General features: G+C 43.0%; 1 protein-coding gene across 2 annotated transcripts; it reads right to left on the reverse strand.

Moving 5' to 3' along the window:
• Positions 1-24,351: 24,351 nt before the first annotated feature.
• On the reverse strand, positions 24,352-34,641 carry LOC115173751 (terminal nucleotidyltransferase 5A). Of its 2 annotated transcripts, none has more exons than XM_029732115.1 (2): positions 34,122-34,641; positions 24,352-26,215 (listed from the first exon to the last, which is right to left on the reverse strand). In XM_029732115.1, exons 1-2 carry the CDS (start codon positions 34,275-34,277, stop codon positions 25,190-25,192), a joined length of 1,182 nt encoding a protein of 393 aa, XP_029587975.1. In that variant the 5' UTR covers positions 34,278-34,641; the 3' UTR covers positions 24,352-25,189. The 2 variants fall into 2 exon arrangements, with proteins under 2 accessions (XP_029587975.1, XP_029587976.1); XM_029732116.1 differs by lacking the exon at positions 34,122-34,641 and adding an exon at positions 33,175-34,103.
• Between the last annotated feature and the right edge of the window lie 37,448 nt (positions 34,642-72,089).

Here is a 72,089-nt window from a genome sequence, read left to right on the forward strand (position 1 = left end):
GACCACCATTTTATTACGTTTGCAATCGCAACAAATAATCTGCTCCGACCCCAACCAAGGAGCATCAAAAGTCGTGCTATAAATTCTCAGACAAACCAAAGATTCCTTGATGCCCTTCCAGACTCCCTCTGCCTACCCAAGGACATCAGAGGACAAAAATCAGTTAAACACCTAACTGAGGAACTCAATTTAACTTTGCCCAATACCCTAGATGCAGTTGAACCCCTAAAAACTAAAAACATTTGTCATAAGAAACTAGCTCCCTGGTATACAGAAAATACACGAGTTCTGAAGCAAGCTTCCAGAAAATTGGAACGGAAATGGTGCCACACCAAACTGTAAGTCTTCCGACTAGCTTGGAAAGACAGTACCGTGCAGTATCGAAGAGCCCTCACTGCTGCTCGTTCATCCTATTTTTCCAACTTAATTGAGGAAAATAAGAACAATCCGAAATGTATTTTTGATACTGTCGCAAAGCTAACTAAAAAGCAGCATTCCCCAAGAGAGGGTGGCTTTCACTTCAGCAGTAAGAAATTCATGAACTTCTTTGAGGAAAAGATCATGATCATTAGAAAGCAAATTACGGACTCCTCTTAGGACCTAGAATCAAGGGAGACACTAAAGTGTTTTAGTACTATATCTCTTGACACAATGATGAAAATAATCATGGCCTCTAAACTTTCAAGCTGCATACTGGACCCTATTCCAACTAAACTACTGAAAGAGCTGCTTCCTGTGCTTGGCCCTCCTATGTTGAACATAATAAACGGCTCTCTATCCACCGGATGTGTACCAAACTCACTAAAAGTGGCAGTAATAAAGCCTCTCTTGAAAAAGCCAAACCTTGACCCAGAAAATCTAAAAAACTATCGGCCTATATCGAATCTTCCATTCCTCTCAACATTTTTTGAAAAAGCTGTTGCGCAGCAACTCACTGCCTTCCTGAAGACAAACAATGTATACGAAACGCTTCAGTCTGGTTTTAGACCCCATCATAGCACTGAGACTGCACTTGTGAAGGTGGTAAATGACCTTTTAATGATGTCAGACCGAGGCTCTGCATCTGTCCTCCTGCTCCTAGATCTTAGTGCTGCTTTTGATACCATCGACCACCACAGTCTTTTGGAGAGATTGGAAACCCAAATTGGTCTACACGGACAAGTTCTGGCTTGGTTTAGATCTTATCTGTCGGAAAGATATCAGTTTGTCTCTGTGAATGGTTTGTCCTCTGACAAATCAACTGTAAATTTAGGTTTTCCTCAAGGTTCCGTTTTAGGACCACTATTGTTTTCACTATATATTTGACCTCTTGGGGATGTCATTCAAAAACATAATGTTACATTTCACTGCTATGCAGATGACACATAGCTGTACATTTCAATGAAACATGGTGAAGCCCCAAAATTGCCCTCGCTAGAAGCCTGTGTTTCAGACATAAGGAAGTGGATGGCTGCAAACTTTTTACTTTTAAACTCGGACAAAACAGAGATGCTTGTTCTAGGTCCCAAGAAACAAAGAGATCTTCTGTTAAATCTGACAATTAATCTTGATGGTTGTACTGTCGTCTCAAATAAAACTGTGAAGGACCTCGGCGTTACTCTGGACCCCTGATCTCTCTTTTGAAGAACATATCAAGACTATTTGGTTTGATTTGAGATATCTTATAATGGCTATCTGCCAGAAGTCAAAGAGCTCTGGATGAGTCTGTACAGCTGCCATTTTCCCCCTGTGCTTCCTACTAGCATTCCCCCCCGTTCTTCTCCCCTCTCCTCTGTGTACACATGCTGCTCTCCCTTCAGAAAAGCATGCATCTCAGCTTTGTTCATTTGCACAATATCTCTCATTCCCTTTCGCTTGTAAATGTCCACACTCACCGAAAATGACATTCGGTAGCTATTAGTTATGCTTGTAAAACTTTATGAGATTTGCCAGTCTTTGCAATTAGTTTGTTTGTTTTAGTTAATGTTTGGTAGTATTTAACTAACAGCGTCTGTGTAATTTCGCTATTAATTTGTGCTAACTTGTTCACATTCTGGTAGTAGAAGCCCAATAGGCTTTTCTTGCATTTATCAGCGCCCCCTTATGTGCTATGCCGGTAATACCGTAATTCCCGGGATGAAAGAAGGATAGTACGTTGATAATTGGGACTCGTTCCAGGAAACTAGGCGTATGTGGCACGTCACAACTTCACAGGAGTGGCATTTGAACGTAAACATGTATTTTTTTATCAAAATGCCTTTTTTTGGCAGAAATGCCTTCTGGAACAAACTTGTATTCCATTCATAAATACGATTTATTTTATTTTATTACGAACATAGTTAGTTTAGCCACGGAAAAAGACAGGAACCTTCCCGCTAGCCATGATTGGCTGAGATAATGGATGGGCTGGACATGCCGGGAGATGAGTTTGGATTGGTCTGCCATGTAGCATGCTTCTGTCTATAACGTGACCTGTTCAGTATGCATTGACAGTCCTTTCTACCGCGCCATTTTTGAAAGATATGTTAGCCGTCAAGAACTGCAAAAGTTTTGCTTATTTTCCCAACAACATTGATGCCCTGAATTAAGCAGGTGTTATTGACAGATCAGTTGAAAAAAGTGATTGGCTATTTTCTGCACACGCCACTGTCAGTGTGAACCAGAGTGACTTGCCACAACGCTGGCCAAACAAGATGTAGCTACAAAGAAAACAGAGTTAAATGGTTCTAGTCTGCAGTGAAGCGTTCACCCATATATATGGGTAAGAGTCTAGCTACATTTTCAGATATAAGTTTCTAATTTTGTCAGAAAGTGTAACGCTCGTCGTAAGGAGTAGACCAAGGTGCAGTGTGTTGAGTGCTCATGATAAATATTTATTATTAACTCAGAACACTATACAAAAACAATAAACAAAGAAACACGAACGTCACGTTCTGCAGGCTTTACAGAGCTGTGCAAAAACAAGATCCAACAAACCCAGGTGGGAAAAAAACATACTTAAGTATGATCTCCAATTAGAGACAACGAGGACCAGCTGCTCATCATCCCAAACAAACCAACATAGAAATACCAAAACTAGAACCTAACAACATAGACATAGAAAACATAGAATAAACCCCCATGTCACGCCCTGACCTACTCTACCATAGAAAATAACAGCTTACCATGGTCAGGACGTGACAGAAAGTATTTTATTATACAGTTAGTTAGCTAGCAAACGTTAGCTTTCTGGTTAGCTAGCTAACATTACGTGTATGATCTGTGTAGTAATATTATTTGAATCAGAAATCCATTTGCATTGCTAGTTATAGCCTAATGTTAGCTAGCAAACATTGAACCTAGTTCGTTAGCTTTAGCTACCTGCAGAGTTATACTACAGCTATGACAATGTTTGTATTGGTAGTGACATGAGTTGGGATTATTATTACACCTCTTAATGTCTAAACAAAAGACTCCACTTCGGCGAGATTATTACATGACTCATCAAATTAGCCAGGTATGTCTGGGGGTGATTAAGGCCATCTATTGTATATCATGAACATGTGTACATGTCTAGACAATAGTGACCCATCCACTTAGCTAGATGTGGCTGGGGGTGGTTATAACATTTATTTTACATGACCCATCAATTTAGACAAGTGTGTCAGGTAAGAGTCATCTAATAATGATCAAATATTTATAAAATATTTGTATCTGGACACTTTCTGGTTTTGATATTGCTACTAGGCAAGTAAGCACTTCACTGTACTGTTTATACCTTTTGTATCCTGTGCATGTGACAAATAAACTTTATTTGATATAGCGTGTGTTTACCATGTGGCCTTACATGTGAATCCTTAAAGAGATGGGTGGGGCTAAGGCTTAAGAGAGTGTGAACAATGCTCAAAGGGTGTAGACAAAGTAGAGCTCTCCAGTAGGTGTACCAAAACATTCCACATTTACATAATATGTTGAAAACTAATCACTTTCACTTTTGCCAAGATGTTTGTCAAACTCAAAAGTATGATTTTACTGTGGATTATTACATATTAGATGTTATTTCGACTTGATGACCACTATAAAGTCTCACCGGCATGCTTTAAAGGAAGCTCAGAGGGTAATTTTGGGGCAGGGTCAAAACTCACAGCATCTTGCCGATGTCAAAGATCACCTCTAACCCCTTCAGACATACTATAGAACCTGTCTCCACACAACAGCATGTTCCTATCCAAAGATATTCAAGCAAGTGCTTCTGATATACAGAACAAATATAACCCCGAGATCCAAACACCTAAACCCATGACCTGATGGTTTAGAGACCAAATAATGGGGCTCATGACAACTGTTTGTGGTTAAGAGCATTAGATGAACATAGCAAGCGTTGGTTGCAACGTGGAATTCTCAGTACTCCCTGTAAATTCCTATACGTTCATATAGGTATTGAAATGTTATCTTTGGGATGGAAAAAACAGAATGAGAAGACCCTAGGGTCTATTTATAGGTTTAGTTTAGGTCTTTCCAAGATGTCCACCAGCTGGCTTCTTTCCAGAGAAAGGAGGGGTTTAAGCCCATGTAGATGCGCTGTGCAGACATACTGGAACGAGGTTTCACTAACACTTAGTTTGGATAGTCCATATGTAGATGCTCTACAAACTATCAGTAACACTTAGTTTGGATAGTCCATCTGTAGATGCTCTACAAACTATCAGTAACACTTAGTTTGGATAGTCCATCTGTAGATGCTCTACAAACTATCAGTAACACTTAGTTTAGATAGTCCATCTGTAGATGCTCTACAAACTATCAGTAACACTTAGTTTGGATAGTCCATCTGTAGATGCTCTACAAACTATCAGTAACACTTAGTTTGGATAGTCCATCTGTAGATGCTCTACAAACTATCAGTAACACTTAGTTTGGATAGTCCATCTGTAGATGCTCTACAAACTATCAGTAACACATAGTTTGGATAGTCCATCTGTAGATGTTCTACAAACTATCAGTAACACTTAGTTTGGATAGTCCATCTGTAGATGTTCTACAAACTATCGGTAACACTTAGTTTAGATAGTCCATCTGTAGATGCTCTACAAACTATCAGTAACACTTAGTTTGGATAGTCCATCTGTAGATGCTCTACAAACTATCAGTAACATATCAACTGCATGTCTGTAGTCCATCTACAGATGTTCTACAAAATATCTGTAGACTATCCGCAGCATTTCGACAGTGTATCTTATCATTTTCAACATGGAAAGAAGGTTTATAGGCCTTGCCGTTGAAATGTTACTGCTAGTTTATAGAGGATCTACAGATGGACTACCCAAATAAAGCATTAGCTACATTTTAATGTAGGATGCAATGCCAAAATCCATAGTTGTTTTTTAGATTCCATTTTGCTCCAAGAGCAGCTGAATATCTTTCGAAAACCAATTCTCCGCTGCCCCCACTTAACCAAGAAGGAATAGAATATCCGTGTGTGCAATCAAAATGGGATGAGTAGGGATTAATTTAATTTAATAGACAGGACTCTTTCTTCATACTGGGTCGATGGCACAATTTAATTTGAAGAGGTCTTATATTATCTAGTATCATGAAACTGATGAGATGAGTAGTATTCACCAGCTCCTTGGCCTTGGCCTTGATTATCTGGCAGACATCTGATGAAGCCTGTTGGAATCTTTCTCCCACATCCTCCCTAACTGCTCTCCTCTGGGACAAGCTCACGCCACTGTCGGATGTGTGTGTGAGAGTGTGTGTGTGTGTGTCTGGCTGACTGAGTTGATTAGTGTTCATACAGTCACGGACGGCTCCTGCCAAAGATTGGACAAATTAGAACTGCATGGATTTTGTCTCTGTGAAGCTGCTGGGTCATGGTTCTGCATGTGGTAAAACTGTTTAATGAGACGAGAGATGATTCTATCTCGTGTTCGCCGAAGCCAATGGAAATTATAATGGTCTATTATATACAGGATAAAGCACAAGCCCATCTTTTTGGGTTCTTAACCCTTAACTATATTGTTTTCATGAAGAGCCAAGACCAAAAGCATTGCTCCAATAGATACAAGGATTAAACTACTTTACTACAGTAAATACAATCTATGTATCAAAGAAGGAGCCTTTTCAGTGCACTGCCAAGGAGGGATATTCCCTGGCCGGTTAAAGTAGTTAAATTTGATAGAATCAGCATATACTGTATATTTCTGTATCCTTCCATACAGAACAGAGTTTTTTTCACCCCCATAATTGTTCTTAGGCTGCAGCAGACTTTCATAACCAAGAGAGAAGGGGAGGGGGAATGGGGGGGGGGGTAGATCGAATACGGGGTAGATCGAATACCTTTTTTCCCAGAGAGGGACTGGAGCTCAGCATTCCTGGCATTGCCACTGGCCAGCAAACAATCCTGACTTTATCCTGTGTGTGTGTTTGTGTGTGAGAGATAGTGTATGTGTGTCCTAACTCAATCCTCTGTGTGCTAGGCGGGAACCTGCTGGCTGAATGGGCTTAGTGTCTGGGCCTCCAGGTCCCAGTTTGCCCAGCGAGGGCCAGCAGCCAACGGACCAGTGCACTCAGAGCCCTGGCCGGACCAGACTCAGACCCCTGCTGCTAACCCAAACACTGGGGGCCCTCCCAAATGGAACCCTATTCTCTATATAGTGCACTACTTTTGATGGACCCTGGTCAAAAGTAGTGCACTACATAGCGAATAGAGTGCCAGTTGGACTGACCAATGCTGCAAACACACTCCAGAAAATAAACAGGGCCCAGAGAAGAGCAAATATTTGAAGAAAGATGGAGAAAGATGGAGAAGATGAACGTGTTTAGAGGAGAGAGGAAGGAGAAGGAGGAGATGAGAAGGAGATGCCATGGAGGATGGGAGATGAAAGCTAACTCCAGATATTTTTCCTCCTCTAAATATAATCATTCTGAAGGCACCTGTAGGGTGATATCATTTAATGATTACCAGGAGGAGGAGAATGGTTCAGGAACTTGACTTTTAGAGAGAGAGAGAGAGAGAGAGAAAGAGAGGGGTGTACGTTACAGCAGCAGACTCCGTCACCTCCTCTTCCTACCTCCTCTCTTCCTCAACCTCCCTCACCTCCTCTTCCTCCCTTCCCTCCTCCTCACCCTCCCCCACCTCCTATTCCTCCCTCCCCTCCTCCTCACCCTCCCTCACCTCCTCTTCCTACCTCCTCTCCCCTCCTCCTCACACTCCCTCACCTCCTCTTCCTACCTCCCCTCCTCCTCAACCTCCCTCACCTCCTCTTCCTCCCTCCCCTCCTTGTCACCCTCCCTCACCTCCTCTTCCTACCTCTTCTCACCTCCTCCTCACCCTCCCTCAACTCCTCTTCCTACCTCACCTCCTCTTCCTACCTCCTCTCCTCCTCACCCTCCCTCACCCTTCCACTGGAATGTCTGCTCTGATATGGCAGTACAGCCTGTCTGTCTGCAGATCCTTTGTACAATAACTCCTCACTCCTCTCAAACAGATTATTCCAGACAGCTACTGCTGCTGTGTATTGCTTCACACCCAGGGAAGAAGCACTGCTCTGGAATTCAAACAGGGGTAACAAAAGAATGCTTGACAAATGCTCATGCAATCACTCAGCTGTAAAGACAGTGTGTGTGTGTGTGTGTGTGTGTGTGTGTGTGTGTGTGTGTGTGTGTGTGTGTGGTGTGTGTGTGTGTGTGTGTGTGTGTGTGTGTGTGTGTGTCAGAGATAAATGTAGGGAATTTAGAAGGGAAGCACCTTTTTTTCTTCAGCCTACTGTTTCTTTTCCCCCAGCCACTAGCACCTGAGCCCACAGACTGCACACTCAGAGCATACTCCTCTCCTCTCCATCTTGGAGCAGACTGAATGTAATTTCCCCCTGAAACCAAGCCAGGCTGAAGCCTCTGCCATGTGGCCACAAGGTCTCTACTTCTCCACCCCAGCCATCACACAGTCCAGGGAGATCCTATCATCCTAGAAGAGAAATGAGCCACATTGTGCTGGTGTAGGGGAGAGTAGGGTAAGTTGAGCCAAAGAGGTTAGGTTTGAGCCAAAGGGGTAAGTTGAGCCAAAATGGTAAATTGAGCAACCCTTGTTTCTAGGAAAACATACACTCAATTAATAATTTGACCAAATATTTAGGAAGAGGTAATCATTTCATGGAGTCTGTGAAGCAAGAAACCCCAAGGAAAATGTGGTAAGCAAGTTATGTAAAAATGATGCTTGTATCTAAACCAAAGCATGACATTATAAGATTGTTCTATACATCAGCTGGGGTCTCCATAAGCTTCAATATGAGGTCCTAAACCTAGCATGAAAGCGCATCCTTGTAGCTGTGTGTGTGGCCGTAACTTCATATGAAGACAAAATAATTTACAGGTCAACATCTAAATATTGCTCCCAGCGTTGATTAAAGCTCAGAACACTTATATTCTTGATGTGACTGAGTTATATTAGTGCCTGCTTCTAGGCAAACGAGTGGAATCACGAACAGTAGTTTGTTTGCCATGTTTAGCTGCGTCCCCCGGATTTGCCTTTTCAGCAGCACATTCACCACTCGCTGATGCTACGTGTCAGTGTGAATCATTTCTCATATTTCCCCCCTTTCAGGGGTATGACATTACAATTGTATAGCTAACTCCGCCCTCTCGCGGCACAGGCTGAGGGCCTGAGACTTGAAACAAACTACATGAGCTCGGAGTTCGCTCAAGTAGGCAACTAGAGTCACTGCAGACAGTGTGTTGGTGAGATACCGGACATTTTTAAACTGTCCCGCGACTCCTGCTGTGTCTACAGATGTCCCCCAAACAAACAAAAACCAGACTCTTGGAGAATGAGTGCACAACTGGTAACTGTCGCTTGCAGATATGTTAGTCAGTCAGGTGGCTAGCTGCCGGCAGAGACTTCTATTGCAGTAATGTTGAAGGGCTTAGCCAGCTAGAATGATGAAGTAAGAAGCTAACTTTAAACGGAGCCTACCTCAGCAGGAGCAAAAAAAAGCTACTATCTTGTCATAATGACTTTGCTTTACAGAGGGTAGGCTACTGAGACAGTGATGTGGCGCTCATCAGTGAGGCTGAGGAAGGCTGCAATGCATGCAAGAGGAAGCAGAGGAGACAGAGTGAGAGGAAGCAAGAATAGAGAGAGAGGTTAGTACAGTGGTTCCCAAACTTGGGGTCAGGACCCATGTGCGGTCCCCTGAAAAATCTGTACTAATCTCATAAAACAAGTTAGGAATTAAAAAAGAAGATAGGTTTCATTATGAACATCTCCACATGTCCTATCTTCTCTATAGGCCTAGATTAAAATGCAACAAATTGCAAACAATACAGTTAAAAAAATATCCAACGTTTTTTGTTTCGGCGCTGATGCTACGTGTCAATGTGAATCATTTCTCATATTTCCCCCCTTTCAGGGGTGTAACGTTACAATTGTATAGCTAATGTGCTATGAGTTTGTAGATCGACTGAGGTGAATGAACCTACAGCAGCCAAGGTGATAATGGTTGGTGTAATTTTTGCTTGTTTTTGCTGTTCTCCAAATAGCATTTTAACTTAGGGCTAGGGTCCTTTTTTCTCAATTTCCTTCTGACTGACGTGCCCAAAGTAAACTGCCTGTTACTCAGGCCCTGAAGCCAGGATATGAATATAATTGCTACCATTGGGAAGGAAACACTTTGAAGTTTGTAGAAATGTTAAAATAATGTAGGAGACTATAACACCATAGATATGGTAGGAGAAAATCCAAAGAAAAACCAACCAGAATCTTTTTTGTTTTGCTCTTCCAATGGCAAGTATAAAGGCATACTCAATTCTAGCTCTCAGAATGCAATTCCTATGGCTTCCACTGCGTGTCAGCAGTCTATGCTCAAGGTTTCAGGCTTGTAACTTCCAAAACGAATAAGAAATATGAGTTTTAGTAGAAGGACACAGTCTTGGAAATTGGTGTTTGGGCGCGTAATGAAGACAAGACGCACCTGCTAAAATCATTTTTCTACATACTTCTTTCCATAAGAAATATTATAGTTTGACTACATCTTAGGGTATCTGAGGAGTAAATAGAAATGTATTTTGACTTGTTGAAACAAAGTTTAGCGGTAGATTTTCGGATCCCTTTCTCTGCATGTTGAACAAGTGGATTACTCAAATTGATGGCACCAACTAAACAGACTTGTTGTGATATAAAGAAGGATTTTATCTAACAAAACTACACTACATGTTATAGCTGGGACCCTTTGGATGACAAATCAGGGGAAGATTTTCAAAAAGTAAGTGAATATTTATTCACTATTTGTGAATTTATGAAACCTGTGCCGGTGGGAAAATATTTTGATGTGGAGCGCCATCCTCAAACAATCGCATGGCATTCTTTCGCTGTAATGGCTACAGTGAATCGGACAGTGCAGTTAGATTAACAAGAATTTAAGCTTTCAACTGATATAGGACACTTGTATGTACCTAAATATTTAATATCCATAATTTTTATGATTATTTATTTGAATTGCGCGCCCTCCAGTTTCACCGGAAGTTGTCCTGCTAGCGGGACGCCTAGCCCAAATGAAAACATTTTTATTGTATAGAAATGCAGTAAATGAGCTTCAACCACCCCATTTGCTATTTAAAGCCACAGTTATTTTGACAAAGCTTTGAGTAGAGATAAAAAATGTGATGGAAACACATTGAACTTTAGATTTTTATTCGGTACATGAAATTTAATCATCATCACACTCTGATTTCTATCCACAACAAGGACAACGCGCATATTTTCTTTATGTGGATTTCAGAATATTTGCATGAAAGTCTGTCACCAATTGCATGGAAACCTAGCTATGGTTTTAAAAAGTATTGGTAATATTTCATTCAGTACAGACATTTGGGGTAAGTTGTGCCAAGAGACCACTTTTTTGAACAAGCTATGTTTTCAAAACTGTAATGTTTACATGAATTCTGAGTATTTCAAGGGAACACAAAATCCTGAAGTATATGTAGATATCTTTGTTAGAAAGAATACTATATTTCCCTTGACATAGTGATGCTGAATGTAAAACATTACTCAACATACCCCACTCTCCCTTATTGATAGGCTGCTGTATGGGGTATGAATGCAACAATAATACACTTGTGTGATGACATTGGAAACCGATTTGTTTTTCCCAAAATGATTTAGTCAAGTAATCCAGGATTAAATCCAGGTCATTTAGATCAAGTTTGGTAATGTTTCCAAACTGGTAAGTAGGATATGAGATGTTCGATCAGCTCTAGCTTGGCCAATCAAGGACATTCAGAGTCCCGAAGCCACTCCTGCGTTGTCTTGGTTGTGTGCTTAGGGTCATTGTGAAATATCACCCCAGTCTGAGGTCCTGAGTGCTCTGGAGCAGGTTTTTATTAAGGATCTCTCTGTAATTTGCTCTGTTCATCTTTGCCTCGATCCTGATGAGACTCCCAGTCCCTCCCACTGAAAAACATCCCCGCAGCATGATGCTGCCACCACCATGCTTCACCGTAGGGATGGTGCCAGGTTTCCAGACATGACACTTGCCATTCTGTCATGGTTCCACCTGTCACCAGATGGCGGCAGAGACCGTCCTAGAGACATTAATGACACTCAGGTGTGTCCTATTTACTCATTATGATTTCCCTGTTGAAAGAGGTGTGTTTTCTGTTGTCCTTTGCTGAAGCTTGAATTATGTGCTGTGTGCGTTTGTCTCCTGAGTGAGTTTGAGACTTAGTGTTTGTTGGTTTCCCAGTGTTACTGTGATCCTTCTGTTACCGTTTCTCAGTAAAGTATTATGTTTATCCTTAACCACTGATTCCTCGTCTGGTCTCTTCTCTGCACCAAGGTTCAACCTCACCATGTCACACAGGCCAAAGAGTTCAAACTTTGTTTCATCACACCAGAGAATCTTGTTTCTCGTGGTCTGAGAGTCTTTAGGCACTCCAAGAGGGCTGTCATGTGACTTTTACTGAGGAGTGGCTTCTGTCTGGCCGCTCTAACATAAAGGCCTGATCGGTGGAGTGATTGGCTGTCCTTCTGGAAGGTTCTCTCATCTCCACAGAGTGACCATTTGGTTCTTGGTCACCTCCCTGACCGAGGCCCTTCTCCCTCGATTGTTCAGTTTGGCTGGTGCGGCTAGCTCTAGGAAGAGTTTTGGTAGTTCCAAACTTCTTCCATTTAAGAATGATGGAGGCCACTCTGTTCTTGAGGATCTTCAATGCTGCAGAAATGTTTGCTACCCTTCCCCAGATCTGTGCCTCGACCCAATCCTGTCTCGGAGCTCTATGGACAATTCCTTCAACCTCATGACTTGGTTTTTGCTCTGACGTGCACTGTCAACTGTGTGCCTTCCCACATCATGTCCAATCAATTGCATTTACCACAGGTGGACTCCAATCAAGTTGTAGAAACATCTCATGGAAACAGGATGCACCTGAGCTCAATTTTGAGACTCATAGCAAAGGGTCTGAATACTTATTTAAATAAGGTATTTCTGAATTTATTTTGAATACATTTGCAAACATTTCTAAAAACCTGTTCTCACTTAGTAATTATTGGGTAGATTGCTATGTGTTTTTAATCAATTTTAGAAGAATGGCTGTAACATTACAAAATGTGGAAAAAGGGAAGCGGTCTGAATATTTTCCAAAGGCGCTCTATGACCCAAAAGACAAAATTTTTCATGCTCAACCACCTGTAGCTATATAAAGGAGAGGGTGAAAACCTTGAATACCAATATTTTGAAAGTTATGTTTAACATTAGTTCTCTTAAATATGTTCCATATATATTTTCTTGACTTACTGACCTATGGTCTTCTTAGAATGAAGAGGTATGCTCCTCACCGTCCAACCCTGCCCAGCCCCGGGCCAGCCTGTCCAGCTCTCACATTGTGGCTTCCAGATGTGGGATAGTTTGTTCACGCCTCAACGCAGCCCTCCAGCAGATGTGCAGATGACTGTGGAAGATTTATACAGAGGTATAGGATAGATATTTTTTCTACTGTATACGATAGGGCAGGGGAGGGGAGGGAGATGTATAAGATAGGCCTCCTGGAGTAAGGGCCTGCAAGGAGGGCAGGGGAGGGAGAAGTCATATCCTACATGTTATGCTATTAGATAATTATGTTACATAACACAGCCTGTTTAATTTGTCAAGCAGGGGATGACCAGGTGGAGGAGGAATGATGAAGTTCGCAATCAATCAATTTTGATATACTTTAGGTGAAAGTTTTACGGGTGTAGATTCTTCAAGAGCTACAGTTGAAGTCGGAAGTTTACATACACCTTAGCCATATACATTTAAACTCAGTTTTTGACAATTCCTGACATTTAATCCTACTAAAAATACAGTGTTAGGTCAGTTAGGATCACCACTTTATTTAAAAAATGTGACATTTCAGAATATTAGAAGAGAAAATTATTTATTTCAGCGTTTACTTCTTTCATCACATTCCCAGTGGATAAGAAGTTTACATACAGTCAATTAGTATTTGGTAGCATTGCCTTTAAATTGTTTAACTTCGGTCAAATGTTTCAGGTAGCCTTCAACAAGTTTCCCACAGTAAGTTGGGTGAATTTTGGCCCATTCCTCCTGACAGAGCTTGCGTAACTGAGTCAGGTTTCTAGACCTCCTTGCTCGCACACACTTTTTCAGTTCTGCCCACAAATGTTCTATAGGTTTGAGGTCAGGGCTTTGTGATGGCCACTCCAATACCTTGACTTTGTTGTCCTTAAGCCATTTTGCCACAACTTTGGAAGTATGCTTGGGGTCATTGTCCATTTGGAAGACCCATTTGTGACCAAGCTTTAACTTCCTGACTGATGTGTTGAGATGTTGCTTCAATGTATCCACATCATTTTCCATCTTCATGATGCCATCAATTTTGTGAAGTGGACCAGTCCCTCCTGCAGCAAAGCACCCCCACAACATGATGCTGCCACCCCCGTGCTTCACGGTTGGGATGGTGTTCTTTGGCTTGCAAGCCTCCCCCTTTTTCCTCTAAACATAACGATGGTCATTATGGCCAAACAGTTCTATTTTTGTTTCATCAGACCACCAGAGGATATTTCTCCAAAAAGTACAATCTTTGTCCCCATGTGCAGTTGCAAACCGTAGTCTGGCTTTTTTATGGTGGTTTTGGAGCAGTGGCTTCTTGCTGAGCGGCCTTTCAGGTTATGTCGATATAAGACTCGTTTTACTGTGGTTATAGATACTTTTGTACCTGTTTTCTCCAGCATCTTCACAAGGTCCTTTGCTGTTGTATTGGGATTGATTTGCACTTTTCACACCAAAGTACGTTAATCTCTAGGAGACAGATCGTGTCTCTTTCCTGAGCGGTAAGACGGCTGCGTGGTCCCATGGTGTTAATACTTGCATACTATTGTTTGTACAGATGAACGTGGTACCTTCAGGCGTTTGGAAATTGCTCCCAAGGATGAACCAGACTTGTGGAGGTCTACAATTTTTTTTCTGAGGTTTTGGCAGATTTTTGGGGGATTTTCCCATGATGTCAAGCAAAGAGGCACTGAGTTTGAAAGTAGGCCTTGAACACATCGACAGGTACACCTCCAATTGATTCAAATGATGTCAATTAGCCTACCAGAAGCTTCTAAAGCCATGACATAATTTTCTGGAATTTTCCAAGCTGTTTATAGGCACAGTCAACTTAATGTATGTAAACTTCTGACCCACTGGAATTGTGATACAGTGAATTATAAGTGAAATAATCTGTCTGTAAACAATTGTTGGAAAAATGACTTGTGTCATGCACAAAGTAGATGTCCTAACCGACTTGCCAAAACTATAGTTTGTTAAATCCTCTTAGCGGGATCAACAGCCAGTGAAAAATCAGAGCGCCATATTCAAAACCAAATCTAATCATTTCTATTTCTCAAACATAGGACTATTTTACAGCATTTTATAGATTCGCTTCTCCTGAATCGAACCACGTTGTCCGATTTCAAAAAGGCTTTACAGCGAAAGCAAAACATTAGATTATGTTAGGAGAGTACATCGCCAAAAATAACCACACAGCCATTTTCCAAGCAACTAGCATGCATCACAAATACCCAAAACACAGCTAAATGCAGCACTAACCTTTGACAATCTTCATCAGATGACACTCCTAGGACATCATGTTACACAATACATGCATTTTTTGTTTGATAAAGTTCATATTTATATATAAAAACAGCATTTTACATCGGCGCGTGACTTTCAGAAAATATTTTCCCTCAAATACTGCCGGTGAATCAGCGCCACAATTTACAAAAATACTTGTCATAAAAGTTGATACAAAATTAAACTGTCATTCAAAGAATTATAGATGAACATCTCCTTTATGCCAACGCTATGAAAGATTTCAAAAAAGCTTTACGAGGAAAGCACTCTTTGCAATAATCTGAGTACTGAGCTCAGAAAAATACACTAGGCTATACAGATAGCCGCCATCTTGGAGTCATCTAAAATCATAAATTGCATTAGAAATATTCCCTTACCTTTGATGATCTTCATCAGAAGGCACTTCCAGGCATCCCAGGTCCAACAAATGTTGTTTTGTTCGATAAATTCCATAATTTATGTCCAAATAACTCCTTGTTGTTCACGCGTTCAGTAAGCTACTCCAAATGTAGGAAGCACGCGGACAATGTCACGATGAAAAGTTAAGAAAAGTTCTATTTACGTTCGTTCAAACATGTCAAACGTTGTAAAACATCAATCTTTAGGGCCTTTAGAACGTGAAGATTCAGTAATATTTCAACCGGACGGTTCCTGTGTCTTGAAAAATGTTTTGGAATGGAGGATCCACCCTCATGAACGCGCGCCAAGAAGTGATGTCATTCGTTGCCTCACCAACTTCCCCACCTTCTCATTCGGTCTCTGTTCATCGTAGATGACTCAAACAACTTTGTAAAGACTGTTGACATCTAGTGGAAGCCGTAGGAAGTTATTGCTACGTCACTGTGTATTCAATAGGAAACGACTTGAAGAGAGCCCATGCATCCAGATTTCCACTTCCTGGTAGGATTTCTCTCAGGTTTTTGCTTGCCATATGAGTTCAGTTATACTCACAGACACCATTCAAACGGTTTTAGAAATGTCAGAGTGTTTTCTATCCAAATCTACTAATAATATGCATATCCTAGCTTCTGAGTTTGAGTAGGAGGCAGTTTAATATGGGCACATATTTTTTTCCGAAATTGTCAATACTGCCCCCTATCCTTAAGTAGCTGTAAGAGGTTTTAACAAGACATTTGTGGAAGGATTGAAAATTATTTTTAGTGACTCCAACCTAAGTCTATGTAAACTTCCGACTTCAACTGTATATTCACACCTCATGTAGTAGGTGATTAAACGTCTGCTCCTTTTATAATTTACCTGTAGTGATAAAGCATAAATGGAAGCCAAGCCAACCTAAGCGCTCCTTTGAGCCATAAGACATTCCGTATGCCAGCCAGCCAGCAGTCTGGCTCCATAAGACTAAACCGATCCATATGCACAGCAGGCCTAGAGTAAGGAACTCCACATGCCCAGGCAGATCCACAGTATCAGGGCAGAAGAGTTCCCAAAGATCAGTCTGATTTCCTTTCCCAGGTGTGTATTTGTGTGTGTGTGTGTGTGTGTGTGTGTGTGTGTGTGTGTGTGTGTGTGTGTGTGTGTGTGTGTGTGTGTGTGTGTGTGTGTGTGTGTGTGTGTGTGTGTGTGTGTGTGTGTGTGTGTGTGTGTGTGCTCTGCCAGGGGTGGTGGCGTATCTTGCCCTGTTGAGACGGAGGCAACCTAACCTGGTCCCAGATTGTGGTCCCGTGTGGCTCAGTTGGTAGAGCATGGTGTTTGCAATGCCAGGGTTGTGGGTTCGATTCCCACGGGGGACCAGTAAGGAGAAAATAAATAAAAAATCTATGAAATGTATGCATTCACTACTGTAAGTTGCTCTGGATAAGAGTGTCTGCTAAATGACTAAAATGTAAAATGTTGAGAGGGAGAAGCCTGTTAACAGTCGGTGGCGCCATTCACTACAGTGGACATTAATATTGATGAGGATGGGGTTTCAGGGGGGACAAACAGTGCCACCTTTCAGAAGGCCAGTGTTTACTGTGGCTGACAGGAAGCAGGCTGGATGGGGCAGAGACCCCTCTCCTTGTGGACTGCTCGTCTAATCCCCCTCACCTGCCCCCCTCGCCTATCCCGTCTCTAAACTAAATGAAAGCAAGCTGGTGTTTCAGCCTAAGCAGTTGTTCTTCAATGGTTGTTGTAATAACATTAGTTTTAGCCTTTTGATGCTGTGATGACATCACACGGTAACAGTGCTATTTGTGTGTCACGTGCCTGTGTATCTGTGTGTGCGTATGCGTGTTTCACCTCCCCCTCTCACCATCAAATATAAAAATACCTTTTGTCCATTTCAAGACATTTCCATTTACAGTGGACTTTTCTAAAATTGTCTGTGGATAAATCCAAATTGGCACCCTATTCCCTATATAATGCACTACTTTTGACCAGGGCCCATAGTACTCTGGTCAAAAGTAGTGCACTATGTTGGGAATAGGGTGCCATTTTGGACGTTGTCTGACACACTCCTAATGTGCTTCCTTCTTTGTTTACAGACTCCACCCTGTCGTATGGTCTGGTTGTCTCTCCTAAGAACTGTGTTCATTATTTTTCAGTCTGGGAATGTTTCAACAGGATAAGATTCAGGGAACGTTCCATTTCCACCCATATTGGTCATGAGAACACAGAGAAGTGCTCTGTGGAGTATCTATGATGCCAGTCATAATATGCAGGTTAGCTAACGTCTCCCTGAAGAGCAAAATATGGATAAACCGGTGGTACAGCATGTTCAGCCAAGGACATAGTGAAGAAGGTCAGAGGTTGAAAAAGCTCTCTCTGGGAAATTTCTCATGACTACACACACATTGAACCCAATAGGCTATTTGAATGAAAGAGAGTTTAACTAGAGTGGTGACAAACTTGACTCCTTCATATAGTGTGGTCACAGCGAACCTTATGTTGGCTAAGTAAGGATTTCATCCAATTTACGGAGGCAACCTAACCTGGTCCCAGATCTGTTTGTACTGTCTGCCAACTCCTATGCTTGCTTGTTAGCTATACAGCACAGTGACGTGTATTCATGGATGCCAAGGGAAGACATGCTTCCCCCAAAAATTGACCAAGAAAAAACATACATTATTTTGTATCTTTCATCTCTGTGTTTCATACATTTCCTTCAGTTTGCAAGAAGCTGAATGTATCTCACGGGAGAAAGCATCAGAGAGAATGAAACAGCGCCCCTCTGTCTCAATATGTGTAACCCATCTATCTGATGCTGTCTGGTCAAAAGAACAGTGACATTGTTGCCATCCATAGCATTGAATGCAATTGAAGCCAGCGAGCATTTGGATTACCATGATAAAATAATAATAATAATAATAATATCCAATCAGTGTTGAGCTTAGCTGAGTGAGCTCAGCTGTGAATAGTCCTGGTGCACCAAAAAAAAGTGTCAAGGGAAGTTTGTATTTGGTTTTACATGAATCACATCACATCAAAAGCCAAACATCATTGACAGAAAAAACTTGATTTGTTGCATCTCGTTGTGTCGTTGTCCTCCGGTGGCTAGTGTCATGACATTGGCCTGTTGGGGGAGGTTTATGACCCCCATAACTACCTTTCCCCTTTTCTCTCTATCTACTTTATAGAGTTTACTCTTGTAAAGCCTTTGTAACATAGAGAGTCTGGTAACATCAAAAGGTGGGGAATCGAACCATATTTCAGTAATCCAACCAGTTGAAAATATGCGTTGGTACTTAATGAATATGATCTCAGATCAGTTGTTGTCTGAGATATTAGTACTAATGACAGGATGACATAAACTGAATCTTGGAAAGTCGACACATTCTAGTTATCAGATTCACATTGGATTGTTGTGCAATTTAAATGTTTAAATATGAAACTATTTGTGAAAAGATTAAATGTAATTTTAGCTTCTTAAATGAGAGAACGGTTTATCATAGAGAAACTCTGCTCACTCAGAGGCCCCGCCCAAGTGAACAGACATTGGTTGTAAACTATGAAACACGCACTTCTCTTCACCCCGATATAATTCTGTTCCAAGGATGTGAGTACTTGTGGTCCCCACATTGAAAGGACAAAGATCACCTACAGAACTAAGCCAACCTCGGCGTGAGCTCTGGTTGAACGACAAGAACCTAACGAAATTAGCATCGAATTTCAACGTGAAGATGACGATCAACACGCCAAAAGGATACATTTCGACTATACCAGCCAGAATATAGCATGAGCTTGAAGTATGGCAACTTGGTATGAACTTTGAAATCTTATTCACTAAAGAAGTGATACCTCCTAGCCGTTGCGTTAGCAACAACAGCTGTAAACGTGGGCTAGGAGAGGACAGACAGAGTATCCATTCTACCACGCTCCAGTTCACCACTAGACATTCTTCAGAGGACAAGAGATCCATGCTGGACAACCCGGCCTTCTATCTACAACCAATCTACCGAAGCGCAGCTCAGAGTAAATATTTATTGCATTTTCCTTTTTCAAATGGGCGGTCATTTAGAATGCATAAGATACTGTATTTACGATAGCATAGCTGCCTACGGCCCGATAGACACAAAATATTTTTGTTCCTCAGTCTTCCCGCTCTTTTATTCAAAACCCGACCCTCTTTCTTTGTGTAACCAGCCGTCATATCTGTTCCGTCCGCTAGGGACGTTTTCCTTGATGACATAATTTGTAATCAATGTATGAACCATTCTGTGTAGATATAATTCTGTGTGATTATTTAGGTATTTAGTAAATAAATAATTAAACCAAATTTTGTATTGCTCATTCAACTTGTTAGCCAGGGTTTGTGACGATAACCAAGAATTTACAACTTTCAGATGAGACTGAATAAGGTGACGATTAAATATTGACTGCTATTGAGGTAAAAGATTCCCAGGTCTTTAGGAGTTTATTCGGAAGATAACAGCTCTATAAACATTCTTTCGTGGTGCCCCAACATTCTAGTTAATTACATTTACACGATTAGCTTAATCAGGTAATATTAATTACAGAGAAATTATTTTATAGAATAGCATGTCATATCACTTAATCCGGCATAGCCAAAGACATGACACTAGCTAGCGATTTCCTAAATTAGCAATGTATGGAGATAGGGATTTGGACTTGTGGTTTTACTTAATTCTCCGTACTGGCCAATGATTATGATGGTGTTGCCCATGAAAGGAAGTTAAGGCTAAGGCTAGCGAGAAAGCATTTTAGCCAGGTGGCCTAGGACAAACTGAAAGCGTGTATTGTATGACAGAGTCATAGATTGTTTAGGCAACATGAAAGAGCAGGATGGCAAGTAAGGTAAGTCAACATGTTTTTTCTACTTGCACACACGAATGCATGCACACAGAAATCAGCAACATGGACAGCCACATCATATTTAGCTGACGTTGATAGGACTAAATAGTTTTTGGTATCTTTTAGTAATCACTGTACTAGACTAAGCATTAGGTGACTTGATGATGTTGAAATGTTGAAGTTGAAATGGTGTTGGAAAAGTGGAGGCAGGTCCTGTTTTCTTTGTGACTTGGGGTAACTTTCTGTGGTTATAAATCAATATTTGTTTACTAGTCCGAAAATGTTGGAAACTTGCTTGACCTCACATACAATATGTTTTGTGAACTTCACCGGACAGAGGTTGCGCTCCGTGATTAAACAAAGGTGGTTTAATTTATTCTGCCACTGTGTCTTCTTATTGTCTCGGCCTTTGACCTATATATCACAGTGTCAAGGCATATGAACTAACAGGTTATATAGCAAACAACGCAATTATCACCACATGTAGGTTGCAATATGGCTTTTCCCCCCTGATTTAGCTTCCCCACACACCGCTACTGATACAGCACAAACAGATCTGGGACCAGTCTTAGCAGTGCCTCTCAAGGCAACAAATATACACCATCAACAGGCAGCAGCCACTATGAATGCCCCTGTGTCTACAAATAGAAGTTCTGCTCTGCAGCTCCTGTAATCTGCCTGCCAACAGCCTCCATGATGATGGAGCATCACCATGTGTGCATCCCAAATGGCAACCTATGCCCTATGGGCCATGGTCAAAAGTAGTGCACTTAATAGAGAATATGGTGCCATTTGGGATCCAGGCCATGCAGTGTAATTAACAGAGTTTATAGGAGAACCTCCAGCACCACTTCCTCCATTCTACACCATAAAGATTGAAATAACTATCAATCTGCTTGCACCCATTAATTCACTGCATCTTGAATTAGGGTATTTATTTGGTTTGATAACTTCTTGATTGGGGCATTTTTGTTATATTTAGTTCTTTTACGACACTGTTTGTATTTCATGTACATGATGGTGGCTACCAAGCTTGAAATAAAAGCACAGCTGTCTTTGGCTTGCCTTCTAATTTGCCGATATCCCTCCTCACAATGTAATCACTTCTCCTTTAACCTATTTCCTTCTCTTTTCCTCCTTCACCCTATTTTACTTTTCTTCTTTCTAGCTCACCATGCTGCTTGTCAAGGTGTGTGGATGGAGGAATCTCCACACCCTTCACTACTCCAGGCTTTGGTTTCTTCAAGGACTCATCAGGAAAGATATATCTCAGGAAATAAACAATATATCTCAAGTATGTCGTGAAAAAAAACCAAAAAACATATATACATTACTAGTCTGGAATCCAAACTGTACATTTCTCTGAAACAATACTGAAAGAGGACGATAGTTAGTTTGGATTCCAGGCTAATACACTACTAACTAATTTTGTCCTTGGCCCTCAGTTTATCACAAGATTATTTTTGGTCCTCTTCTGACCAAATTCAGCCACTTTATTTAGAAATGTGTTGTTTATTTATGTATATCCTGGTTTCCGCAGCGACCACCAGTGCAGGACAGTTGGGGGTTGGTGTGGTGATGTGAGGCTTGTTACTGTGGAGACAGTGTTTATCCTCTGGGGCCTCTCAGATGGACCTCTTCCCTACCCCAGCTCAAAAACATGCGCACACACACTCACACACACACTGAAGAGGCTCTAAACAGCCAGAAAATATTCCTAAGATCCTATCAGCCTGACCCAGACAGACAAACAGATAGACACACACACACACACAGAAGAGGTTCTAAACACTCAGTCAATATTCCTGCGATCCTATCAGCCTGACCCAGACAGAGAAACAGACACACACACACACATGCACACCACACACACACAGTGAGGACAGTTCGGCTTGGCATCCACAGCAGATGACTCAGCGAGGAAAATATGATAGTGGGTCAAATTGAGCTGTACAGTCTGTGGTGGGAGAGAGAGAAACTTGCCTATCCTCATGGCTGTGTGTAATAGAGGGCAGCCCACCCACGCAGCCCACAGAAGACAGGAGGAGATGAGCAGAAGCTGTTCCTGCTGAGGTAGAGATGTTCAAGACTACTGGGGACTCTGGCTATGTCCCAAATGACACCCCAAAAGTGCCAAAAGCACTATATAGTGCACCCTTTTTATCACAGCCCTATAATAGATGATAATAAAATACCAATACTAATGCACACACACACACACACACACACACACACACACACACACACACACACACACACACACACACACACACACACACACACACACACACACACACACACACAGTTCTGTGGGTGAGTCATGAGGTCTGGTGTACCAAGCACAGAAAGAAATCGTTAGTTAGTTAGTTAAAAAAGCAGTGAGATGAAGACAACCCATGCCTCAGTGCTGGAGTTTGTGTGTGTTTTTTCCAGGAGAAAGCTCCAAGGGTGTTCCTACTTGTCTCCTTATTCTCTTTCTCCTGGCTTCTCTGTAGCTGTATGGGATAAACGAACCAACAGCTCTGACAGCTCTATTCCAGAGAGGGATATTTTCCTCGTCACATTTTCATCTCGCTTCTTTAATCACGATGACAGACTCTTCTCCTCTCAAATGAACTTTTATAAAGAACTAATTTGTCACTTTCTGTGTTTTTCTCAGTTAACTGTTATAACTGTTAACTGACTTGCCTAGATAAATAAAGGTAAATAAAAAAAAACCGGCCAAATTCCCTGTGTTCTGTTTCTATCAGGTGTGTCTGTCTACACTCCACTGCCTGACGTTGCAAATCACCAGGGCTCAGACATGCAGAACAAACCAGGGTCAAAGTTCAGAGAAAGAATCGGGATGAAGCTTTACAGACTCCGCGATAGAAATGTAAGTTAATTTCCGAATGAGCAGACATTTGCAGTGGTTAACGTGAATGCAGTCTCCGATATATCAGAGCATTGTCTTTAAATTGAAATCATGCTGTAAAACTGAACTTCCGTGATGTGGATGGAAAAGAGCCCTAGCCTGGTCCCAGATCTGTTTATGCTGTATAGCCAACTCCTGTATGGCCAATGGCAAGACAGAACAAACAGATGTAGGACCAGGGAGACATGGTAAGAGTATTCAGTGACGAGCGTGGGGTAATGCATAACAATCCTGTAAGATAAACTAGCCTAGTCCCCAAAAGGCATGCAATGCAATACAATAATAGCTCAAACTTCTCAATCTGACAGCCTGGCCCTCAGCTGCCTGCTCAGCCAAAATACACAGAATACAACTCATCCAAGACAGGCAACAGCCATCTCTTTTCACCCCTTTCCAATGATACAGGAATTCCCTCATTAGATATTATGGACGACATGCAGGCGTAACTATATGGCTAATGTATGGATGGCTACGAGGACAGAGGGGATTCAGTTTCCCATGGTAACGTTGAGGGGGTGGGAACAGAACAAGGAAGTGTTTGTGTGTCTTAGGGCCTTGGTGTCAGACTGATGAGATCATAGAAATGGAAAGAATAGATATATTTCTTTTGAAGGGACGCCCACAGTGCATGATACAGTAGGAGAGAGAGGAGACTTAAGCACATTTAAAGCCACAGCTAATTTGTGTTTCAACAAACAGCAGCCCTAAAATTCTTTAAAGCTGAGGGATGGGGTATGTCAGTGGGTATACCATTAATTGAAATGACAATTAAACAGCTATACATTTTGCAGATTGCACCTTTAATGCCTCTGCTAAGTCATACAGATACAGACCCTTCCACCTGCCTGCCCTGCATGTCTGTGTCTGTGGGTATACCATTAATTGAAATGACAATTAAACAGCTATACATTTTGCAGATTGCACCTTTAATGCCTCTGCTAAGTCATACAGATACAGACCCTTCCACCTGCTTGCCCTGCATGTCTGTGTCTGTCTTCTCATTCGAAAGGGACAATCTGTAACCTATTAGATACTTATGTTTTATACATCCATCACATATACAACATATGTCTGAAACCATTATGAATGTGTCGATAGAGGAAGAAAGAGATAATACCAATGTTTCCATTTTGTACCTTTTTTTATTATTTGAAAAGAAAATACCCTGACCCTGGATCGAGACATTTACAGTAACCTGGGTGAAAAAGATCCAAAAACAGTTATTTCATTTACAGAGTAAACTACTTTAAGATGTTGGTTGGTATTTCAGGCACTTAGAATCACAAAAGTCTGTTTTGTTTTCTTCACACTACACAAAAATTTTATTATTTGGTCCTTACATCTTCAAATGAAAAGATCAGTTGAAACCACAGTCAGAACAGAATACATATTTCTGGTTTCTTATATTTCCTTTTATGGATCCAAATACACTTAAAGTCCCTCATCACGACTGGGAAGCTGAACAGTTATTCCATCACATTTCAACCGTTTTCCATACATCAAAATAGACCACCAGTCTTCACCGTACCTATAACAAAAGAAGCCAACGCTTCAGGAAAAAAAACTAACAAAACATCAACCTCTCAAATCAGATTTACAGCAGTATTCATTGATATAACTTAGTGGGAATGGTTGCAGTTGAAGATTTGGCAAAAAGATACAATTCAATACAAATGTTTCCTTTTTTTTGGTCCTCATTGGACTTTGTCCTCAAGTCTCCCGCAAGAACCCATTTTGCTACAGGTGGACTGAGCAAAGCACTCTATCAAACTGCTCAGCTCACGTTACCATAAGACAGAGGGTGTGTCTCAAATGGCACCCTATTCCCTATATAGCTTCCTGGTCATGTAAAGTACTGCACTATATAGGGAATAGGGTACCATTTGAGACTAAAACAGAGAAACTAGAAGCTTAAAAAACACAACATACAACATAGTCCTCTTACACTGATCCACATCACTCAGCTGCAAGGAAGCCATGTTCTGTGGTAAGAATTACTATAAGAGTTACTCATGGGCGACTGGACCCGCGCTATGTAGTAGTTACTGAAGTTGACGTCCCTGACGTAAGGTGCCGGCTGGTAGTAACAGGTGATGTTAGCCAGGGCCGGGATGGCGTTCTGCTCTGCCATGGCCCGTAGCGCCAGCGCTGAGATCAGTGCCAGCGTCTGGCGGCGCTCATGTCCCATCAGGCACACGGTGCTCTCGTCCACCACATGCTGCAGCGTCACCAGGCAGTCATAGCGCTTGTCCTCCATGCCGTTGAAGTGGTTCTGGAGATACGCTTCCAGCTTACGCTGCTGCTCGCCAATATCCGGGAAGTCGATGAAGAAACGAGAGCACATGTAGCGTTGCAGCAGCTTCATATGAGCCTCTGAGTCCGGTTTAAACCCCCGCACTAGCAGGTGGCAGTACTTCAGCAGTCCTCCTCCCCGGATCTCCTCAGGGCTGTGCGTGGCTATGGTCCTGGTGCGGAGGTGTCCCAGGGCCTCCTGGAAGTCCCCGTACATGCTCTCTCCGACCACGGTGGGGTGGAAACTCTCAGACATGGACGTCTCTGAGCAGCGGTCGAACAGCAGCAGTGAGTCCAGGCCGATCTGGAACGAGTCCACGCTGAACTCAAACTGCCTCCGCAGAGAGTCCACAAACTTCAGCTCCACGTTCTTCCCTGTGTTGTTGGAGAGGGAGATCAGGCTCCAGCGGTCTGTGTCGTTGCACACCTTCACCAGCTTCTGGACGTAAGCCTCTTTGAGGGTCATGGGCGAGACACGGCTGAGCCCCGGAGGTAGGAAGTCCACCAGACTGTCCAGGACCACATCTTTGACCACACGAAAGGTCTTGTCATCAGTCAGGTTTAGGCCAAAGATGAGGTCCAGGTCCTTGTAGCCCAGGCCGGTGTCCTGGTGGAGCACATAGCTGGCTGCTGAACCGTTCAGCTTCACATCCCGGACCACCACACCACGCTCCTGCAGACGCGCCCGAACCACCTGCAAAGAAGAGAGAGAGAAACATGGGTGAGTGATCTGAGAGGTATTATTAGGACACTTTATTGTCAATTTTCTTTTCCGATCAAATACGTATTTTTTTGTTGTTGCTTTCAAGTGATCTGATAGAGCAGGGGTGTCAAACTCATTCCATGGTTTTTGTTTTTGTTCCTTTTAATTTTAAGACCTAGACAACCAAGTGAGGGGAGTTCCTACCTAATCAGTGACCTTAACTGATCAATCAAGTACAAGGGTGGAGTGAAAACCTGCAGAAACATGGCCCTCCATGGAATGAGTTTGACACCTGAGCGATATCTATGAGTGATCTGCGGCCGAGATATGTTAGGGATCTAAGAGAGAGATATCCATCCAAGCTAGGGTGATTCATTCAAAGAACTATGCACTGAAAATGCATGCCACTGCAAGTTGAAACGTAGCTTTCATGGTCACTGCCACTTTATTTTAAATGGTAATATTTACATTTCAATCAAGGAATGGTTCACCTTGCTTTTAGCATATGCTCATAACAGTAAAGATAAAATACTAGCATCCAATAATTTGTTGTGTGGATGAGAATAGAGAGCAACTCAGGAGGGCGTATAGAGGAACCAAACAGTAAATGGGTCGTTCCACAAAAATAGTTCCTTTTGCATCCCTTTGATATTTTAAGTAGATATTGTGCACCAATATTGCATTTTAAAAGCCTGTTATATTAAATGAAGTTCCCTTAATAGAGACCACATTGAGAAGTCAATAAATCAGATTTTTTATATGAATAAAGGCTTCCTAAAGTGCCAAAATTCAGCATTTTGACATGTCCTTCCGTCAACCCTGTGTCACTTCTAGGAAGATTTCAACCCACTAAACCCCCACCCCCCCAAAAAAACTATAGTTATTTTGTTGCTTGAAAAAGTCATTTCTGAAGATGATTATTTATTTCATGTGATTAGTGATTCATTTAGGTCTGTCCCTCATGTTAAGGTCAACTCTGTTACGTGAACTGAAATCTCTTTTTAATAATCTCTTTTTAATAACTGTTTATTTTAAAATACTTTTTTCGAAACAAACATTGAACATCTAATAGTCAAATCATAGTGTAAAAGCAGGTGAGCTGATTCTACTCTTTTGTCCCATTTCCCAGTGTTTTGTGGTGGAAAACTGAGCACGTTGAGCGTAACACGTCAACCCTGTTACCTATAGATAGACGGGCTAGAAATGTTTTAGCATTTGAGGCATTTAAGGCTGATTTAAGATGAAATTGTCAACCCTGTCACTTTGCTATAGTATTTTTTTTATTTTACCGCTTGAGATGGGAAAACGTGTTTTTTATTAAGTTGAACATGTGCTCTTTATGACAGAATGCTACAATTAGGTGAAATCAAGTTACACTTCTAAAAAGGCACTGAATTAGTGGAACGACCCAAATAATGACAAGCAACAACGTGGAATCATTACTATCAAAAGATTGTGAGAACAGTTTCTGTTTTTGCAATGCACAGCCTTTTAATTTGTTCATATACTCCTATTGCCATTATTAAAAGACAAATGTCTGTCTTTTTCTCACGCAGAGAGATGTGACACTGAAGAAATGAACAGCCTCTGATTGTAATGCATGGAGAATCCGAGATTTTTCTGTGGAACACAGCAAGCCAGTACATGTCTTTTGTCTCTAACTTCTGGAGGAACCCCAGCTGACCTGCAGGTTATCTAAAAGAAACATTACACATCTGTGAGACGTAGACAAATGGGGTTGGGTTGTGAACTTATAAACTCTGGTATGATTGCGCCATACTGAAAACATATTTTCCCTATGTCGTAATATAAACAGCATACTGTACTTGGTAAAGAAAAGGTTCATGAGCTTATTGGGTCACAGAACAGAACCATCTGGGGTGGATCCTAGAGTTAAGGGAAGCTAAAGGCAAGGCAGCTGAGACTGACTGTTACATCACGCCAAAGAGGAAAACAAGAAACTGGGACAATATTTAACAGGCATGACCAGGGTTACCAAGTACACACACTTGGTATCTTTATCCAGACACTGATCCAAGTATTCAACCAGGTATCTGGTCTCTAGTCTGTATACGTACACAACCACATACAATCTATTTCCCTTTCCAGGTCGGATCAAGTTCACCAGTTAAGCATAAGATAGACATAACAACATAAGCTACCTCCTCTCTTTACTGTCAAAATACCTATTTTATGCAGTTGTTGTCCACAACTTTGCTACAGTGCCACCATTTCATTACAAAGTGGATATCTGTATCAGTCACCACCCACAATGAAATATGGTTTTAACCAGCTCAAGATAGGAATGCTGTCAGTACTATTCTGCCTGATTCACACTGATTGAATCAACGTTGTGTCACCTCCTGACCATAGAAAGCTTTTATTTTCTATGCTAGAGTAGTTCAGGGCATGACTGGGGGGGTTAATCTAGTTTATATTTTCTATGTGGGGTTCTAGTTTAGTTTTTCTATGTTTGGGTGATTTGTATGATTCCCAAATAGAGGCAGCTGGTAATCGTTGTCTCTAATTGGGGATCATACTTAAGTAGCATGTTTTCCACCTGTGGGTTATGGGACATTGTGTTTATGTGTAGTTGCATTGTCGTCACGGTTCGTTTATTCTGTATTTTTTCTAAGTTTCACTTTCTAATAAATGATGTGGAACGCTACTCACGCTGCGCCTTGGTCCGATCATTCCAACGAACGTGACACGTTGTTTCAACGTAATTTCAATGAAATTCCGCTGAACTAACATGGAATAGACGTTGAATTGACGTCTGTGCCAAGTGGGGAGCCTATACGTTTGTTTCGGGAATACACAAGCACACACACACGCAAACAAAGTCGTGCCTGAGGAATTAGGTTATGTTGGCTTCACCACTATGCCAGGTGAAGGAGTGTCCTGCCGAGTCACTGACTTAACATAGCTAGATCCCCATTCATGAATTTAGGTTACGGCCTCCTCCCTACCAACCTAAAAACAAAGACAGACCAAAAAACAGACAAATTGAGACATGCATAATATGTGTTTCCCTCTCTGCCAAAACTCTTGCAAAATCCTTCCTGGCCTTTAATTGTAGCCTCCTTTACCCAGACCCAGAAACACACTGTCACTGTGTGATTGAAGAATATGAACATGGTCCATAGCTACTGACAGGATTCCAAGGGAAGGGGTAGTGGTACTCACAATGAAAAATGACACCACCATGAAAAGGTATATTGATGAAAAGGTTCAAAATGTAAACTAAAGGTTAAGAAATAATGAATGTTGAGTTTCAAAGCCAATCCTTTTTAGGGGCGGAAATAACAGAGAATTGAGTAAGCAATAAAAGCAGTTTATGGAACCCTGCTGTGCTCATCTGTGCTGTGTTCCAGTGAGCAAAGCAATCTGTTTCTATTGGTAACCCGACCTCTGGACAGATGGTCACTAATAAAAACATCCAGAATATTAAAGTCTTCTTCCTTCTTTCTGTGGAAACAAACACCAGAATATATATGAATCATTTCCCAGAGTCCTCGTGGAATAATCAATGATTCATAGAAACTGGAATAAATGCTTCAATGAACACATATGCATATGTATGTATATTGGAATTAGGTTTGACTAAGCTAAAAGCAGTATTGATGATACCAAACATAGGGTTGTTTATCAGGCATCAACCCATGATGATACCTTTAAGATAGGTATACATACTGCTAGCCTGAAACAAACAATGAGGAAATAATTGTCCTTAATATGGGCTGTGTGATATGTTACTGAGTCCAATGACAAGTAGGTCTAGCTGAATGGAATAGGTCAACCCGAATGCCTCCAGGTGTAATGCATTACATGGTTATAATGTCTTGTAAGACTTACATTAAGCACGTATGAGCCCCTGATAATGTCTTATAACACAAGAGGGTCTCCCAAAATAAGAAGTAACGCCCTTTCTTCTACCTCTCCAAAAGCAAGCCTTTCCATTCCATTCCATTCCCGCGTTACGCAACAAGCACCGGGTGAAGTTCAGCTAAGGGGGGACACTTCCTCTCGAAGTCGACCAGGAGAAGCAGGAGACTTATAAAAAAGCCACAAGCTGACCAGACGGTGTTGTGTTGACAATGTCTTGGCGACACGTTATGTACAGTCTCTTTGCATTCCTACCCCAGTCTGGCGGGTTTCCTCTAGTAGTCCATTTACCTCAGTCTGGGTGTCTCCTAAATAGCATCCTATTCCCTGCGTAGTGCACTACATAGGGAATAGGTTGCCATTTGGAACTCAACTTCAGTCTGATGGCAGCCTGAATGTGTTTTATTATTTTAGTGGGAAAACAGAGTCAAAAACAGCCGTCAGCCAGCTAAACCCCATGGTCCCCTAGACACCAGTTAGAGCACTGCCTGGCCTGGACAGAGAGTCACAGAAAGAACCAGCCAAGCCAAGTAAATGGCATCAGTAAATGAATGAGATGTTCAGTAGTCTATGACCCTGGCATCCTGTCCAGTCAGCCCAGAAGGCAAGCAGAGACAGCCCAGTTATACTATACTCAGTGTACTGTCAGTAGGCTAGCAGGAACAGATTATGGGGTTTTCCTCAGAGGTGAATTAGTAGCCTTGCTGTGGGTGGTCACGGCACCTGAACCAGCATTCATTTATAAAACTAGACTGGTATACAGTATTTATTCATAAAACTAGACTGGTGATGCAGTATTTATTCATAAAAGTAGACTGGTGATGCAGGATTTATTATCATTAAACTAGACTGTTGATGCAGTATTTATTATCATTAAACTAGACTGGTGATGCAGTATTTATTATCATTAAACTAGACTGGTATACAGTATTTATTCATAAAACTAGACTGGTGATGCAGTATTTATTATCATTAAACTAGACTGGTATACAGTATTTATTCATAAAACTAGACTGGTGATGCAGTATTTATTCATAAAAGTAGACTGGTGATGCAGGATTTATTATCATTAAACTAGACTGGTGATGCAGGATTTATTATCATTAAACTAGACTGGTGATGCAGTATTTATTATCATTAAACTAGACTGGTATACAGTATTTATTCATAAAACTAGACTGGTGATGCAGTATTTATTATCATTAAACTAGACTGGTATACAGTATTTATTCATAAAACTAGACTGGTGATGCAGTATTTATTATCATTAAACTAGACTGGAATACAGTATTTATTCATAAAACTAGACTGGTGATGCAGTATTTTTTACCATGAAACTAGACTGATACAGTATTTATTTCCATGAAACTAGACTGATGATACAGTATTTATTTCCATGAAACTAGACTGGTGATAAAGCATTTATTGGGGATGCAGGTAGCCTAGTGGTTAGAGCGTTGCAAACTGAATGTTTGCTGGATCGAATCCCCGAGCTGACAAGGTAAAAATCTGTTGTTCTGCCCCTGAACAAGGCAGTTGACCCACTGTTCCTAGGCTGTCATTGTAAATAAGAATGTGTTATTAACTGTCTTGCCTAGTTAAATAAAAAATATATTCTACCTCATAGAGAGAATGTTGAGTTCAGCTGGCATTTCCCAGCAATGGCCTCCTTGAAAGCCAGCAACAGGAATGCACACGCCTATATGTAGAAGACTAACAGAGCTATACACTGTAGTGTAAGCCCAACATATGTTCCTTTCCTGTTACTCTGTCTGTGGGGACGTGTGGTGTCATCATGTCGTTGAGTCTCACCAACAATAGACCGACAGAGGAGTTGGCTTTCAATCTGGCAGGGCCCACAACAGAACCAGGTGACTGGGCTAGTATTGTGGTGTGTGAGTGTGTGAGTGTGTGAGTATGTGAGTATGTGAGTGTTTAGGGTCTACTCATATCATGTCAACCTTGTCAAGAGTCCTGACCCTCTAAGGCCCCTGTTTTACTGGAGTGACTGACTAACTAATCCAGTTTCCCCATCCTGCCCCAGAAATGGAAGCCATCGCCGCCACCCAGGAAAGTAGAGCTCACTTCCAGTAAGCTCACAATGGTGAAATAAGAGCGGGGATGAAGAAACAACAAACAAAAACGAAACCAGATCTTCCTCAGGCTTTGCCCTACTGTGCACTCAGTCAGTCTCTATTGTATTCTACTCTATTCTAGAATCTCCACCCTGAATTAGATTCAAGCAAACCTGGAAAAAGTGTGTTCCCTTTGCTTGGGTGGCCAAGCCAAGTAAAACAGGTTAGCCCCCTAGCTCTACCTCTACCACCTTACTGTTAACATGAAGTAATATCTGATCTGACACACTAAAACACATTGAATGTCTGGATATGTAATCTCAGCTGTATAACACCACTGGGTAGGCCTACTGGCTAGTGTGTGGGTGTCACAGGAGGCTGCGGAGGGTAGGACAGCTCATAATAATGTCCGGAAACGGAGCAAATGGAAACCATGTGTTTGATGTATTTGATACCATTCCACCTACTTAATTCTGCACCAACCATTACCACAAATCCGTCCTCCCCAATTAAGGTGCCACCAACCTCCTGTGGGGTGTGTGTGTGTGTGTGTGTGTGTGTGTGTGTGTGTGTGTGTGTGTGTGTGTGTGTGTGTGTGTGTGTGTGTGTGTGTGTGTGTGTGTATAGGCCTATTGTATAGTTCCTCAGATCTGTCAACCCAATGTTGGCTTATCTACCCACAGTCCACTGCACTAAATCACCAACAGTGACACTTTTCTTTTACACCTCCCACGGCTCAGACACACACGGATACACACTGACACACACAATAATACGGAGCCGCACAATAAACAGACGTTATCTAGATGACAGCTTTTCAATAAACACCCCCTATTGACAGCCCTGTGGAACACCTCGAAGAACACATATTTCTGGCTGTATGAAGACATTTTTATTTAGGTCCTGGGTTGGATCAGTTGGTTTTCCAGGTAGGGGGGAGAGAGAGAGAGAGAGAGAGGAAGGGAAAACGTTACATGCACATATGCTTACTGCCAATGGTATGGAGCTGCATGGCCAGCCAGAGCCCACTGTAGACTTTTCCAGCCAGGGGATTTTCTCTGATGAACAACATGGATAGAGCATACATCCTTCACATAGGTCTGCTCTATTAATACAGATCACAAGCATTCGTTTCATTAATGAAAGAGACTGGAGAGGAAACTTTTACATTCTCAAAGTCTCTATACTCCGCCAATTGTAATTCAATGTACCTCACTGTCTCTCCATGTGTAAAAGTTGTATGGTTTCCTTGACCAATGACATTCCTGGTCGCAGAAGCATTGGAATGAGAAAGTGGAACATGGCAGTTAAAGTATTAGATCATCTGCTCCTTGAGATCTCCTCCTGTCTGTTAAAGTGAATGTGAATAACATGACTTGTCACTCATGAGGATTCATAAGTCATGATTCACTGCAATGGGTGGATATTCAAATGTAGGCTACCAAGGCACCCCAGTATATTTCCAATACCTAGAGTAGGCTATTGCAAAAATTCAGTGTATGAGCATGCCAACATGACTGGCAAATAATCATATTCACAGACGTTATCTGACCTGATATTGAAGAATATTGGAGCTTTTTTATCCTCAACCACAGTGCTGAGAAATGAGACTGGTCTAGATTATGATATTACACAAAGATGACATGGTTAGCCTTGGAATGCTGCCAAAATACACTGCTTTCCTTACACCTTTCTTAGCCTGCCTATCAAATTCGACTTTAATGTACTGTGTGTGCGTGTGTAGCCTACCTGAGTAAAAGTGCAAGCGTTCGTGCGTTTAAAAAAATATATTTCATGCACATTATGATGAGACTGAATTAGATAAATATTGAACTATTTAAAAGAATGTAAAATAACAGCTATATGAGATGAGTTTGGCTAGACAAAATATCGTTTCATGCGCTCCAGAACTCCCCAGACCAAAGCCGTTATCTCACCTGGACTATCTGCCGAGGCTGTACAGAGAGCGTCGGGAAGTTTCCGCGTCCGTGAATAGGGACGCTCTCTCCGAGAATAGAGTCCAACCTCTGCACCTGCTCCCAAGACAACACACAGAACCGCCGACTCTGCTCCGACTCATCCCCGGAGGACATGACGATGGGATTTGGAAAAGTAGTCAATTCTTTGGTAGTTTAGTTGATGTAGGCTATTATGGACAGTACCAAAGCAATTCCCAAAATAAGTGTTTCTTTTGAAGTTGGAATGAAACTTGAAATCGACAAGATATCAAACAAAATCGCTGCAGTTGCGCTTCTCAGATTCACTTAGAACAGAAGTTTCTGAACAATATAGGCTGAAGATCCGAGAGAGTTCTGCACATGCAAATCATAGACCCGTAAACTGAACGGTGTGGCATCTCCAAAATTCTCCTGCGCTGTGACACACTTCTAGCTGTAATCCAGCTAAAGGCATATTGACGGGTTTTAAGAAAATGGGATTAACATAAGCGTCCTGATTGGCTGTTCGGCAGGTTTATGAAGACCTACCTCAACATACAGAAGAGTACAAGCGGCCATGCGCACACACCCACTTCCCTTGCGTCAGCAGAGACCAGTCTGTTGCTGTCATTGGATACTTCAGTCACATTTAGTATACGCATTAGAGGGCTATTTACACTGTCTATTGGCTAAACACATCTTCTGTTCTGTAGAGTGAGTAGACAAGTAATAGACTAATAATAACAACAACAACCATTTATTTAACACTCTACTCTAGAATGATAGAGTTAGGGCTCTATTCAGTCACTAGCGCTGAATATCCGCTCTATAGCGCGATTGACAATTAAAGGCAATGCTCCAGCAGTTGTGGAGACTGCATTCCGGTTAACACTGCATTCCGGTTAACACTTGGTTCAAACGGAAGTTAGACTACCTTAAAATTTCTATCGCAATCATTAACTCTTTAGTGATGCAGATTGACTAGAGCCTTTACTCTGGTTATTGTGAATTATAAGCCTGCAATTTTTTCCTCACTTAAGTAGGGGAAAACATTTGCTTCTGTTACAGTATAATTTAAACCAGTCTGTATCTCCATCATGTCTTTATTGACAACCGGTCATTCACACTTTTCAAAATTGGCCTGACCAGCCAGCATCCTCACACTCTATAATGCAGTGGTTCTCAAACTCTTTGGGTCCGGGGACCCATTTTGATTGCAAACTAATCAGGGACACCCTCATCAGAACTCCAGTTTGATAAAATAAAGGCATTTTACTATGACTTCGGCAGTGCATGGCCAGATGAACCAAGTCCCGGGCCCTGGAAAGGAACATTCTAAAGGCCCGCCTCTTGGCATCGGAAAGAACATTTTGCAATTTTCAAGCAAATGTCTTGCAATTCTACACATTTTGTCATGGGGCAGAATGTTTTTTTGTTGTTACATCGTTGTTACATTTTTTGTTGAAACAAGGAGAGGAGCCGACTTCGGCGGAAGTCGTGACAGGTATTGAGTTGAAAAATGTATAATTGGTGGAGTTCTATGGATACCAATACTCCAGTAAGCCTCCAGGCCCAGGTTTCTCAGGGTTAAGAAGATAAATTAATAGATGAATAATATTACATTGTATTGCACCTTATTAAAAAAAAGAATTTAATCTGTTGTTGTTAGTAGTATTCCACAGCCCGTGGAACACCTGCTGTCCGTGGAACACCTGCTGTCCGTGGAACACCTGCTGTCCGTGGAACACCTGCTGTCCGTGAGGCACCTGCTGTCCGTGAGGCACCTGCTGTCCGTGGAACACCTGCTGTCCGTGGAACACCTGCTGTCCGTGGAACACCTGCTGTCCGTGGAACACCTGCTGTCCGTGGAACACCTGCTGTCCGTGGAACACCTGCTGTCCGTGGAACACCTGCTGTCCGTGGAACACCTGCTGTCCGTGGAACACCTGCTGTCCGTGGAACACCTGCTGTCCGTGGAACACCTGCTGTCTGTGGAACACCTGCTGTCCTTGAGGCACCTGCTGCCCGCAGACTCTCTACTGTCCACTGACTCCCTCCTGTCTACGGACTCCCTCCTGTCTACGGACTCCCTCCTGTCTACGGACTCCCTCCTGTCTACGGACTCCCTCCTGTCTACGGACTCCCTCCTGTCTACGGACTCCCTACTGTCTACGGACTCCCTCCTGTCTACGGACTCCCTACTGTCTACGGACTGCCTACTGTCTACGGACTCCCTACTCTCTACGGACTCCCTACTGTCTACGGACTCCCTACTGTCTACGGACTCCCTCCTGTCTACGGACTCCCTCCTGTCTACGGACTCCCTCCTGTCTACGGACTTCCTCCTGTCTACGGACTCCCTCCTGTCTACGGACTCCCTCCTGTCTACGGACTCCCTCCTGTCTACGGACTCCCTCCTGTCTACGGACTTCCTCCTGTCTACGGACTCCCTCCTGTCTACGGACTCCCTACTGTCTACGGACTCCCTACTGTCTACGGACTCCCTCCTGTCTACGGACTCCCTACTGTCTACGGACTCCCTACTGTCTACGGACTCCCTACTGTCTACGGACTCCCTCCTGTCTACGGACTTCCTCCTGTCTACGGACTCCCTACTGTCTATAGACTCCCTACTGTCTACGGAAACCTACTGTCTACGGACTCCCTCCTGTCTACGGACTCCCTACTGTCTACGGACCCCACTTTGATAACCACTGCTATAATGAAATGTCTCAGTGTGAGCATGCTTGCTTGTTTGTGGAAGGTGTCAGCCTGTTACTCAGTCTCCCTCTACCAGTCTCCCTCTATCAGTCTCTCTCTATCCGTCTCCCTGACTAGTCTCCCTCTATCAGTCTCCCTCTATCAGTCATCCTCTAACAGTCTCCCTAACTAGTCTCCCTCTACCAGTCTCCCTCTAACAGTCTCCCTGACTAGTCTCCCTGACTAGTCTCCCTCTATCAGTCTCCCTGACTAGTCTCCCTCTACCAGTCTCCATCTAACAGTCTCCCTGCCTAGTCTCCCTCTACCAGTCTCCCTCTACCAGTCTCCCTGACTAGTCTCCCTCTATCAGTCTCCCTCTACCAGGCTCCCTGACTAGTCTCCCTCTATCAGTCTCCCTGACTAGTCTCCCTCTACCAGTTTCCGTCTACCAGTCTCCCTCTACCAGTCTCCCTGACTAGTCTCTCTCTATCAGTCTCCCTCTACCAGGCTCCCTGACTAGTCTCCCTCTAACAGACTCCTTGACTAGTCTCCCTCTATCAGTCTCCCTCTATCAGTCTCCCTGACTAGTCTCCCCCTAACAGTCTCCCTGATTAGTCTCCCTGACTAGTCTCCCTCTAACAGTCTCCCTGACTAGTCTCCTTCTATCAGTCTCCCTCTAACATTCTCCCTGACTAGTCTCCCTCTACCAGTCTCCCTCTATCAGTCTCCCTCTAACAGTCTCCCTGACTAGTCTCCCTCTACCAGTCTCCCTCTGCCCGTCTCCCTCTAACAGTCTCCCTGACTAGTCTCCCTCTATCAGCCTCCTTCTACCAGTCTCCCTCTATCAGTCTCCCTCTACCAGTCTCCCTCTACCAGTCTCCCTCTACCAGTCTCCCTCTATCAGTCTCCCTCTAACAGTCTCCCTGACTAGTCTCCCTCTATCAGCCTCCCTCTACCAGTCTCCCTCTATCAGTCTCCCTCTACCAGTCTCCCTCTACCAGTCTCCCTCTATCAGTCTCCCTCTACCAGTCTCCCTCAACCAGTCTCCCTCTACCAGTCTCCCTCTACCAGTCTCCCTCTACCAGTCTCCCTCTAACAGTCTCCCTGACTAGTCTCCCTCTATCAGCCTCCCTCTACCAGTCTCCCTCTATCAGTCTCCCTCTACCAGTCTCCCTCTACCAGTCTCCCTCTATCAGTCTCCCTCTACCAGTCTCCCTCTACCAGTCTCCCTCTACCAGTCTCCCTCTATCAGTCTCCCTCTAATAGTCTCCCTGACTAGTCTCCCTCTATCAGTCTCCCTCTACCAGTCTCCCTCTATCAGTCTCCCTCTACCAGTCTCCCTCTACCAGTCTCCCTCTATTAGTCTCCCTCTACCAGTCTCCCTCTACCAGTCTCCCTCTACCAGTCTCCCTCTACCAGTCTCCCTCTATCAGTCTCCCTCTACCAGTCTCCCTCTATTAGTCTCCCTCTACCAGTCTCCCTCTACCAGTCTCCCTCTACCAGTCTCCCTCTATCAGTCTCCCTCTAACAGTCTCCCTGACTAGTCTCCCTCTATCAGCCTCCCTCTACCAGTCTCCCTCTACCAGTCTCCCTCTCACAGTTGATGAATATGAGGGGTCCTGATGAGACCAGTTAAGTTGAGCCAACAAGAGGAGAGAGAGGCATCATCCCGGGTATCATTGACCTGAGCAGCTTATTGTTAACATAGTCACGATTCCCCTGGTAACAGCCTCTCCTAGTCAGTCAGTGCTGGGCTTGGTGTGACTGACAGGACAGATGTGACGTGGGGAAGGCACCTGCGTCAGTAGGCTAATAATACCCCAGAACCAGGGGCAGGGGGGCCTCTCTGTATTGTCTCTCCTCCCTTCTCCTCCCTCTTTCCTCACCTCTCCTCTCTCTCTCCTCACCATCGTCCTCCCTCAATTTCTAAAGAATCCCCGGTAGCAGCGTGCGAACGGGAATCACTTGACATTCTGTCGTGACAGTGAGTGGCTGTGCGGGAATAGGAGTAAAAGTGCTGGTTAATATCCGTGTCCTATGTTGTTGTCGAGTTAAAGGCAAAAACGTGCTTGGCCCATGTGTCTAAAGTGAAAACAGGTGTGTGTGTGTTTTGAATGAGGAAGTGACAGTAGGTCATAGTTACAGATACCTCAGGCCGTGTAAGTTACACTTCCGTTACCGTCAATTGGTAAACAGGTTTTACACAGGCACCAGGATAAAGAGCAGTACTTTCACACAGACATGCATGGGAGTGGCACTTCTATTCATACAGTTAATTATCGGCTGCCTGGTGGCATGGTGCCAACACTAGAGGCTGGAGAATGGGTCTATGTACGCTGTCCAAGCCTGCTCCTCTCAAAGAACAAGAACAACATCATCAGAAAGGAAGGACACATCTTTAGACCTCAGAAACCTATCACGCATTTTCCGTCAATGAAGAAGAATAGAATTGTACTGAAACGTAACGTTTGGACGATACCACAGTGGAGAGTATCATAGTGGGGCATACAATCTTAATGGATTAGGTAACAGTTCCACCAGAACCATGTAAACGCCACACACTCATCCCCCCGTCGGAGATAGATCCAGAATCTCCTCATTGTCGGCCATCATAATCAGCCTACAATTAGAATATTGTTTATACGTGTATTTCTCACTGTGTTGGGGGGTATAAATCTCTTACCTAATGTATGGCAAAGCTATTATACTGTATATCCATTCTGATATGCTGTCCATTCTGAGAGTCTGTATGCTGTGGGCGTGTGTGTGTGTGTGTGTGCGTGCGTGCACATCTCTGTGGGTTGGTGGGTTGGTGGAGAGGTGGAGTTGGATTGATGAGATGAAATTGTTCCTTATAAACCAGAAACCAGTCATCATATTCCTGATCAAACACACCCATCTTTAGTCAACTTACTTAATTTGTCCCCAAACCACAGATACGTCACAGATACACAGTTCTGTTTACCTTGAATTAGTGATTGCCACATTAGCTTCATGTTGCACTACAGGTTACTATGGTAGTAAAACAAACACACAACCTGGAAGGACAGAGCAGGGATGATAATGTACAGTAGTGCTGGGTGTTGAAGGAATAAGGAGGCGCTGTCTGTGCTCAGTTTGGCTTGAGGCCTCATCTGAGAGAAGATGTTGCCCAGAGAGTTAAGGATTAAGCAAACCAAGACCAAGTCTTATTTAACCAAAGGGTAGATGAGAAGAACGGATGATGGATGGATTTCTTTTAGTAATATTCTTCTGTACTGATGTTCTGCTCCAGTCGTTCCCCTTAAGACAAGGAAGGAATGTGAACAGCATGCTAACGTCATTCACACGCACAAGGATGCACACACAAACGCGAAAACACACGCACACATGCACACACTTACGTACTCACTCACACACACCGACATGGAGCCGCGCCACAAACAGATGTTGGTAGGACTCCATTGTTGACAGGTGAGAAAAGGAGGTTGTCAACAGAGGAACAACATCCTCTCTCAGATTAGGCCTCAAGCTAAACAGAGCATGGACAACACTTCCTTATTCCTCCAAGAAACACAGTGGATACAATAACAGGTAATGAGAGCTTGCATCACAAAGAAGTACTGAGTGTAACCAGACAAGTTTTACATGTATTTTGTCCTGAGTCTTTTTATAGCATCATAAAATCAAACAGGTTGTTTGCTAGGGATTTACAGTATCTGTTGCAGGATACAAATAAAATCATGTCCTGTTATTTTCTGTCTGTTCATCAAGAGACATTTAGTTTGACCGTGGTTGTTTCTCACTGGAATTAACACCTGTCTATGGCCCTGGTCCCATTGGTCTGGTCTGACCAGTACAGGATGTTTAGTCTTTTGAGAGACGGTCAAGGACATATTCAGATTAAGCTAAATTATAGAATGTTCTGATCAAATCAATTTCAAATTTCATGGTAGTAATACATGGAAATATTCCTCTACCAGAGCTTTTACATTAAAAACACCAAGAAAGTTCAGAACAAATACAAATAAGCATACACACATAGTGTATTCCAGCCCTGTTCCTGTAGAGCTACCATCCTGTAGGCTTCCGCTCCAACCCTGTTTCTGGAGAGCTACCATCCTGAAGGCTTCCGCTCCAACCCTGTTTCTGGAGAGCTACCATCCTGAAGGCTTTCGCTCCAACCCTGTTCCTGGAGAGCTACCAGCCTGTAGGCTTCCGCTTCAACCCTGTTTCTGGAGAGCTACCATCCTGAAGGCTTTCACTCCAACCCTGTTCCTGGAGAGCTACCATCCTGGAGGCTTCCGCTCCAACCCTGTTCCTGGAGAGCTACCATCCTGTAGGCTTTCGCTCCAACCCTGTTCCTGGAGAGCTACCATCCTGTAGGCTTCCGCTCCAACCCTGTTTCTGGAGAGCTACCATCCTGAAGGCTCTCGCTCTAACCCTGTTCCTGGAGAGCTACTATCCTGTTGGCTTTCGCTCCAACCCTGTTCCTGGAGAGCTACCATCCTGAAGGTTTTCGCTCCAACCCTGTTCCTGGAGCGCTACTATCCTGTAGGCTTACAGTACAGGAGGGTACTGTAGCTCTCCAGGAACAGGGTTGGAGAGCCCTGCTGTACAGTCTATCTTCTGTCAGGAGTCAAGCTCTAAACTTTTAAAGTGTTATGTCAAAACTGTACTTTAGGCCCCCCTCCCACCGACTGCCAGCTGGTCCGGTCTAGTCAACCCAGTCCTGCTTTAATACTTACGTCTGCTTTTACATAACATAACACACTGTGTACTAACGTCGGCAGGGAAACCACTGGATTAGACAATAGGAGGACAATATGGCCAGCCATATGTGCGTAAATATATGGCCATACGTACGTTGCACGCTGCTTGGTCCTTTTGTGGTGGGATATTCTGTCACGCTCGTAGAAATGGTCGGACCAAGGCGCAGCGTGATTTGAGTTCCACATCTTTCATTTCTGAGAAACTTAAACAAAACAATAAACAACCAATATCCCACAACCCAGGTGGGAATAATGGAGAACTTAAGTATGATCCCCAATTAGAGACAATGAACATCAGCTGCCTCTAATTGGGAACCATACCAAGAGCACCAACATAGAAATGAAAAGACTAAAACACCCCCAAGTCACGCCCTGACCTACAACACCATAGAGAACCAAGGGCTCTCTATGGTCAGGGCGTGACAGTACCCCCCCCCCCCCCCCAAAGGTGCGGACTCCGGACGCAAAACCTGAAACCAAATGGGGAGGGTAGGGGGGATGACTAGTGTTGGTGGCGGCTCCGGTGCAGGTCGCCGCCCCCGCCCAGACTCTGGATCCGGCCATGGCGCCGGGCTGAACGCCGTGCCTGGGCTGGGCATTGGCGCAGAGGAAGGCTCCGGCCTTGGAGCGTTACTGGATGCCGTGCCTGGACTGGGCACCGTCGTAGAGGAGGGCTCCGGCCATGGAGCTGGGTTGGACACTGTGCCTGGACTGGTACCGGCGCTGATGGAGGCTCCTGCCAGGGAGCGGGACTGGACACCATGCCTGGACTGGGCATCGGCGCAGGTTGCACCGGACTGATGACACGCTTCTCAGGTCGAGTGCGTGGAGCCGGCACAGGACGCTCCGGGCTGGAGAGGCGCACCGGAGGCCTGGTGCGTGGAGCCGGCACAGGTGGCACCAGACTGGTGACACGCACTTCAGGGCGAGTGCGGGGAGCTGGCACAGGACGTACCAGACTGGGGAGGCGCACTGGAGGCCTGGTGCGTGGAGCCAGCACAGGTGGCACCGGACTGGTGACACGCATTTCAGTGCGAGTGCGGGGAGCAGGCACAGGACGTACCAGGCTGGGTGGGCGCACTGGAGGCCTGGTGCGTGGAGCCAGCACAGGTTTCACCGGACTGATGACACACACTTCAGGGCGAGTGCGGGGAGCTGGCACAGGACGTACCGGACTGGGGAGGCGCACTGGAGGCCAGAAACGTGGAGCTGGTACAGGTGGCACTGGACTGGTGACACACTCTTCAGAGAGGGTGCGGAGAGCTGGCACAGGACGTACTGGACTGGGGAGGCGCACTGGAGGCCAGAAGCGTGAAACCGGCACAGACTTCACCAGACTGCTGACAGGCTCTTCAGGTCGAATGTTGAGTAGAGCACACTTGACCAACATCTCTCTCCTCTCTCTTCTCCATTGCCTCCCTGACGGTCTCTGGCTCTTCCCTCTGATCAGCCGCCAGCTCCATGTGTCCCCCCCCCCAAAGAATCTTGGGGTTTCTGTGGCAGCGGACTGAAGATACACTTGCGCTGTAGCCTACTCCTCGGTAACTTTTCTCTCTGGTATCCCTCATTGCACTCCTCCATCGACTCCCATTCGGGCTCTGGCACTCTCCGTTGCTCAGCCGACCACCCCTCGTGCCCCCCCCCCAAAAAAAATCTTGGGGTTTCTGTGGCCGCGGCCCCCGGCGTTGTCGCTGTCCTTCCTGATTTCCTGGCGACTCCCGCCAAGGAAGGGTCTCGCATCCTCCCATGAGCTCTTTCCAGGTCCAACTCACTTTTCCCTCCGTTGGACGCTGCTTGGTCCTTTTGTGGTGGGATATTCTGTCACGCTCGTAGAAATGGTCGGACCAAGGCGCAGCATGAGTTGAGTTCCACATCTTTTATTTCTGTGAAACAGCTATTACCTGAGAGAGAGAGAGAGAGAGAGAGAGAGAGAGAGAGAGAGAGAGAGAGAGAGAGAGAGAGAGAGAGAGAGAGAGAGAGAGAGAGAGAGAGAGAGAGAGAGAGAGAGAGAGAGAGAGAGAGAGAGAGAGAGAGAAAATGTGAGAGAGAGAGAAAATGTGAGAGAATGTGAGAGAATGAGTGGGTATCAACAATAACAGTCACCACCACAGCCCTGACTGGCTCGAAAGCAAGCCTGACCAGAAATACTACTTCAGCGTGACGTGGGTGTTGACAACAATCCATGTTGGTGTTCATTAGATAAATAGAGAAATTCTAAAACATTTCAAAATATTTCTAAAGATGGGTTGGCTGACAACGTCATGAAAATGATGCAGGACGCTGCGTGTTGTTATGATTTTGTACGGTCAGATAGCTAGCAACAATGACAAGAAGCTGCCATGGGAATCTAGTTTTCAGCTAGTTTTATCTTGTTCTTGATACCATGTCTTGCTTTGAGGTGTTTTGACTGATTTTATGTCAATGCTAATATGGCAAAAAAAATCACTAACGTAGTCAGCTGTACACGTTTATGCATTCAACTGAAATGTGTCTTCCGCATTTAACCCAACCCCTCTGAATCAGAGAGGTGCGGGGAGCTGCCTTAATCAACATCCAAGTCGTCGGCGCCCGGGGAACAGTGGGTTAACTGCCTTGTTCAGGAGCAGAACAACAGATTTTTACCTTGTCAGGTCGGGGATTCAATCCAGCACCCTTTTGGTTACTGGCGCAACGCTCTAACCAGTAGGCTACCGGCTACCTGCCGCCCCAACAAGCTAATTGTGCAAATGTGTTCATGTTTTCAATAAACATTTGGAGACAAGTGCGTGGAAAGAAGGTGGCAACAGTGGAGAAGGTTGAAAGTTTTAAGATCCTCGATGTACACATCACAGACAAACTGAAATGGTCCACCCACACATAGTGTGGTGAAGAAGGCGCAATAGCGCCTCTTCAACCTCAGGAGGCAGTAGAAATTTGGCTTGTCATCTAAAGCCCTCACAAACTTTTACAGTTGCACAATTGAGAACATCCTGTCGAGCTGTATCACCGCCTGGTACAGCAACTGCACCGCCCACAACCACAGGGCTCTCCAGAGGGTGGTGTGGTCTGCACAACGCATCACCGGGGGCAAACTACCTGCCCTCCAGGACACCTACAGCATACAATGTTACAGGAAGGCCAAAAAGATCATCAAGGACAACAACCACCCGAGCCACTGCCTGTTCACCCCGCTATCATCCAGAAGGCGAGGTCAGTACAGGTGTATCAAAGCTGGGACCGAGAGACTGAAAAACAGCTTCTTTCTCAAAGCCATCAGACTGTTAAATAGCCATTACTAGCACATTAGAGGCTGCTGCCTACATACAGACTTGAAATCATTGGCCACTTTAATAAATGGAATGGAAATGTCACTTTATTAATGTTTACCTATCTTGCATATCTTGCACTAATCTCATATGTATATACTGTATTCTATACCATTCAACTGTATCTTAGTCTATGCCGCTCTGACATTGCACATCCATATATTTATATATTCTTAATTTTTCCATTCCTTTACTTAGATTTGTGTGTATTGGGTATCAAATCAAATCAAATCAAATCAAATGTATTTATATAGCCCTTCGTATATCAGCTGAAATCTCAAAGTGCTGTACAGAAACCCAGCCTAAAACCCCAAACAGCAAGCAATGCATGTGAAAGAGGCACGGTGGCTAGGAAAAACTCCCTAGGAAAAACTCCCTAGAAAGGCCAAAAACCTAGGAAGAAACCTAGAGAGGAACCAGGCTATGAGGGGTGGCCAGTCCTCTTCTGGCTGTGCCGGGTGGATATTATAACAGAACATGGTCAAGATGTTAAAATGTTCATAAATGACCAGCATGGTCAAATAATAATAATCATTGTAGTTGTCGAGGGTGCAACAAGCACGTCCGGTGAACAGGTCAGGGTTCCGTAACCGCAGGCAGAACAGTTGAAACTGGAGCAGCAGCATGTTGTGAAATTGTTAGATTACATGTTAGATATTGCTCCACTGTCAGAACTAGAAGCACACGCATTTCGCTACACCTGCAATAACATCTGCTAAACACGTGTATGTGACCAGTAAAATGTGATTGAATTTGATTTGACATTATGGGGTGTTGTGTGTAGATGAGTGAGGAAAAAATCTATTCAAGCAATTTTGAATTCCGGCTGTAAACAACAAAATGTAAAATAAGTCAAGGGGTATGAATACTTTCTGAAGGCAGGCTACATGATGGCAGTGTACTGATAGCAGTGTACTGATGGCAGTGTACTAATGGCAGCGTACTGATGCCACAGAGAGGAAGAAGTCGTCCATTGACTGATAATAATCCAAGACTGGATAAGAAAAGAAAACAACAATGACCAAACCTAAATGAATCAATACCCTGTCTACTGCTATCAACCTCCATGTGTGTGTTGTACATCAACATGTAGCCAATGGTGAGTCAGCGCTTGAAGAACCTAGCTCAAACTAAGATCCTACATCTGTATGTGTGTCACGACTTCCACCGAAGTCAGTCGCTCTCCTTGTTCGGGCGGCATTCGGCGGTCGACGTCACCGGCCTTCTAGCCATCGCCGATCCACTTATCATTTTCCATTTGTTTTGTCTTTGTCTTACACACCTGGTTTCAATTCCCCAATTACTTGTTCATTATTTAACCCTCTGTTCCCCCATGTTTGTTTGTGAGTAATTGTTTGTATGTAAGACGGTCCATTATGTGGGCTCGCTTTATTGTATTATATTTGTCTATTTTGAGAAAATGACATTTATTTATGCATATCTGCTGTCCTGCGCCTGACTCTTCTACACAAGCTACGCACAGACCACATTACAATGTGAGAGATACATTGTGACTATCCTGGTTCAAAAGTGCATGAGTTCAAAAGTGCATGAACATTGCAAACTTTCACACCGGCACTGAGTCACTGACATTTCAAATGGATCATCACATTAACACAAGTGCTTTCCTCTAATCTGAACCACACACAGCAGGCTGCAATTGTCTAAAGTGCAATTCAAAATAATATTATTGCTTCTAATTGGAATTCACTCCACGAACACTGCAGCTCCAAACATGTTTTAGAAGATATAGTGGTGGTTGTAAAATCAGAGGGACGATTCTCCATCCAAGACGCTATATTCTACTACATAACATCTCTCTGATGTAGGTCCTATACACTCAGGCTCAGCCAGACCTGAAGCCCCTCCAGCTGTAAGCTCCACAACAGGGACCAGCCCAGGGGAAGTTGAAGATCCCAGAGTCTGACACACGTCCACACCTGCTGGGGTCTTTGATCCAACCTGGATCACACATCTGTTGGGGAAGGTACTGTATACGGCCTCAAGGGGAGGACTCTTCTCACTACCAGCTGTGAAGGTGTGCCATATAATCTTATGTGTATTGATGTGCTGTCCATCTGTTTAATTATCTGTAAGTTAGCTTCTCATACAGCTGTAATCAACTTGCCCAGTAATGAGACAATAAAGAGTATTATCTAGCTCTGTTTACTAACCATCACAGGATTTTGTGTCAAAACGGATCAAAAATGGAAACCCCTGACATTTAGGCCCCATGTGGCACATAAAGATAGCTCCTGTATCATCTATCTGCCATGTTGAGAAAACCAGTGACACGCAGTCACGACATATTTAAGACAACTTCACTCCTACATTGCTGGGTTGGAAGGGTACAGGCGAGGGAAAGTTCAGTGATCAGGTTCTCAGCTGCTTCATGACAAACCTTTCTATGAGAACATGGGTGACTTATCACACCAATGAGGTCAGAAAGGTTCAGGCTATATAACAAATGACATTGCACACACACAGAACCAGCTGAGGCCTGACTGAGGGTATTTCAAACTACAGAGGGCAGTGTAGTTCAGAGGCTGTTTGCTGACAAACCACCCATGTGACCAGTGCCCTTTGGTGGGAAGTGTTGCCAGGAGACCCCAAGTTTATGTGTGCAACTGCATCTGAATGAGCCAAGGTGGATCGTGAGCTCACATGTGAAACTTGGGATCAAATCTTGAGTTTGAATCCTGAATGTACCTATACGTTTCGGTACCAGGTTCTATGCTCTAGCCGTTGCTAAACTTAGGGCCAAAGGTTTACCAGCTAACCCTGAGCTTGTTGATATTGATGCTCTGTACCAACATCTAAGATCTACTCTCTGGCCCAAAGCTTATTTGTGTTCTGCATATAACTCAATACGTTTGTGGATGCCCTGTGTCTTCAAGGGTTAGCCTCTGTGTGCACAGTATCCCATTCCATACATTCTACCATGATCTAAGCTTTTTCCTCTGATCCTGGTTTTACAGTAACTGACCCCCAGTCTCACCTAGTCTTACCCTGATGTTTTCCAGGAGCCCCGCGGTCCATCGTGAGGCCCCCTACCTAGCTCCCCCTCTCCCCCTACCTTCCCTCTTCTCTTCCATAAGAGAGAACAAAGGTTCTGTGAGAATCCATTACACGCCATGGTAAAGATTGAGCACAGATGTCAAACAGTTTGGGCTTGGCTCAGAAATCAACTTTTATAGCCACAAATTTATTGCAGCCAGAGTGTATGATGTAGGGGAGAGAAGCATGCATCATGGGATGGTCTGGTTAGAGAAGCCTTTGAAGTTAGGAATCCTGATATCTATAAGGGGACATGTAGGATGATAAAGTCATCACGGTATCCTTTTGATGTATGTCTCGTCTGTTGAGTCTTCTGTCGATGTATTGATAGAGGACATGTTTCTGAAATATACATAATATTCTCATAAACATCGACTTTAGACTACTTAGGCTAAATACCTTGTCATTTCACTTGCCATTTCTTACAAATGTTCTCCAAAATGAATGACTAGACCAAACAACACTAAAGGAAAAGCACCTTTATCTAAAAGATCCCATACAATGACAGGTGTAAACATCAAAATGCATATAACCATGTGTGGAAAAATCCAAACACACCAATATTAGCATGAAATAGGGCAATCTGTATTATTAGCAAGCAGAGGTACATAAAGTGCTAGATCATAATCTCTTTTGTAACCAGGGCTTGGCAACACAATACACCTTTGTGTGTTTTAATGCCTATTGAAACTGTAGTCTACTGTCCTACGTTCTTCCAGGGGTGGTCTATGCTCAGCAGGTCTTCCTTCAATAGGACCATGCTGCCAACAGATCCTGTGGTGTGGTTGATGGGTTTGAAAAGGCTCAGTACACACATATACCACTCACATACTCTCAGACGCCCGCAAGTGCGCGTGCACACACACACACACACACACACACACACAGTCTTGTATAAATCCTCTTAAGGATCGGAACCTATTTTTACATTTTCGCCTAAAATGACATACCCACATCTAACTGCCTGTAGCTCAGGACCTGAAGCAAGGATATGCATAATCTTGATGCCATTTGAAAGGAAACACTTTGAAGTTTGTGGAAATGTGAAATGAATGTAGGAGAATATAACACATTAGATCTGGTAAAAGATAATACAAAGAAAATAACATGCATTTTCCATCTAAAATGCAAGAGAAAGGTCAATGTATTATTCCAGGTTAGGCGCAAATTCGATTTTGGCCACTAGATGGCAGCAGTGTATGAGTAAAGTTTTAGACTGATCCAATGAACCATTGCATTTCTGTTCAAAATGGTGTATCAAGTCTGCCCAAATGTGCCAAATTGGTTTATTGATACATTTTCAAGTTCATAACTGTGCACTCTCCTTAAACAGTAGCATGAACGTTCACTGTAATAGCTACTGTAAATTGAACAGTGCAGTTAGATAAAAAAGATTTTCATCAGATATGTCTATGTCCTGGGAAATGTTCTTGTTACTTACAACCTCATGCTAATCGCATTAGCACAACCGTCCCGCAGGGGGGCACCAATCCTATAGAGGATAACTAACCTTGTGGGGCACACAATTTAGTCCCATTCAAAATTATATTTTCCCTAAACCCAACCCTAACCCCAAAACCTAACCTTTACCCCAACCCTAACTCCTAACCCTAAACTAAATTCTAACCTTAACTCTAAACCCCCAAGAAATAGCGTTTGACCTCGTGGGGACTAACAAAATGACCCCAGTTGGTAAAAAAAAAAACACACACACACACACACACACACACACACACACACACACACACACACACACACACACACACACACACACACACACACACACACACAGTCAGACATACATAAACAACACCATACACTGGAAGAAAACATATGTGGGTGTTCTGTACATGTGTCCTCTGTAGAGTAATAGGCAGCACACTGCTTAACTCCTCAGGTTCAGGCAGGGAAGCACTTCTATCTGATACTGCAGGGTGACTCACTTGTTCTGCAGTCAATTCTAAGAAACCATCAGGCGATATAGCCCACGCACTTAGCTACCCTCTTAATGAGCACCGCACAACCACATGAAGGCTACCGTTACTGTTCCCGCTGCAGCAGCACAAAAAAATAGGGACAGAGAGGCAACAATGGCTCCAAAATGAGCTCGCGATCTCCCCTACAGGTGTTATTGTAAAAATAAATACATGGAATTGGTTGATTGCAGACAAGTATGTAATGTAAAACAAGGGATAAAAGAGAGATAAAGTGATTATTAATTAATTTAAGGCTAATTCATTTTGAACTGTATGTTTAACAGAAAGAATTAACACTTTACAAAATAAACAAAAACGACTAGCAACAGTTCTGTCAGGTTATCAAGAACTAAACAGGAAAATAACTACCCACAAACCCCAACGGAAAAACAGGCTGCCTAAGTATGGCTCCCAATCAGAGACAACGATAGACAGCTGTCCCTGATTGAGAACCACACCCGGCCAAAACAAAGAAATGCAAAGACATAGAAAAAGGGACATAGAATGCCCACCCAAATCACACCCTGACCAAACCTACATAGAGACATAAAAAGGCTCTCTCAGGTCAGGGCGTGACAAACAGAGTGTTTTCCCAGAACTGCCTGTCAGGGAGCAGAGGCCTGGCGGGCCCACAGAGCCAAGGGAGCGGGTAGGTGGGATTCCCCAGTGAGAGCACCACAGAGCTGGGGTCAAGGTCTGAGTGCCAGCTGGCACATGGAGCCATTTGGTTCTAGCTCTGAGGAGTTGTTGGGAAAAATGTGTCTTGGATAGTTTCCACTCCGGCACCACGGAGCTGAATTTTGTTCATGCTTGCGGTGCCTTGCGCAACAGAGAGAATGTGGCAAACATTTAGTTAGAGACTGCAGTGCTCTCAATGAGCTGTGATGTCTGAGTTAAAACAACCTCTTTGTGAATACATTTGAAACCCAGGGCCACAGCCTGACTTAGCTTGGAGTTGAAGTTCAAGTCAGAATATGGCCCCAAAATAGAAAAGATCTTTACGAAGGCCAAGTTCAGCATACAATGCATCGCCTCAAGAGAGATATTCACTACATTTACCTAGCCTCTGTAACCAACTGGATTAGACACCAGCCTGGACCACCTCTATTACACCTTCATTAACTACATGCAGTCCTGTGCTCCAGCTACCCCATGCTGGCAGACCCCACACAGCTTCGGGAGCCATGCGGTGTGTGTGAGGGGTGTCGAGAGATGTGCCAGCTGGGACCCCCTGAGCAGCACAACGTAAAAGTGCAGGTTCAGGTTATAAAGGCTAATTACACCACAGAAAACCTGACACAGATTGGGACAATGTATTGGGGAGGGCTGGGGGGGGGGGGGGGGGGGGCTGTGTGTGTGTGTGTGTGTATCTTGTGTCTCTTTTTATAAAACAATCTCTCTTTGTATGTATCACTTTAACAAATCTCTTTATCGAAGAGGAGAATCACTCACTTTGTGCTCACTACTGCACATTCACTTCACATAGGCCTACTTTTGCAGTGCTACCAGTAAATGACTCCAACTCAAAACCACACACACACACACACAGTCTCCAAGAATCATTATTTCCATCTGCAAACTGTCAGACTGAGGCTGCTGCTGAATATTTATCAGGAAAAGAAGTGACAGAAAAACCAACCACTTATCGGTTTTAAATTCACTGAAGCAGAGGGGAGGGACAATTACAGAGGGAATGAGAGGAGACGTGATTTGTTATAATTAATTGCAGAGTGTGTGTGAGGTGGTTGGGGATACACACTCTCCAATGACCACATCTGTGTGTGTCTGGACACCAGCGGACACATGCTAGTACAACTATCTCCCACAGACTGATATAGCTGACTAAAGGGTTTTGTTAGTGTGTGTGTGTTTATCTGCGTGTGGCTTATCCTCTAAATCACTCACTGCACTAAGTAACATGACACTGATTTGGAAGCACTTAGATGAGGAAGTCCTCTACCATTAGAGAGATGCAGAGGGACATAAAGACAGGGAAGAAGCCACACAAATGCACCCTACACATTTTAAAATGAAGTTCCCTCTGGACAAACACAGTTCTAAGTCTTCGATGAACATGAGCACACAAGCACAGACACTCTTACACAGTGAGAATTGTGTAGGAGACAATGAACAGCTGTGGCTTCTCTCACATTGGACCCTCAATTGACTGTTCACTTGCACTGTTAACAATCCAAACAAGTTAGAGCGAAATAGTGAAAAAACAGCAATTGTTTCTGCAACTACCTCCCCCTAACAAGCAACGTTTGAAATATGTTCTACCCTCGTGGCTTTGAGTCTGTGACTTATCACATTCTGCAACAAGAAAACCAGAAATGTCACTCAAACACAAGGGGGAACGCAGGGAGTCAGGAAGCTGGTGCATTTAGTGATTTTAATAACAAAAAACGTGGAACGATACAAAAGAAGAGAAGCATCTGACATTGAAACAAACAATACTACCTGCTGACTGAAAACAAAAGAGTGCTAAATAAAGGGTTGGTAATCAAGGGAGTAATGATGTCCAGGTGTGACTGATGAGACGCAGGTGGGTGTAATGATGGTTGCCAGGTGTGCATAAAGATGGGTTGCCAGGACCGGTGGTTAGTAGACCGGTGACGTCAAGTGCCGGAGCGGATGTGATAGGAACTAACAAAGAGTCACTGATAAACAACCAAAATGAAACAGGTGGGGTTTTAGGAAGGGTTCTGAAAGACACTCATGGGGTGTCCACTGAAAGTTGACTAGCAAAAAAAGATGGAACCTAAAAGACACCCACCATGAGCACCCACTAAATTTGCCCTAGAGGCAAACAACAGAAAAACCCACACTAAACTTAAAGACCGGAAGCAAACCAAAAAGGTTGAGCAAAAATCAGATAAAAGATTGTTCGTCTACAAATCAAAAACTAAAGGCGTTAACCCTTCGCATCTAGCAAAACAACTGGAGCACTGGGCCAACCACTCTTAAATATCACCTGGGCCAGGACAGGTGAAACACCTTCTCACTAATGAGACGGTAACCAGCACAGGTGTAAGACATACTGACTAACGAGGTGACACCAATCGGTGTGCCCTACATGCTAATGAGCTATATGTGCTGAAGTCCAACCTCAAAACGTAAATGGTAAAAGGTGTCAAATAAAGTACGTTTCTCATACTCTCAGCCCCCTGGAACTTTCACACAAATTAATTCATAGACATGGCTCAAAGCAAACAATTACACCATTTGCAAAGTGAAAAAGGCTGTTGGTGGGTCCACTTGGCTGCTGAGATTAAATTGTAAACGCATCACATTTGCATAATACAAGTTTATGTTAATAGAAAAATCATATTTTAATAGTTATTGATGGATTGTGAGTTTTTCTCATTTTGAAAGTAAAGAAAAAACAGTTATAACATATGTTTATGTTGCATGTTGGAATTTACAAGGCTTGAAGTCCTCTGCTTTTGGACTAAAGAGCAGAAACCCAGACTTCCTGAAAGAAATTGATGATGTTGATATTTTAGTACTACAGGAAACATGGTGGAAAGGTGATGTTTCCCCTGGCTGTCCGCTAGGTTATAGGGAGATAATCATACCATTCACCAAATTAAAAGGATTCACAAATGGCATTGACTCAGGGCGAATGCTAATATGTTCAAAATCTGAACTAACTCATTCAATCGAATTGATCAAAACAGGATAATTATTTATCTGGTTAAAGATCAACAAGCTTATATTAACAGATTTTTTTATTTATCTGTGCCACAAACATTCCCCCTTCAGAGTCACCCTACTTCAATGAAGAGAGTTTCTCCATTCTAGAGGGGGAGATTAGTCACTTCCAGGCCCAAGGCAACATACTGGTCTCTTCCATGCCGTTCCTAGGAGGGGTGCATCACTTGAGTGGGTTGAGTCACTGACGTGGTCTTCCTGTCTGGGTTGGTAACCCCCCTTGGGTTGTGCCGTGGTCGGAGATCTTTGTGGGCTATACTCGGCCGTGTCTCAGGATGGTAAGTTGGTGTTTGAAGATATCCCTCTAGTGGTGTGGGGGCTGTGCTTTGGCAAAGTGGGTGGGGTTATATCCTGCCTGTTTGGCCCTGTCCGGAGGTATCATCGCATGGGGCCACAGTGTCTCCTGACCACTCCTGGCTCAGCCTCCAATATTTATGCTGCAGTAGTTTATGTGTCGGGGGCTAGGGTCAGTCTGTTAAATCTGGAGTATTTCTCCTGTCTTATCCGGTGTCCTGTGTGAATTTAAGTATGCTCTCTCTAATTCTCTCTCTCTTTCTTTCTTTCTCTCTCTTGGAGGTCCTGAGCCCTAGGACCATGCCTCAGGACTACCTGGCATGATGACTCCTTGCTGTCCCCAGTCCACCTGGCCATGCTGCTGCTCCAGTTTCAACTGTTCTTCCTGCGGCTATGGAACCCTGACCTGTTCACCGGACGTGCTACCTGTCCCAGAACTGCTGTTTTCAACTCTCTAGAGACAGCAGGAGCGGTAGAGATACTCTCAATGATCGGCTATGAAAAGCCAAATGACATTTACTCTGAGGTGCTGACTTGTTGCACCCTCGACAACTACTGTGATTATTATTATTTGACCATGCTGGTCATTTATGAACATTTGAACATCTTGGCCATGTTCTGTTATAATCTCCACCCGGCACAGCCAGAAGAGGACTTGCCACCCCTCATAGCCTGGATCATTTCTAGGTTTCTTCATAGGTTTTGGCCTTTTTAGGGAGTTTTTCCTAGCCACCGTGCTTCTACACCTGCATTGCTTGCTGTTTGGGGTTTTAGGCTGGGTTTCTGTACAGCACTTTGAGATATCAGCTGATGTAAGAAGGGCGATATACATTTGATTTGATTTGATTTTGGAGACCTGAATGGTAGAACAGCAGAAGAACTAGACACTATTAACAGTCATGGGGACAAACACCTACCAGAAAGCAACAACCTTTCCCTCCCAACACCCCCCCCCCAGAAACAACTATGACAAAGTGAAAAACAAAAATGGAGCACAGCTCCTGCAGCTCTGTCAAACACTGGTTCTGTACATACTGTATTCAATGGTAGGCTAAGAGGGGAGTCTTTAAGTAGGCACACCTACAGCTCATCCCTTTGTAGCAGTACTGTAGACTCCTTTATCACCAACCTCAACCCAAAGTCTCTCAGAGCCTTCACAGTCAGTCCACTAACACCTCTTTCAGACCAGAGTAAAAATCACACTGTATCTGAGAAGAGTGGAACCCAACCATAAAGCATCATGGCCCAATAAATTACAAGGTTCTAAACAGCCCTATAGATGGAGTGGAAACAGTACAGAAATCTACCAAAAAGCAAATAGCAGCCAAAAATGCAATCTCTCCTGGACAACTTTTTAGCCTTAACCTTTGTGTAGTCGTAACATTTTGTATACACCCCTTGTCCTAACAGGCTGACTACACTGCTCATGTCGCGTGCGCATGCGCGTCGCGTTGCAAAATAAATGTAGAAATCTATATTATTCAATTATTGCACCCACACTGCTGGCGCGCGCCAACGAGCGTCTGTGTTGCCAAGGGCTAAAATAGAGGTTTATAAAAGCAGATACCCACGTGCCATCTCCTCATTGGTTATACCCACGTGGGTGACTGAAAGACGAACGAGGTCAGTGGCGGTAATGCACCTAATTTATGAAAGTTGCAAATAGCAATATAAAGTCAAGAGACGAAAAAGCCTGGAAGGAGGAGAGATGACTAGAAACGATTTGGTTGACCATTTTATGTATGGATTAATTGGCGGAGTAGAGGACCTTGTGCATTTCAGGTAAAATAACAACTCAATGTTTTTAATCAAGGACAAATTAGCTAGCAACAGCAAGCTAGCTAAATAGGACAAATTAGCCAGCAAGTGCAAGCTAGCTAGCTAAATTGCCATAAATGTTTAATGCTTTTTGACATGTCCACAAATGAATATAATTGGTTCAGAGTTAGTTTTGATATTTTAACCTGCGTGTCATGATCACGTTTGGTGTGCGGGGACAAAATACATTTATGCATGATGGTGCACACGCGTAGCCGGTTTGGGTTCCATGTAAGGGTAAAAAATGACCCGCCTTCACTAAACCCCTAAAATAAAGCAGCTTAGTTTCCGTAAATTGGAAACCCTCCAAATTTGTGATCTCCAGGATGATTTTTTTGATGGCTGGTGTGATGAACATGTAGAATGTTGAGGCGATGTCCTGAGCATGGGCAACTGCATGTCTTGTGGGCCCTGGGCTCATCCTTATGACATTTTGTGCTGCCATCCTGCCCTGGTTGTCATATGGTGACAAGCACCATGTTATTTTGCTGTTTGACAAAAATGTTTCTCTTTCAGCTTAGGGGATTTATCTGAAGATGATGCATCGTGCTCTGGGTTGTATTCTTCCCCATCTTCTTCTTCAGATACCTCCTCCTCTTCTAAATCATTGTTCTCTTGTTCCTCCTGGACATCCTGAAAAAAATCACATCTACGACCTGTTGGGCACTGAAATGTGCACTCATGGCTTCAGCAAAGAGAGAACTGGGGGGACTGTCATCTGCAGCACCTTTATAGCCTCTGACTGCATTCCCCATTAGTAAACAATGCTTTCAAGACATGTTTATTTTGTCTGAAATGTTGTTTATTTTGTCTGACATGTTTATTTTGTCTGTGAACTTGAGTCAAGTGTGTGGTCATGAAGGGGAGATGCTGCACATGCACAAGAAAGTTTTAGTTTTGTTCAATCAGTTCAATCAGTAGCACACAATCTCAATTTCTCATTGTGTGTGTGTGTCTTTGTGGTTTTTGTGTTTTATTTTTGTGTCAAAAATAACCCTAAAACAATCTTTGTACCCTGGTGGTGTACAGCTTTCATGGAAATATGAACAAAGGCAATGTTTAACTTTTTCTAATGTTGGGGTCACTCTAGGAAAAGTCATCAAATTTCAAGATAAAAAAATATCATTTGGGGGATTTTCTCTGCTGTTAAACATAGTGGCGCTAATTTTTTACCCTTAAGACAACACTAGGGATAACATTCTCCTACAGCAATGAAGGTGTAAATTAGCCTCCTTGGCTCATCTAAAAAAACAAGAGAAAACCCAAAATATAAAATAATGAAAAATCATTTGATAATGATTGCAAAATCTAAGAAAGTCATTGAGAAATATATCTAATCAAAAACACAGAGAACCAGACAACAAAAATATACACCTTCAGTATGGTGAAACACTGAAGCAATACAAACACACCCTAAGATCAAAAAAGGAACAGCACATTAGAAATCAACTGTATGGAATTGAGGAATCCATAGAATCAAACCACTTCTGGGAGAATGTTAAAACCTGTTGGGGCTAGGGGGCAGTATTTGCACGGCTGGATAAAAAACGTACCCGATTTAATCTGGTTACTACTCTTGCCCAGAAACGAGAATATGCATATAATTAGTAGATTTGGATAGAAAACACTCTAAAGTTTCTAAAACTGTTTGAATGGTGTCTGTGAGTATAACAGAACTCATATGGCAGGCCAAAACCTGAGAAGATTCCATACAGGAAGTGCCCTGTCTGACAATTTGTTCTACTTCTAGGGCATCTCTATCAAAAATACAGCATCTCTGCTGTAACGTGACATTTTCTAAGGCTTCCATTGGCTCTCAGAAGGCGCCAGAAAGTGGAATGACGTCTCTGCAGTCTCTTGGCGTAAAAAAGCAGGAGTGTTTGTGAGTGGTCAGGCTAAGAACACTGACACTGCATTTTACATTTTACATTTTAGTCATTTAGCAGACGCTCTTATCCAGAGCGACTTACAGTAGTGAGTGGATACATTTCATACAATTTCATACTTTTTTTTTTCTTTTCTGTGCTGGCCCCCCGTGGGAATCGAACCCACAACCCTGGTGTTGCAAACACCATGCTCTACCAACTGAGCTACAGGGAAGTGCGCGTCCACGAGAGGACTCCATGTTTTTCTTTCAGTCTATGAATGAATATAACGTCGCCCGGTTGGAATATTATCGCTATTTTACGAGAAAAATCGCATAAAAATTGATTTTAAACAGCGTTTGACATGCTTCGAAGTACGGTAATGGAATATTTTGCATTTTTTTGTCACGAAATGCACCCGCGCGTCACCCTTCGGATAGGGACCTCAACGCACGAACAAAACGGAGCTATTTTAATATAACTATGGATTATTTCGAACCAAAACAACATTTGTTGTTGAAGTAGAAGTCCTGGGAGTGCATTCTGACGAAGAACAGCAAAGGTAATCCAATTTTTCTTATAGTAAATCTGAGTTTGGTGAGGGCCAAACTTGGTGGGTGTCAAATTAGCTAGCGGTGATGGCCGGGCTATCTACTCAGAATATTGCAAAATGTGCTTTCGCCGAAAAGCTATTTTAAAATCTGACACCACGATTGCATAAAGGAGTTCTGTATCTATAATTCTTAAAATAATTGTTATGTATTTTGTGAACGTTTATCATGAGTAATTAAGTAAATTCACCGGAAGTTTCCGGTGGGTATGCTAGTTCTGAACATCACATGCTAATGTAAAAAGCTGTTTTTTGAAATAAATATGAACTTGATTGAACAAAACATGCATGTATTGTATAATAATGTCCTAGGAGTGTCATCTGATGAAGATCATCAAAGGTTAGTGCTGCATTTAGCTGTGGTTTTGGTTTTTGTGACATATATGCTTGCTTTGAAAATGGCTGTGTGATTATTTTTGGCAGGGTACTCTCCTGACATAATCTAATGTTTTGCTTTCGCTGTAAAGCCTTTTTGAAATCGGACAGTGTGGTTAGATTAACGAGAGTCTTGTCTTTAAAATGGTGTAAAATAGTAATATGTTTGAGAAATTGAAGTTATAGCATTTATGAGGTATTTGTATTTCGCGCCACGCAATTCCACTGGCTGTTGACAAGGTGGGACGCAAGCGTCCCACCTTGCCCAGGGAGGTTAATAAATTAAACAAACCTCATCATGAGTAATTGGCTATCCAAAATGAGGATATGCAAAACCTCTACAGCAATATAACAAAGAGCCCAGAACAAAAATATATACAAGACAAATTACACATCCTTGAATCAGCAGTCAAAGACAAAGAACAAAAGTCAAATTACAAAGAATCCTGTGGATACCTCACTTACAGAAGAATAATTATTGGAAAAACTATGCACGCTCCAACCCAAAAAGGCCTGTGGTGCTGATCGTATTTTAAATGAAATGATCAAATATACAGACTACAAATTCAAATTGGCTATACAAACTCTTCAATATTATCCTCACTGAAGGTATTTTCTCTGATATTTCGAACCAAGGATTGATCACACCGATCTATAGAAATTCAGACAAATTTGACTCAAGTAATTACAGAGGAATTTGCATTAACAGCAACTTGGGGAAAATGCTCTGTAGTGTCATAAATTAGCAAACTACGTAATTTCCTTGATGAACACAACGTCCTGAGCAGAAGCCAGATTGGATTTTATTTTATATCGTACAACAGACCACATTTACACCCTCCACACTCTAATTGACCAACAAGTAAACCAAAACAAAGGCAAAATCTACTCTTGTTTTGTAGACTTCAAGAAAGAATTTGATTCAATTTGGCACAAAGGTCTTTTTTATAAACTAATAGAAAGTGGTATTGGAGAGAAAACATATGTTATTAAATCAATGTACACTAAAAATTGTCAACAAGCAAACAGACTTCTTCTCTCAGGGACATGGAGTGAAACAGGGCTGCCCAATAAGTCCAACACTATTTAACATCTACATTAATGAATTGGCAAAAACATTAGAAAAATCGGCAGCACCTGGTGTCACCCTACACAACACTGAAATCAAGTGTCTGCTGTACGCAGATGACCTGGTGCTGCTGTCTCCCACTAAGGAGGAGTTACAGCAGCACCTAGATTATCTGCACAGGTTAATCTAAAAAAACGAATGTAATGATATTCCAAAAAAGGTCTGGAATTCAGGATCACAAATATAAATTCTATTTGGACACAGTTCTATTAGACCACACCAAAAACTACACTTATCTGGGACTAAATATCAGCAACACAGGTAGCTTTCACATGGCTGTGAACGAGCTGAGAGACAAAGCAAGAAGAGCATTCTATGCCATTAAAAGGAACATTAAAATGGAAATGTTGCAATCAATTATAGAACCAATTGCTCTAAACGGCAGCGACGCATGACTGCTCTCTAATAATGAATTTACCAAATGGCAAAAACATCCAATCGAAATACTGCTTGCAGAGTTTTGCCAAGACTGTATTGCAAGTGCAAAGAAAAACTCAAAATAATGCATGTAGAGCAGAATTGGGCCAATATCCCCTCCTTATTCAAATAGAAAAAAGAGCCATCAAATTACAACCATCTGAAAACAAGTGACCTCAAAACATCCCATCACGCAGCCCTACAATGTCAAGAGAAGAGTCCCCTCAGCCAGCTGGTTCTGCGGCTCAGTTCACTAACCCAAACCAACCCCATAGAGCCTGAGGACAACGCTCAGAAAATCTGGCCCAACCTATCATCACAAAGCAAAACTAAAAATATATCACTTATTGGAAAGACACCACAACAAATCTAAGTAAACTTCAATGCTATTTGGCTCTAAACAGACATTACATGGTGACAGATTGAGGAAAACACTGACTAAGTACAGACTCAGTGAGCACAGTCTGGCTAAAGAGACCGGTCACCACAGGCAAACCTGGCTGCCCAGAGAGGACAGGCTGTGCTCACTCTGTTCCAGGGGAGAAGTAGAGACAGAGATGCATTTCCTATTACACTGTGACAAATACTCAGACCTAAGAGAATATTTATTTCCCAAGACTATCATTCACTACAAAGAATTGGAAACGATAAAAGATGAAGAAAAAAATCTAATATTTAATGGTGAAAAGCCAAAATGTGCAGTTTTGGCAGCCAAATATGTTTTCTCCGGCCAATGAAAAGTGCAATGAAATGGCAATAATTTTTCCCATTTGGTTTTGTTTTGGCTTTCATACCATGTCATGTGTCTTCTCAGTCAGGTTGAGACTGGTCTACTACTATTGCTTTAATGTATAACTATTCTCATGAATTTTGTTGTTGTAGTTGCTGTTAATGGGAATCCCATTTTAACTACTACTATTATTATTGCTGTTGGTCCAACCATTTTTGTTATATGTATAATTTGACAATGTAAGTAATTTAACTTGCCATGTCAATAAAGTCTACTGAATTTAATTGAATTGAGAGAGACAGACCAAGAGGAGAGACCGAGAGGAGAGCCGAGAAGAGTGACAGCGAGGCGAGACAGAGAGATAGAGCGAGCACACAGCATGACCATTGTGTCCGATCCTAAGAGTCCCTCACTCTGTTCCTCCCAGACAGACTGACATACTTGAAGGACCAGCCAGGCAGGAGGAAGAGAGTGTCACAGTGGTGTGTGAGATATACTGTATGGGCACCACTCACCAAACCAGTGCGTCATCATTTCTCAATGAGCTAGAGCAGCTACTATGAAGCTGCATGATTAAAAACCGTTAAACAGAATTGCATTTTAGTCCAGGACTAGGCTTATTAACTAATTTCCAAACTTTTGCTGCTAAAAGAGACAGATATAAGGGGCCAGGGGAGGTCAGGAATGGTCAGAACCAGTTCTAGACAAGACACAATGATAGACCATGGCCTACAGCTGACCCTTGGTCCATCCCTGTCATGCCTCTCCATGTCAACTGTCAACTCACATGGACTCAAAGATCTGTTGTGTTAGCCAGCTGAGGAAAAAGCAGTCAGTCAGCCAGCTTTCCTGCTGCCCAGAAGCTACAATGCAAAAAACATCCCTAAAGCATTTTACATTTCAGTCATTTAGCAGAGCGACTTAAAGTAAATACTGTGTGGATAAATTTTTCATACTGGTCCCCTGTGGGAATCAAACCCACAACCCTGGCATTGCAAGCACCATGCTCTACCAACTGAGCCACATGGGACAAAGCATTCTTCTTCCATCCAAATGCATGTCACTTCAGTGTCTAGTCGGGCATATTTGAATTTAACCACATCCTATCCAGTAGGGTACAAAGAGAAGCATATGAATGATGATATAGGGTCTGTGGCATGACAATGGCTTGGAACTTGGAATAGGTTCATGTCAATAATTCAGTTGGATCCCTGAGCAGAGAAAACATTCCTGATTCCTGAAGATTCAATTATTTACCATATGTATGTTTGAGAGGATTGCAAAATAATAATTATAACTTTATTTGTACAGCGCTTTTCAACACAAGTAAGAAAGTTCTTCACATCCTAAAATAAAAGTACTAACAAACAAACAAAAACAAGGAGACATTTAAAAAAAAAAGCTAATTAAAATACTACATTGAAGTCATACATTAAAAGGATCTTAACAAAATATGGTAAACAAAGGGAAAAAGAGATACTACTGTTGTGAAAGACTTCTGAGATATAACATATACTGGTATACCTACCCTCACTTACCAAACCACACAATAGGGCGTGAAAATCATTGCCTTGATTTATTTGAATATTCCATCGTGTAGGATTATTTCTTTACATTCTTCAAAGAAATGCTAAAGAGTAAAACGATGTATTTGAAAGTTTGACCTGTTTTTTCAAGCCGTAAAGAAATCTCTGATTTTTCCATCCTCTACTAGCACTCCCATGCTTTATTTCAGCCAGATATTCCATGATGAAACATCAGCGTCCCCTACTGCTCCTGGGGGGGAATGTGTTGTGTGTAAACCTCTTCCTCGCCTTCCCTTTCACTCCCGATAGGACGGACAGCATCTGAAGAGAAGCCAAGGAGAAGAAGCCCCTTTAGTCTATTGAGGTACACCCCATCTCCATCTTTAGGGGCAGAACTAGAACTTGAATCTCAATCATGTAAAGTATTTATAATTTTTTTTAAAATCATAAATGTATTTGATAATTTCATAGAGCCACAGCAGAGCAAGTACCCAAGCCACAAGATGACGCTATTACTGTAGCCTACCATTTCAAACATGGATCTGATCGACAAAAAAATATAGGGTACTAGGGGGTAACTAGCCCCCTGGTATTCAAATGATATTTAGTGCAATTGTACATAATGCATTGTATGGAAAAGGAACAACAAAGAAAGAACAAAGAAAGTGTATGTGCAGGTGGTAAAAAAGAGGGAATTTACATCAAATCTCCCCATAGTGAGGATATTAATGGTGCCATGTGCAACACCATTTCCCCCCATATTTTAATTAAATACTTGAAAATTATTAAATAAGAAAAACAAAATAAGAAAATAATAAAAATAAGACAACTGGACTTAGCAGTTGGGCTCCCGAGTGGCATCACTACAGACCTGGTTAAATTCCAGGCTGTATCACAACCGGTTGGGATTTGGAGTCCCATAGGGTGGTGCACAATTGGCCCAGCGTCGTCCGGGTTAGGGCTTGGCCGGGGTAGGCTGTCATTGTAAATAAGAATTTGTTCTGAACTGACTTCCCTAGCTAAATAAAGGTTACATTTGAAAAAATTCAAATGTAAGTATTACTTACAAAAGGGTTAGTAAAACAGATTAAATGCAATTTTAACACACGTGTGTGAAACCCTATGCCACAATCTTCTACAGGGTAACAGGTACCCCAAGGGGTATTTAAAAAACATCCCTTTTCTAAAAACAACATTTCATGAAATACCTAAAACTGTAGCCATTTCTTTCCCTTTTAAAGCAGATTTGCTTAAGCATGACCTTCATCCAATTTTTTTTCAAACATTGCTAGTTACCCCCTAGTACCCTATACATTATGTAAAAGGTCTGGCATCTTACTACTAATCACTCATTCTTTATTCTCAAGTGCTAAATATGTACACTACCCTGGGACAGACACTCTACCTTGTAATTCAACACTGACAGCAATGCTAAAACACTGACGGCAATGCTAAACCTAGCTATCCCTATCCTATCCCCCTGTATGGTCAGTGTGATGGCATTCACCTCTGTCCACCTAGTCTGGTCTAGTCTGGAGAATTACCAAAATGAAAAGACAGATGCTGTTCACTATTCCATGGCAGTTTAAGGCTCTCTGGACAATCTCAATAATGGGTTTAGAGTATAAGAGGTAGCAGTCACATACAACATCACCTGATGTCCAACTAAATGTGTAAGGACGTGTTAAATGTCCGTATTACATTTCAAGGTAAGACCCAGATGCAGACAATGTCAAAGTAACAACAGTTTATTAATCCAACAGGGGCAGGCAAAGGCAGGTCCAGGGCAGGCAGAGGTCAGTAATCCAGATTGGTGGGGCAAAAGTACAGGATGGCAGGCAGGGTCAGGGTAGGCAGAGGTCAGTAATCCAGATAGGTGGGGCAAAGGTACAGGATGGCAGGCAGGCTCAGGGTAGGCAGAGGTCAGTAATCCAGATAGGTGGGGCAAAGGTACAGGATGGCAGGCAGGGTCAGGGTAGGCAGGGGTCAGTAATCCAGATTGGTGGGGCAAAGGTACAGGATGGCAGGCAGGGTCAGGGTAGGCAGGGGTCAGTAATCCAGATTGGTGGGGCAAAGGTACAGGATGGCAGGCAGGCTCAGGGCAGGCAGGGGTCAGTAATCCAGATTGGTGGGGCAAAGGTACAGGATGGCAGGCAGGGTCAGGGTAGGCAGGGGTCAGTAATCCAGATTGGTGGGGCAAAGGTACAGGATGGCAGGCAGGCTCAGGGCAGGCAGAGGTCAGTAATCCAGATAGGTGGGGCAAAGGTACAGGATGGTAGGCAGGCTCAGGGTCAGGGCAGACAGAAAAGGTCAAAATAGGAAAAACTAGAAAACAGGAACAAATCGAGAGACAGGGACAGAGGGAAAACCGTTGGTAGGCTTGACAAAACAAAACGAACTGGCAACAGACAAACAGACAACACAGGTATAAATACACAGGGGATAATGGGGAAGACAAGCAACACCTGGAAGGGGGTGGAGACAATCCCAAAGACAGGTGAACCAGATCAGGGTGTGACAGTCCAGGTGACTATACTAAGTAAATATTTAAATGTAGCATGTAAAGTGTTGGTCCCATATTTCATGAGCTTAAATAATAGATCCCAGAAATGTTCCATACACACAAAAACCTCATTTCTCTCAAATTTTGTAAACAAATTTGTCTACATCCTTTTCAGTTAGCATTTTTCCTTTGCCAAGATAACCCATCCACCTTAAAAGTGTGGCATATCAAAAAGCTGATTAAACAGCATAATCATTAAACAGGTGAACCTTGTGCTGGGGACAATAAAAGGCCACTCTAAAATGTGCAGTTTTGTCACACAATGCCACAGATGTCTCAAGTTTTGAGTGAGAGTGCAATTGGCATGATGACTGCAGGAATGTACACCAGCGCTGTTGCCAGGTTATTGAATGTTAATTTCTCTATCATAAGCCACCTCTAATGTTGTTTTAGAGAATTTGTACGTCCAAGGGGCCTCACAACCACAGACCACGTGTAACCACCTCAGCCCAAAACCTCCACATCTGGCTTCTTCACCTGCAGGATCGTCTGAGACCAGGTACCCAGATAGCTGATAAAACTGTGGGTTTGCACAACCAAAGAATTTCTTCACAAACTGTCAGAAACCATCTCAGGGAAGCTCATCTCCTTGCTCGCCATCCTCACGAGGGTCTTGACCTTACTGCAGTTCAGCATCGTAACCGACTTCAGTGGGCAAATGCTCACCTTCGATGGCCACTGGCACACTGGAGAAGTGTGCTCTTCACAGAGTAATCCCAGTTTGAACTGTACCGGGCAGATGGCAGACAGCATGTATGGCGTAGCGGCAAGCGGTTTGCTGATGTCAATTTTGTGAACAGAGTGCCCCGTGGTGGGGTTATGGTATGAGCAGGCATAAGCTCCGGACAAAGAACACAATTTAATTTTATCGATGGCAATTTGAGTGCACAGAGAAACTGTGACGAGATCCTGAGGCCCATTATCGTGCCATTCATCTGCCGCCATCACCTCATGTTTCAGCATGATCATTTTTATCTGTATTTTTATTTCACTTTTATTTAACCAGGTAAGCTAGTTGAGAACAAGTTCTCATTTACAACTGCGACCTGGCCAAGACCTGGCAAAGCAGTGCGACACAAACAACAACACAGAGTTACACATGGAATAAACAAGTGTACAGTCAATAACACAATAGAAAAAAAGAAAGTCTATATACAGTGTGTGCAAATGGCGTGAGGAGGTAAGGCAATAAATAGGCCGTAGTAGCGAAGTAATTACAATTTAGCAAATGAACACTGGAATGATAGATGAGCAGATGGTGATGTAGAAGTAGAAATACTGGTGTGCAAAAGAGCAGAAAAGTATATAAAAACAATATGAGGATGAGGTAGGTAGATTGGGTGGGCTATTTACAGATGGGATATGTGCACAGCCCTATGTCATAAGGATCTGTACACAATTCCTGGATGCTGAAAATGTTGCAGTTCTTCAACGGCCTAGTCACCAGACATGTCACCATTTGATCATGTTTGAGGTGCTCTAGATTGATGTGTATGACAGCCTGTTCCAGTTCCTGCCAATATCCAGCAACTTCGCACAGCCATTGAAGAGGAGTGGGACAACATTCCACAGGCCACAATCAACAGCCTGATCAACTCTTTGTGAAGGAGATGTGACATGCTACATGAGGCCAATGTTGGTCACACCAGATACGACTGGTTTTGTCATATGCGTCGTAAGGGACAGACCAAGGCGCAGCGGGTATAGTGCTCATCTTCTTTCTTTATTTAGAGAGAACACTCAAACAAAATAAACAAACGACAAAACAGTTCCGTAAGGCACACAGGCTATACCGAAAACAACCACCCACAAACCCAAAGGAAAAAAGGGCTGCCTAAGTATGGCTTCCAATCAGAGAAAACGAAAGACACCTGCCTCTGATTGGAAACCATACTCCATACACATAGAAAATGAACATAGAAAATGAAAACTAGAACCAATCCCCTCTAAACAAACCAACCCCAAAACACACAAAAACAACACCCCCTGACCATACTACAATGACAAATGACCCCTTTACTGGTCAGGACGTGACAGGTTTTCTGATCCACACCCCTAACTTTAAAAAAAAATCTGTGACGAACAGAGGCATATCTCTATTCCCAGTCATGTGAAATCCGTAAATTAGTGCCAAATTAATTTATTTCAATTGACTGATTTCCCTATATGAACTGTAACTCAGTAAAATCTTTGAAATTGTTGCATGACGCGTTTATATTTTTGTTCATTGTATAAACAGAAGAAATAAACCATATCATTCCTCTGAAACATCCCAAAGTGCAAAAACTGGTTTAATCAACATTGTTTCCATGTCATTTCAACTAATAAATGTGATGGCGTTGAAACAACATTGGAAACTGATTGGATTTTCAGAAAGTCATCAACGTAAGGGAATTTCGTTTTTATTCACCAAACTCTTTACCTAAATCCAATGACATGGTAAATGTTTTTGTTGATTTCACGTTGAATTCACATTTGTTGACAACTCAACCAAATGTAAATCAAAACCAGACATTGATCTGTCCCCAGTGGGATATCATTTCCCATATTCCTCTGAACAAAAAGAGAATATGAATTATATTAATTGTACTATACTCATATCTAACAGGAATTGGCAGACTTAAGGAACTTATGGACTCACCAGTACATTCATTCCATATTACTGCTTGTGAAGAGGTTCTCCAAATAACCTTCATCTTTTTAAATTATTGCATGAAACGATTTATTCATTATGATTGCTTCCTTCCTCTCATCTCATCTACCTTTCATCAGATATTTCACATGGGAAGACTTCTCCATATGATATAATTGCATCTCCTCATCAAAAAGCAATTCAGTCTAATGGAAAAAATATTACAGATATGGACAGGGAAATAGGCCGTGCATTTCAGTTATACGGTAGCAAAGCGGAGGTCGATAAGGGGAGGTTTTGATTGCCAGCTCACTGAGGAGAACATTACTGTGTGTAGGCCTTGGGGTTTGTTTACCTTCTGACTAACAGAGTGAGAGTGAAGGAGTTTGGTCTCATGTTATTCTAGGGGCCTTCGGGGCTGGTCGTCTCAGGGGGGAAAAAATCTAAATGTTCTGAAGGAGCTCTCCTTTTTGTTCTTTATTTTATTGACAGACAGGTTGAAATTAGAGGCGGGAGACAGACATGGGGGAGTACAGGTAGGGATTTGGCTGGTCCAGGGTTTGAAACCCTGTCACAAGGGGCCATGTGAAGTTCAGAGTGGGCACCACTACCACTAGAACTAACTCTGATACTGAGCTCCACTCCCAAAAGATGTTGTGAATTATACAATATAAAAGGACAGAAGAGAGAGAGAAAACGGCAGCAAAAAAAGTTTCTCTCTTCCCCGCAACTAAAAGAGAGTAACTTCTCTAACCCTGCTGCCTCAGCAGGCCAGCCCAGGTCCCTAATCAGATGAAGGGGAGGCACAGCGCCCCAGGCAGGGTGTGGGGGTTTCTGAACAGGGCAAACCGCTACACTGGGGGAGAACAGGATGGCCTGGGTCTAGGAGGTCTAAGAGTCTTGGAGCAGGCTGCTGGCAATGAGGCTCTAGAGGCCCCTTAGAACAGTAGTTCTCTAGTGTGTGTGTGTGTGTGCATGCGTGTTGGCATTGGCCCCTGGAGGGCCCTTCAGAACACTGGCTGTCTAATGAGGACCAACTAAAAGTAATCTCATTCTCATTACTACGCCTGATGGTTCAGCTGCACTTCTCTCTTCTCAGAGACTCAACCCTCAGATGCTGCCTGCCCCTGTAGCACTGGGAAGGGAAGACCACCACAACAGAACAGACCATTCATTGTATTGAAACCGTCTGTCAGATGGGCTGCGGATAGCTCCATTAGTTCCATTGTGCCGCCCAGGCAAGCTGAATCAAGTGCAGCTAAATAATTTGAAAGAAATACAAATACTTTATTTATCTGGGCCTAGAGAGTGCCCATATCTGGCCACCACAGGCCCATAGACAGTGACAAAACAACCGACCAGTATAAGTCTCTGGCTCTGACTGAAGTGTTGGAGCAAAATGAGATACATGGACACTGGTCTGTGGGAGGCAGGTGTCCATGCATCTTAGGTATCGTTAAAGTTTTATTGAGTTGTTTGAATCCAAGGGCACTGGGCAGCTCTCCAACAAACTGTACGAATGTGTAATGCTTATAGCAGATTAATAAACTGATCAGGTTTGGCTGAGTAAGGCTCCATGCGTCAGAGACCAGTGAGCAGAATAACCTACCACCCAGTCCTGAGCCCAATAGCTGAAGCTTTGGTCCTGAGCACAACATTCAGTCTGGTTTAACCAGCCTAGGCTACTGTGTTGTTTCAATGCCACTCATGTGAAACTGTACTGCAGCCGCATCCTCCTCCTCGGGGCACGGTGCCCCCCACCATGGGAACACTTCTATTGGGGAGTGCCAATCGCTGAGGGGTGAGGAGCTGCGGGGGAGCTGCGGGGGAGCTGTGGGAGAGCGTCACAGCTGGTCCTGACTCCAGGACACCAGTAGACCATATAACACAGAGGGGCAACAGGACACTTTAGGAGGTCAAATGGAGGCTCAGAAACCTGTCTGTTTAAACCAACATGGTCATGCAGAATTAAAGTACTCCCATGATGATTCAGGGCTCCGGCTACAGGTTTCTACACCATCTGTAGCTCTACAAGATATGGGCACTAACACTAACGCTACGGGATTATTCCAGTCAGACATTGGAGAGATTTATAAGGATTGCTCTATTGCTGCATGCCCTGCCAAACAGATAATGTAAGGCCGGTGATTGTTGGTGTGCAGGTATCCAGTGCTTAAAGCCACAGAGCCTGAGACCGGTTTCTATAGCCGAGAGAGAGAGATAATAATGGTGTTCCAAAAAAGGTCCATTGCCAGGACCACAAATACAAATTATATCTAGACACCGTTGCCCTAGAGCACACAAAAAACTATACCTACCTCGGCCTGCACAACAGCACCACAAGTTACTTCCACAAAGCTGTAAATGATCTGAGGGACAAGGCAAGAAGGGCCTTCTACACCATCAAAAGGAACATAAAATTCGACATCCCAAATAGGATCTGGCAAAAAACACTTGAATCAGTTATAGAACCCATAGCCCTTTATGGTTGTGAGGTCTGGTGTCCGTTCACCAACCAACAATTCACAAAATGGGACAAACATCAAATTGAGACTCTGCACGCAGAATTCTGCAAAAACATCCTCTGCATACAATGTAAAACATCAAATAATGCATGCAGAGCAGAAATAGGCTGATACCCGCTAATTATCAAAATCCAGAAAAGAGTTGTTAAATTATAGAACCACCTAATAGGAAGCAATTCCCAAACCTTCCATAAGAAAGCCATCACCTACAGAGAGATTAACCTAGAGAAGAGTCCCCTAAGCAATCTGGTCCTGGGTCTTTGTTCACAAATACAAACAGACCCCACAGAACCCTAGGACAGCAACATCAACACAATTAGACCCAACAAAATCATGAGAAAACAAATAGGTAATTACTTGACAGGTTAGAAATAATTTACCAAAAAACAGAAAACTGGAATGCTATTGGGCCCTAAACAGAGATTACACAGTGGCAGAATACCTGACCACTGTGACTGACCCAAAATAAAGGAAAGCTTTGACTATGTACAGACTCAGTGAGTATGGCCTTGCTATTGAGAGAGACTGCAGTAAGCAGAACTGGCTCTCAAGAGATAACAGGCTGTGAGTGCACACTGCACACTGCCCACAAAATGAGGTTGGAAACTGAGCTGCACTTCCTAACCTCCTGCCAAATGTATGACCATATTAGAGACACATGTTTCCCCCAGATTACACAGACCCACAAATAATTCCAAAACAAATCCAATTTGATAAACTCCCATACAGTGAGGGAAAAAAGTATTTGATCCCCTGTTGATTTTGTACGTTTGCCCACTGAAAAATAAATGATCAGTCTATAATTTTAATGGAAGGTTTATTTGAACAGTGAGAGACAGAATAACAACCAAAAAATCCAGAAAAACGCATGTCAAAAATGTTATAATCAAAGGAACGATGGACGGGGCCATGTACCGTCAAATCTTGGGTGAGAACCTCCTTCCCGCAGCCAGGGCATTGAAAATGGGTCATGGATGGGTATTCCAGCATGACAATGACCCAAAACACACGGCCAAGGCAACAAAGGAGTGGCTCAAGAAGAAGCACATTAAGGTCCTGGAGTGGCCTAGCCAGTCTCCAGACCTTAATCCCATAGAAAATCTGTGGATGGAGCTGAAGGTTCGAGTTGCCAAACATCAGCCTCAAAACCTTAATGACTTGGAGAAGATCTGCAAAGAGGAGTGGGACAAAATCCCTCCTGAGATGTGTGCAAACCTGATGGCCAACTACAAGAAACGTCTGACCTCTGTGATTGCCAACAAGGGTTTTGCCACCAAGTACTAAGTCATGTTTTGCAGAGGGGTCAAATACTTATTTCCCTCATTAAAATGCAAATCAATTTATAAAATTTTTGACATGCGTTTTTCTGGATTTCTTCTTGTTGTTATTCTGTCTCTCACTGTTCAAATAAACCTACCTTAAAATTATAGACTGATCATTTCTTTGTCAGTGGGCAAACGTACAAAATCAGCAGGGGATCAAATACTTTTTTCCTTCACTGTATCTATTGGGTGAAATACCACAGTGTGCCATCACAGCAGCAAGATTTGTGACCTGTTGCCACAAGAAAAGGGCAACCAGTGAAGAACAAACACCATTGTAAATACAACCTATATTTATTTTCAGTTTTGTACTTGAACTATTTGCACATCATTATAACACTGTAAATAGCTATAATGACATTTGAAACGTGTTTATTCCTTTGAAACTTGTGAGTGCAATGTTTACTGTTAATGTTTTTGGATTGATAATAAACAAAAGTGAAATGATCTATTTCACTTGCTTTGGCAATGTAAACATAAACATATGTTTCCCATGCCAATAAAGCCCTTTGAATTGAATTGAGAGATTGATTGATTGTTTGATGTGATTGAGGTCTAAATTAATTAGCATAAAGCTTTCTGCTACATATGACACGAGAGACCAGGCGGCAGGGCGGCCCTCTTGTTCCACCTCTCCCCCTGTGAAGCAGAACTTAGCT

Source organism: Salmo trutta, chromosome 34, assembly GCF_901001165.1.
Source record: "Salmo trutta chromosome 34, fSalTru1.1, whole genome shotgun sequence".
NCBI lineage: Eukaryota > Metazoa > Chordata > Actinopteri > Salmoniformes > Salmonidae > Salmo > Salmo trutta.

Bases quoted from the DNA above. Each gene is read 5' to 3' on its own strand.
- LOC115173751 (XM_029732115.1), bottom strand. From the start codon at position 34,277: ATGTCCTCCGGGGATGAGTCGGAGCAGAGTCGGCGGTTCTGTGTGTTG. The intron at 26,216-34,121 runs GTGAGATAACGG...TCTTCTTTGCAG, and splicing joins AGCCTCGGCAGATAGTCCAG to GTGGTTCGGGCGCGTCTGCA.